At 36.8% G+C, this 71,873-nt stretch overlaps 4 protein-coding genes across 7 annotated transcripts in view; 1 reads left to right on the forward strand and 3 right to left on the reverse strand.

The window, feature by feature from the left end:
• The window catches only part of LOC107829976 (kinesin-like protein KIN-8B), an 8,405-nt gene extending 672 nt beyond the window's left edge, over nt 1-7,733 (reverse strand). Inside the window, exons 1-15 of one of the 2 annotated variants that reach the window (XM_016657443.2) lie at nt 7,264-7,733; nt 7,089-7,160; nt 6,789-6,905; nt 6,576-6,664; nt 5,804-5,948; nt 5,622-5,717; nt 5,029-5,120; nt 4,584-4,685; nt 4,352-4,498; nt 4,127-4,277; nt 2,028-2,090; nt 1,710-1,946; nt 1,158-1,262; nt 964-1,077; nt 105-704 (exon numbers count right to left, since the gene is read on the reverse strand). In XM_016657443.2, the coding sequence (XP_016512929.1) occupies nt 105-704; nt 964-1,077; nt 1,158-1,262; nt 1,710-1,946; nt 2,028-2,090; nt 4,127-4,277; nt 4,352-4,498; nt 4,584-4,685; nt 5,029-5,120; nt 5,622-5,717; nt 5,804-5,948; nt 6,576-6,664; nt 6,789-6,905; nt 7,089-7,160; nt 7,264-7,311 (2,178 nt within the window). In that variant the 5' untranslated portion in view covers nt 7,312-7,733. The remainder of the gene's footprint in view (nt 1-104; nt 705-963; nt 1,078-1,157; nt 1,263-1,709; nt 1,947-2,027; nt 2,091-4,126; nt 4,278-4,351; nt 4,499-4,583; nt 4,686-5,028; nt 5,121-5,621; nt 5,718-5,803; nt 5,949-6,575; nt 6,665-6,788; nt 6,906-7,088; nt 7,161-7,263) is intronic. The other variant, XM_016657444.2, reaches the window with a different exon arrangement.
• A 24,257-nt stretch (nt 7,734-31,990) lies between these two features.
• LOC107829978 (putative starch synthase 4, chloroplastic/amyloplastic) lies at nt 31,991-44,108 on the reverse strand. The gene is made up of 20 exons (XM_016657445.2): nt 43,924-44,108; nt 42,826-42,873; nt 42,691-42,715; nt 42,524-42,602; nt 42,304-42,432; nt 41,050-41,254; nt 40,479-40,613; nt 39,894-39,998; nt 39,590-39,688; nt 37,697-37,826; nt 37,216-37,266; nt 37,006-37,116; nt 36,558-36,667; nt 36,212-36,380; nt 35,450-35,536; nt 35,022-35,093; nt 33,615-33,728; nt 32,627-32,688; nt 32,418-32,514; nt 31,991-32,240 (listed from the first exon to the last, which is right to left on the reverse strand). The coding sequence occupies exons 1-20, from the start codon at nt 44,034-44,036 to the stop codon at nt 32,121-32,123; spliced, it is 2,061 nt and encodes a 686-aa protein (XP_016512931.1). The 5' UTR covers nt 44,037-44,108; the 3' UTR covers nt 31,991-32,120.
• A 395-nt stretch (nt 44,109-44,503) lies between these two features.
• Nucleotides 44,504-49,796, reverse strand: LOC107829979 (uncharacterized). 3 transcript variants are annotated; one of them, XM_016657446.2, is made up of 10 exons: nt 49,347-49,796; nt 48,570-48,652; nt 48,238-48,476; nt 47,539-47,656; nt 47,161-47,238; nt 46,919-47,042; nt 46,327-46,811; nt 46,037-46,164; nt 45,527-45,613; nt 44,504-44,876 (listed from the first exon to the last, which is right to left on the reverse strand). In XM_016657446.2, exons 2-10 carry the CDS (start codon nt 48,588-48,590, stop codon nt 44,765-44,767), a joined length of 1,392 nt encoding a protein of 463 aa, XP_016512932.1. In that variant the 5' UTR covers nt 48,591-48,652; nt 49,347-49,796; the 3' UTR covers nt 44,504-44,764. The 3 variants fall into 3 exon arrangements, with proteins under 3 accessions (XP_016512932.1, XP_075090651.1, XP_016512933.1); XM_075234550.1 differs by lacking the exon at nt 49,347-49,796 and adding an exon at nt 48,900-48,924; XM_016657447.2 differs by lacking the exon at nt 47,161-47,238.
• A 10,352-nt stretch (nt 49,797-60,148) lies between these two features.
• Nucleotides 60,149-62,681, forward strand: LOC142171957 (uncharacterized). The gene is made up of 5 exons (XM_075235687.1): nt 60,149-60,284; nt 60,423-60,972; nt 61,299-61,671; nt 61,760-61,843; nt 62,085-62,681. Exons 1-5 carry the CDS (start codon nt 60,149-60,151, stop codon nt 62,679-62,681), a joined length of 1,740 nt encoding a protein of 579 aa, XP_075091788.1.
• The last annotated feature ends 9,192 nt before the right edge of the window (nt 62,682-71,873 follow it).

Here is a 71,873-nt window from a genome sequence, read left to right on the forward strand (position 1 = left end):
GAGAAGAGACAGAGACAGAGACGGTTGCATTTCTGAACAAAAATGGCCTGTAGTTCTCAATACAGGAGCATCCAGAATGCAGAATGATTGGTTTGAAATAATACCTGTTGCTGCTGCTGCTGCTGCTTCCTGAAGTTCACATGGGAAGGTGTCATTGACATGCCACTTTCACTGCATGAAGAAAATTGGTTTAATGTAGGCGGATATGAACTGCAAAATTCAAGTTGATGCCTATCAGGAACTCCATTAAGTGAAGAAATCCCATCTCTAAACAAACTTTCATCTCCGTTCAGCTCTGTATTTTCTGTTGGAGAGTAGTCATACAAATAATTAGAACTGTGGTCTTCGTCCCTGCAATGGATATGTGGTAGTCTCTGATTTCCCAGGGAAGTTGGCCTAGGACAGAAGTATTGATCAAGTGGCAAGCTGGCACCAAGTTGAAAATTTGGGGGAGAAGAAGATAAGGTAGTATATGTTCCATTTCCTGTGTTTGGTGACTGTCTTCTATCAGATAATTGAATTTGGGCAGTCATTGCCCAGTCTTCAATAGTTATTCCTTGTTTAAGGGCAAGATCTGTTATCTGCTTTTCATCAAGGCCTAAACTTAGGAGCAAATTCCACAGATTCTTTTGTGCTTCCCTTTGATTGTGGATTATTTGATCTCTCATCGCTATTTCAAACTGAAGTTCAGTATTAGCAATTCCCTACATTTATTACAGTAAAAAGGTGAGGTTCAAATAATACATCAATTTTCAGTCAAAATTAAGATAAGCGATTTTCTGCATAATTGTTTTGTTCCCATTGGGCTTGCCAGTACAGAGGTAGCAAACCAATGAGTGGAAGCATGAACAGGAAAAATGCAAAGAACATAGTACATCTTGTGGTGGAAAGAAAACTGGATAATTGATATATCTTCTTTGTTGGGATTAAACTAAATGAATAAAAATTATAATATGTGTTTACCAGTAGCCTGTATTGACTCAGAACTCTCAAGTAAGTCTTGTTTCCATTGCTGCTAATGGCATCATCAATCATAGCTTGGAGTTCACACCTTCTCTTCTCATTTGCTTCAATTTCCTGCACGATTTAGAACTCCTGATGTGTTAAGAAGAAAAACAGAGATCGGGACAAAACCTACATCAGCAGTACTTAGCCACCTTCAGATAATTGCTACTGAGCTCATCATTGTCACGAATATTATCAAGAATGACTTGGCGCCTTGATCTAAGAGCCCGGACAACTTCCCCATCCTTTTCAATGGCCTGAAAAAGAAGGAAATATCCAATGAGAAATTCTTGAACAATTTAATACGATATCTTCAAGAGATTTAAGGTCATACAGAAGGAGAAAGACAAGACATTGTTAACGATCTTTAATGATTGAAGAGCAAAATTCAAAAGCACCTTGGATCAGACAAGAAATAAAGGAATGAAATAGAAGCAAAAGACTAAGTGCTCCACTTTCAAGATCAGAGTTAACTGACATTAGGGAAATGATCCTCCAAACAGTAGTAGTGCAGTCATACCGTAGGGAGTACTAGACATGAAGTAGAAGCTTATTAAGAAATTGGAGCAACTGATCTACCAAAGATACAAATCTTTGCGTGCAAGATAGGTAAATGTTTGGTTAACACATGTTTAGTGCCAGACAGAAGCATATCAAGCATATAGATGTTTGGGAAATAAATCGTCCATCGAATGATGCATAACCTGTTGTTTCGCAATTGCATCATCAAGATTTTGGAGTTCATTACGGTTGCTAATGTTCATCTCCTCTATCTCAAACAAAGCCTTCTGTAAATTTATCCTCTCCTGGACATTTTCACTGGTTTCATGGCTCAACGTGTCCAACCAAGAAAGCTCGTCGTCTGAGGCTTTTTCAGTAGGCTTGGCACTTAGTTGTGTTTCTTTGTCAGCTAATTCCTTCCTCAAATGGCTGACCTCATTCTACAAGGAAAAGAAGCTCTTCTAAACATGCATGATTTTGTAACGTCCAGTAAACATGTTAAAAAATGTCAACTTGCTTACTTGAAGGCTATCGATCATCCGTTGGTAGTCTGAAACATGAGTATTGATTGTGCCAATATTTTTCTGAAGAGCATAACAATGCAGATCAGAACTGATGAGCAACACCTACTGGAATTTGTACTAACTTGTGAAGATAACTCAAACATGACAGATCAATTTTTCCAAGGCAATAAAACAGGAAAACAGCTGCAGAGGATATGGCATAATTTGGAAGGGCAACACAAATCACATTGCATAGAAAATCTATGAGCAAAGCCAAAAGTATAAATTAGTATACAGAATATGCGGATCTATACAAACAAATTCATTGGTGGTGTATGGGAACATACACCACCAACAGATAGCAGTTGGTATTGGAGGAAATTAAATTCATTGACAGGCCAAATGATAAACTGGTATCATAGAGGGAAGTATACATTAACCCCTAAAGGTGATTATTCTGTGACAAAAGCTATGTAGCTATGCTGGGGAATCAAATTAGAGTGAAGGAAGCTGATCTAATCTGGAACTCAGTTATGATGCCAAGGCAAAGAGTAATTGTATGGCTTGCCTACCACGACAGAAAGCTAACAAAAGAGAGGTTGCATAGGCTACACATACAGTTGTCTTTGTGAGGAGGGTGTCCCTGAAACTCAATATCATCTGTTTGCAGAATGTAAGTGGATAACTCAAGTAAGAAATGCAATGGTTAGCTGGGCTGGAATTCCCATTCAGAAGAAAGGGATCATGCAGAGCTTACAATGGTTCGAAAGAAGATATTGGCGGCAATATAAGAAGGAAGTGATGACTGCTATATGGGGGCCAATGATCTATCACACATGGCAAGCCAGAAACTGGAAATTGTTCAGGAATGCCACTGTAAATACTGAGTATACTATAAAGCAGATTCAAAGTGAGATTAGAGAAAGATTAGCATCACTGCATAGATACAGGACTACACTTAGGGACAACTGTTTCATTAATAGTTTATGTAACTAGTTTGGGACTCAATAGTGTAATTAGCCTTGTTTTTTAGATAGCTTCGAGGTTCAGTTGTTAAGAACAACCTTCTTGGAAGGGGGCTCTAACACCGGATGCTCTTTTAAGTGTACAAAAGTTTTGTTGTTAATGGTAATTTCACAGGTTATTACCGAAAAAAAATTCCAAGTTGAAACCAGACTGAACCAAGTACTATGCACCCTGAATTGCATTCTATAATGCCCAATTCAGCATGGCGATCAGCAATAGGCTCATGAATAAAACAATTCAGTCATTATCCTTAGAGTAGTTACTGGGACAAAAGCAACTAGAAGACTTTCAGTTGGATGTCAACGCTTAACCATAGGTCACACAGAGAGTATTGGGCCATACCAGTAGGCAAATGGCAATGAGCTTACCCAAAGATCACAAAAGAACAAAGTAGATTTAAAAGGAAGTCAACCATGCGCAACTTCTATACCTTACCACAACCTTAGTTGTCCCTTCACCAGAAGGATAGCTACATGAATCTGGTGATACATTAAACCTTGCTAGTACCAGGCAACCATAAAGGACTAAATTTTAATTCCTTTTTTAAAAAAAATTTTCTTATACGAATCTGGTGATAAAGTTAACCTAGCTAGTACCAGGCAAACCATTAATGACTAAAATTTAATTTATTCTTTTAAAAACTTTTCTTACAAGCTCCGTCCTTCTTCCTACACTATTCTCATTAGTAACTGCAATTACTGTCATTCCTCTGCAATACTGGAATGCAAAGCCTTTTTAATACACTCCAGCCATCTTAATGAATTTATTCCGTTAGAAAAACATCAGATTAATCACCTATTCAACTTTACTTTTCTTGTTACACCACCTTCCAGCCATCCATTCTCTATCCAAGGTTTACTATAATATTACTTCTTTATTGCGAAGTGCCAATCTCTGCATCTTAAAACATAGTTAACAATGAAGAATACTTTTCCTTCTGATATGGGAAGATCTCTATAATAGAAATTGGATTCGACTTTAACTATGTACTGCATTGAACATTCACACAAAAAAATATGTGATGATCTTCTAGTATGAATCTAGCGTCCTACTGTCCTTTGTTTCACTAGTACATCATATTGGACTCTAACCTGAATGTGTGTCTTAATTTCCTTTGCTCTGTCAGCATACTTTAAGGTATTCACAGTATGGTGATACTGACTGACAGCTGGTGATATGGTGGCGATCATTATTGTTTGGGAATTACCACTCAGACCATCTTTCAGAATCCGTGTCAATTTACTGCAAGAAGAATCAACTAGATTAGTTAACATTAGGTAAAAGATTTCACAACACAATAACAACCATTCAAGTACCTATTGCGGTAAGGAACATAAGCTAGACCCTTCTTCTGTTGTTTCCCTAGAGCATTTATGCAGTTTGCCAAAGCAAGAAGAGATCGATTAATGTTAGCGCCATCTCTCAACTTTTGACCTCCACTATTTGTTTCAGAAGCTCGTTCACTGTGTCAAAAGTTTTGCACATAACTATCACCAATCTTTTTCTCATGCAGGAAAAGAAGAAAAAAGAAGGAAATATTGGGCAGACCTTCCAGCAAGATCCACAAGTGCCAGCTTTCCTCTTATAACCTGATTAGAGTATTTGTCTCGCTGTTTCCTAGTCACAGTAATCTCCAACACTGCATGAGAGCTGCTCAGGAAATATCAGTATTTCCATATCATTAACAAGGTGAGATGACCAAGAAATTGAGCTAGTGGTAGATTCCCCTTGATTTTTACAACAAAAAGCAGAATATCAAGAACCACCACCCTTTCTTTTAGCTGTAATTATTGTAGGTGTTTCATGTCTGATAAACAATGGTAAGCTTCACTTTTTATGAACTACAGCGATGTAAGAAGTCTGTGTTTAAGTCTTCTTTGCCAAGGAATCACGAAAAAGAAGGAAAATTATAGATTTCAGTTTGCTGTAGAAAGCTAAAGAGGATTTTAGTGAACGTAGGATATAACATTAACAGGAAGTCAATGTTACTCACCGTGATGAAGTTTCATTGACCTCTGTGCTATCTGTTTTTCGCCTGCTGTTCCCCAAAGTTAAGAGCTCAAGGATTTTATCAGCTGAATTAACCTAAATACAAGTATCAGGGTCAAGAACAACAGGCAAGGATCTTGTATCACTAGAGCAAAAGTCACCAAAAGTAAATAGTCATTATCTAAAGTAAGGGTGAGGCCAAAAAGCATGTGATAAGACAAAATAACCAAATCAACAGATGCAGAGAGCATTACAACTGGAGGAAGTACATCTTTTCATGTCGGACTTAAAATAACTGGAAAACTAGAAAAACTTGCGTTAAGAAGTATGAAGCAGATTGTTGTTACATTCTTTCATGGACTAGGGTATTAAAGGACTTGGTGGACAGCATCTCTAAGGCACCAAGAAAAGAATATCATGAATATGCTGTAACACTTTAAGTTCTGAAACTAGACCCATTGGACTTCATAAAACTACTGAATTAGAGGGAGTTCTTTTATTTGAGGAAAAAAAAAACCTTGACAACAGATGCTAAGTATGACGATCCAAAATGTAGCAGTCTCTGGAAAAAGATAAAGTATTAAAATATAGACGAACCTTGATACATCTAAGGCCAGCAACCACAATTCCTTGCTCTGGGTCCTCTCTGAGCTCCAAGTGACCTGATGACTTCTCAAGTAAGTCATATATTACCTGATTTCAACATATTTAGATGTCAAAAAGCATTGCCTAGACCACTTCAATCGAGAACTGCTTATACCATGAAAAAGACATCAAACCTCATTGTAGACTTCAAGGTAGGAGCAAGTAACTTGAAACACGTCAGAACTTTTGTCATTCTTGATAAGATCGAATATCGTGTTAAGACTCAGAACCATAAGTCCTGGGTCATCTTTAGTTCCAGCCATTGTATATGTTTTTCCGCTGAAAATACAAACACTTGTTTAATATTAAGATTATCTTGCGGAAGCACTCCAAGGCTCTCCAACTAGAATAGGAAAAATAAAAAGATAAAGTACAAGAAGAAAATAAGCCAAGAAATATGAGCTTATAACTTCCCTATGTTCAAATAAACCCAACTAGTGACGCTTTTTTTAGCCCACCTAAAAGCCAAAAAGGTGTGTCTTTTCTTAAAATCAGTAAAGAGTATTGTATATTAAGGGACAAGCACCAACAAGACACAGGAATAACTCGCTTAAGATCGTTGATATGCTGAAAGTAACTCAATATCTATAATTTCCTTCAACATCACAACAATATAAACCTTTATTAACCAATCTCTGCTTTTCATTTAATTTCTTTGCTCTGCACCAATCTCCCAGTGCTATTAACCTATCAAGTTACTCCTAGGATTCAAAATGATCATTGCTGTAGTATTTTGCATCTCAACTTTAGCCACACTCACCATATTGTTGAAGGAAGATCAGACTGGTGGTACTTGAAGCTAACACATAGTTAATTTCATACCACAAGCATGTCTATGGCCTATATCCCGACCCCAGGAAATTAATCAGAAAGGTTCAAATTTTCTTCATCCAATGTAGTATATACCTGCCTGTTGAACCATAAGCAAAGACAGTTGCATTCAGGCCTTGAATGACCCCAGCAATTGTAGACTGAATACTTCTCTCATAGACGCTCTGAGATTTTATAGCATCAGAGTTTAATTAACGACATCAAATGCAAAGGCATGTAAACTGGCATCATTCATAAGTAGCCCAAATCTAGAAAAGAGAAATAACAAAGATAAAAACAAGCACTTGCCAAATTTGTGGATTTAGGTCCAAATGCGTAATCAAAAGCATATCTTCGTTCTTTGCTACGGTTCTGTATGCGATCTAAGTAATCCTTTGACAGGTCAGGATCCAATACAACCACCTCCTACATTCATCATTGTTGTCACGAATTACCAAAAATAACTCTCAGGTAAGTCAATCAAATCCACAACGAACAAATATATTAACATAGAAGTTTCTACAATAATCATGTTTCAAAGAAAATGACAGTGACTTTTAGATAGAACAGTAGAAAATGATTCGAGAATAAGTGAATACACAAAACTACCTTATCATTGTTTACTCTAACTATATCACGACCTCCTTCTCTATCCGTCAGTGGCCTACATTTCACCGCTACCTACATCCATCAGAAAGATACAGATTAAGCAAAACACAAATCAACAGTTGGCTAAACATTCAAAGCCTCTAATGCTAAAGAAGTCCTGAATATAAAACGTTACCGTAAGAGTAGTGGCCTTCCTTGTAGCTGGAGCTCTAATGCTTGGCATATTAAGCGAACATTTGCCTCAAAACTTCACCAAAGCTTTGAGTATTACACAAGCCGAACAAGACGCCTTTTCAATTTTCAAACCTATTTCTAATTTGAATTCTGACGACGAACTACTACTTCTAGTACACAGAAATTACTACTACTAACAATCAAAGACAATCAAATGCAAATAGCAGCAAAATCGGTAACCGCTGTTCATTCAAACATAAAAAAAAAAAAAAAAACGACCGGCGAACAGCCAGATTTCAGAAAGGGAAATGAAAATCTCTCGAGAACCGAACGGGAAAAGTGTGAAATATATGCGAGTATAAACGGCTGATTGGGTAGGAAGATCAGAAGGGAAAATAGAAGGGGCTTTCGTTGAGATTAAAGAAATGAAAATTCAGGTACACCGCCATTTGCATTGAGATATCAATGTTTGTTACTCTCCCGAAATTCGTTACATATTTCATTTGAAACAGTAAAATTAATTTTCAGGAAACAGAAGGTGACCCCCACGCCAAATATGAATTTAGAATTTTAAATTTAAAATACTAATGTGTCAATAAATTATTTATCAACAATTTATTTATACTTTTAAAACTATTCAATTACAAAACTAAAATTACTTTCGTGTTATACTATATGTAACTGACCTATCATTTATTTTTATTATTATTCTTTAAATGTTGCTGATATCATTAAATATGGTTATGGGATTTACCTTCAGGGTGGATGGGGGAGGAAAAGTCCTATCCTCCAATTTAGTTAACGATTGTGACTCTTGATCGTTATATCATGTTGTGTTTGGTTGAGACAGACAGGGTATTTTTGGAATTTTGTGGGCTGGAAAGATAATACAAAAAAGTTCTACGATGCTTCTTTTACAGTAAAGTATTTACTTTTTGAAATTATGCGTGGACATATAGACCTTTTTGAGTTTCGCAAGGAAAGTTTCTGATTATAAAATGATGAGAACCTTTTTGAAGTTTGAGAATATTTGAATTAGACCCACCAGCTTTTAGCTTCAGCCTTCAGATTTTGAATACACACTTCTTCACTTAAGTCAGATAGATTTTCTTTTAAGTATTTTTAAAACAAGGGAAGGCGTGCGAGCCACAACTGCAAAAAGAGATCATAGACTAGTAAAATCATAGTAACTGTTAGATCCAAATCGTGACCTTTGTGACTAGAAATATATAATTAGTAAGTACTACTTAGTATTTATTTGAAGTTCAAGGAATCTCATTTAGATTGCGATACATATACCTTTTTTTTAATCCACAGTAATACATTGTCACAGACTTAGTGGTCCCAACATAACGAGAGACAAAAATAAGAGGGACAATGAAGAGAAAATTTTGGATCGAACTGCTTTAACTGGTTGTACATCAACTACTAACATAATCACCAAGTACATCTTGCTAGCCAATTGTATAGGTATATAGTACTTTTAACCCATCAAACGCAAGAATCCACTTGCTTAATCTCCAGAAAAGCGGGACCAAATATATTTATATTTATATTTATAAAGCGAGACATCCACAATTTTCAAATCCTAAATCCGCCTCCGTGACCAAATACTGTGACCAAGACTCACACTTCTGCTGAAATTATACAACTATTTCTGTGCTTCTGGTCAGTGATATCTGTAGCACATGATAAGGTTAGCGCCTGGACCAACCCAACAAACTCGAACCGCGGAAGTGAATTTGCTGGGCCTGATCCCTTTTTCCTAGATGTTTAAAATGGAGAAAAGGGCCTATTTGTTTGGTGGGTCGTTTGTTAGCAGATAATGTTGACGACACAAAGAACTGCTGTTCTACTGTCGCTTTCGATGTTGGGGACTAGCAAGATTTATCAGTGTTGAAACTTAAAATGGCTAGCTACAGCATACAGATAGATTTGCAGAAATACAGACGCAAAACGATTTTAAAGCAGCAACCAGATTTACTGTGTACCGGGAAACCAGCAGAGCTCCTAACAATCGACAAATTTGAAATGAAATCTATAGAGTTCGCGACATCGTATTTCAAAAACTCTACTTTTGAATATACAACTTTTTCTAATATCCACCATATAACAGGTAGCCCCTACTTAATGATACATTGTTCCCTCAAAACCCAACTTCAAACAAGTAAGGGTTAACAAAAGAACTTCTTGTTCTAAAGATATCAAGCTTCAAATAAGATTAATCATCAACTTAGTAAATACTACAGGCTTAAAATTTAGAAGAAGCTTATACGAAAATCAGCTGTGGTCCATATCTCTTCAGACTGAAATGACAGAATTACACTATCAGTTGATGACACAAATATGTGTGTATGTGTTGGGGGTGTCAAACCACCTTTTTTCCGAGGGGTAGGGGTAGGAAGTTTTTCCAATTAAAGTGACATTATTCGAAATGGGATTATTTGTTTCGGTGAGAGTCGCCACTTGAAATAATTTATGGTGTCTCAAGTCACTGGTATATTTTAAATCCCAAATCGAGGAAATTTGACTCTATTTTTGTGGTCTGCAAATACAGAAGACCGGGTAAGGAATTCTGTTAACCCAGGAGAAGGTGTAAGGCACTCCCGAATTCCGTGGTTTTAGCACGGTCGCTCAACTATTAATGATTGACCTAATTATCTGATTTAATACATGCTTAAAACCTATTGTGCATTTTTAACTTTTAACTGCTTTTAATTATTTATGGAACTTATTTGAACAAGTCGCGATGTCGCACACTTATTTATTTTTGTACATATTGCGTCACGTGAAACGCACCCGCGATTTACAATATGCTTATTTTTATTATTATTCAAAGTTGAAGTCAAGTCGCTGAAATGCGCACTTAAGTTGGGGTTTACTTATCGTGACTATACCACGGGAGTCGTACCAATAGTCACGATAATTTATTAATGTCACGCCCCAAACTAGGGGAGGCACGACTGGCACTCGATACTGTATTCGATCGAGTTAGCCACTAAACATACTAGCTAACTAGACTGGGAGCCCAACAGATCGGGCAGCACAACATTTGAAATACTAAGCCTGGACCGTAAGGTTATGACATGAATAACAATAAGCCATATAAACATAGGTAGACAAGCCAAAATAATAAAATACTAGCTGGCCGACGAGGCCGCGACTAAAGACATACATGCCTACACACCTATATATACATGCCAAGCCTATGGGCTGGAGACTGAAAGCAGCCAAAAGAAACCCAGAATATTATGTCTACAATAGCCTCTAAGAGTGTCATAAGCACTGTCGGGATAAGGCCCCAACTATACCCAAACTGTACAACAAAAGTAACCATCCTATGAAAGCTCCAGGAAGAGGTGGAGCTTACCAACTCACAGCTGAACCCCGAAATCCTAGCGGAGGGGTCAATCAGAGTCCCTACCTGGACCTGCACGCACGAAACAAAAATGCAGTGTCCCCAGGCAACGGGACATCAGTACGAATAAAAATATACTGGTATGTAAGGCAGAAAGTAGAATCATACATAGCTGATGTAAAAAAGGTAATAAAGATACCACCTGACACTGAAACTCTGATAGCCTCCATGGCCGACATCCGACCTCATAGTAATAAAATATGTATGGTATGCTCGTGTAATCGTATGTCGTGAATACATATATATTGATGTAAATGCATGACATACCCAACCAAATGCTAGCAATGGCGGTCTCTCCCGGTAGCTAACCGGTATCATATTGTCAACCTGTGGCCATCTGTACAATATATATAGTCTTTCGGGCAAATAGACCCCTTACCTCCGATTATAGCTCGAAATCCATGCATAATATGCCATGTATGATATGAACTTTGAATGCACATAATAGGCCATAACAAGAACTTAGCCAACATTGGCTCATTGGTACTCTTATTCTCATAATCTCATAATTACCTTCATATCGCATACAAATGTCTCGTGGAACCTCATATCTTTTTTAATAAGTTTGAAAACTTAACTCGACTTTTAGAAAGATAACTTAACTCTGAATATATTCAGAAAAAGCTTAAGGTGCTTCACTTAGTCCTTATACCTGATTTCTTGATAATTAGTAAAAAAAAAAAAAAAGTATTTCAAAAAAAATCAAATGTTTTAGTAGTTTAAACAAAAAAATTATATTTGAGAATTTTGAAATCGATGTGTCACTTTAGAGATTTTAAAATATACTTTAACAAGGAAGAAGTACTGATCGCAAATACTAAATGCCTTTATTTTTAAGTCACACAACCCAAAGACGAATAAGAATTCATATATATGGACATATATTTAAGAAAGCCGACAAAATGACATATATAGATGTCGAATACCCTTTTTAACCGAACGAGTGGAATATCAACCTAATAGCATCATGAAAATACTTCAGCTACGATACCATTGCCTTTCACAGAAGGTCTTTCTAGCAACAGAATAGTAAAATATCACATTTGGCGTCTTAAGAATTTCCCAAAATCCGTGCTAAAAGGAAAGATGAAACTTAGCCTTAACATACCTCTCCAACGAACGTCTGAATGCCTGTAGTTCCTTCACGAAAGTTGTTCCTTATGTCCTAAGCTTCGAAACCACTATATATATGTAGCTTATACACACCTATAAATAGTTCATAAATGAGTTTAAATCGGCAGATTTGCCATATGACCCTAACTTGACGAAACGCCCGTAGAACTTTGTAAAAACGATCATAAAAGAGTCCCAAGATGATTACCTTGGCAAACCAAGTATAAATCCTAAAAAACCAGCAAGAACAACAATTTTCTATCTTCCAAAAATAGCTCCAAACACAGCTAATAGAAGGGGAAAACGATTGCAAAGCGTAGAGATTGTGCTTCTAGGCACGGGGGCAAACTTTAACGATAGAAATCATTAAAAACGTAACTTAATCACTCAAGAACACCATGAAACCCTCTCTTAAGCTTTCTCACTATTTTGGGACGAAGATGAAATATTTTGGGGTCTTAAAAGTTGGATTTTCCGACTTATACCACTTGTTTGACCCGACCCGGTTCGCGACCCGATTTTAGCCCGGACAGTCCGCGGTAAAACAGTCATAACTTTTCACTCCAATGTTGGTGTGATGTGAGATTTCTTTGGTTGGAAACTAGACTCATAGACCTTCGATTTGGTAGGTTGTGGGTCCCATAACTCTTTATATATTGGGAAAAATGATCTGATACATTTGACCGAAAGTTTAGAAAATCTATTAGAGAAATTTACGATAACTTTTGCCGACCTTTATTTCGCAACTTGCTTGACTCCAAAAATTAACATGTGACCAGTGTGATATTATAATACCTCATAACATATTATTCTTAGCATATTATATACTCTTAGTCTTATCCCACAGGTGTAAGTTAACTTAAACCTTCCGAACGCGAGGGGTGCTACCCGAGCCATTTCTTTAACCATGAACCTTTGTTTAAGGGATTCCTTTGACTTAAAGCTTTAGTTTAGTTCCTTGATATTACTACACATTTTCAGTCTTATTCTCCCAATGTGCTATACCCAATCATATATACCTAATATAACCATGCCACGTTACGTATATTACGTAAGAGAAGAGAGAAACGCCTGAAGTCTCACAGTCCCCCTCCCCCCCTTAAGAACATTCGTCCGCGAATGGGTCAAGTCAATTCTTTGGTTTCATTTCTTGTCCGCTAATACGTTATTTGCGAGGCTATATTTGTTACATTTGCAAAGCATAAATCAAATTCTGAAGATTCCAACTACTAGGCTTCGTATAGCTATCTCGCAATAAGAAATTTAAATTGCACTTTCAAGTCATTTAAAATCCAATTAAGTTGCTGTAAAGAAATAATTGGCAATTATTTAAATGCGACTCACCTTAAGTCGTAAATAGGCGGGGGTACTTCTTCCTCATTTTCTCCTTAACTTCCCAGGTCATTTCCTCGATGTTGTTATTTTGCCATAACACTTTCACGGAAGCCACTTCTTTAGTTCGAAGCTTCCTTACCTGCCGATCTAAAATAACTACTGGTACCTCTGCATAAGATAAGTCTTCAGCAATGTGAATATCCTCAATGGGCGTAATACGTGAAGAATCTCTAATGCACTTCCGCAACATAGATACATGAAACACAGGATGGACTGCTTCCAATTCTAAAGGCAAATCAAGCTCGTACACCACCTTACCAATCCTCCGAATTATCTTATACGGTCCAACATACCTGGTGCTGAGCTTCCCCTTCTTTCCAAATCGCATGACGCCCTTCATAGGCGATACTTTCAGGAAAACCTAATCTTCTACATCAAACTCTAAGTCTCGTCGTCGAACATCTACATAAGACTTTTGCCGACTTTGTGTTGTACGCAGCCGGTCTCTAATAAGTTTTACCTTTTCCATTGCTTGCTTGACTAAGTTAGGACCTAGCAACTCTGCTTCCCCGACCTCGAACCAACCGATCGGCGACCTACACTTTTGCCCGTATAGTGCTTCGTAAGGAGCCATCTGAATACTAGCTTGGAAGCTATTATTATAAGCGAACTCAATAAGAGGTAGATGATCATCCCAACTTCCTTTAAAATCTAGCACGCAGGCACGTAACATATCCTCAACTGTCTGAATAGTACGCTCTGCCTGTCCATCAGTTTGCGGATGAAAAGCGGTGCTAAGAGTTACCTGCGTGCCTAGACCCATCTGAAAAGATTTCCAAAAATATGCTGTAAATTGAGCCCCTCGATCAGAGATAATAGATAATGGCACTCCGTGAAGGCGAACAATCTCTCGAATGTAAAGCTTGGCATAATCCTCGACTGAATATATCGTCCTGACTGGCAAGAAATGAGCAAATTTTGTAAGCCTATCAATAATTACCCAAATAGAATCATACCTCCATGGAATGCGAGGCAAACCAGTGATGAAGTCCATATTTATCATGTCCCATTTCCATAATGGAAGCTCAATACACTGAGTTAGGCCTCCAGGCCTCTAATGTTCGGCTTTAACTTGCTGGCAGTTGGGACATTGAGCTACCATCTCCGCGATATCTTTTTTCATTCCATTCCACCAATAGATCTGTCGAAGGTCCCGATACATCTTTGTCGCTCCGGGATGAACTGCATATCTAGAATAATGGGCCTCCGAAAGAATCTTGGCACGGAGCTCTCCTACTGACGGTACACATAAGCGGCCCTGGTATCTAAGGACTCCATCTCCAGTTAGCTCAAATAAAGGTTGTCGCTGCTGTGGAATACTTTCCTCAGTTTTATAAGCTCAGGATCCTCATGTTGTCGCTCTTTCACTTCAGTAACAAAAGAAGATTTTTCCGTATTCTGAACGAGAATGCGTCCACCCTCTGCATCTACCAAACGCACCTGCAAACTAGCTAGCTGGCATAGATCTTTGGTCATCTTGACCTTATCAGCTTCAACATGGCTTAGACTGCACATGGACTTCCGGCTAAGGGCATCAACAACAATATTAGCTTTGCCGGGATGATATAAAATATCAACATCATAGTCCTTTAGTAATTCTAGCCATCTTCTTTGTCGTAGGTTCAACTCCCTCTGTTTAAATAAATACTGAAGGCTCTGGTGGTCGGTGAAAACATCAATATGAACCCCATATAGATAATGCCGCCAAATCTTTAGGGCAAATACAACTACGGCTAACTCAAAATCATGCGTAGGATAGTTCTGTTCATGTTTTCGCAACTGTATGGAGGCGTACGCGATAACCTTACCATGCTGCATAAGAACACAACCTAGGCCAATTATCGAGGCATCACAATATACAACATAACCCTCGGTGCCATCCGGAAGAGTCAAGACAGGTGCCGTAGTAAGCCTTTTCTTTAGTTCCTGAAAACTTTGTTCACATGCCTCAGTCCACTGAAACTTAGCTCTCTTATGTGTCAGTTTCGTCAATGGTGCAGAGATAGAGGAAAATCCCTCCACAAACCTTCGGTAATACCCTGCCAAGCCTAAAAAGCTACGAACCTCTGTCGGATTCAAGGGCCTCGGCCAAGTCATCACAACTTCAATCTTTTGGCCATCAACCTTGATACCATCGCCGGTAATAACATGACCAAGAAAAGCTACAGAAGTTAGCCAAAATTTACATTTAGAGAATTTAGCATATAACCTGTAGTCCTGGAGAGTTTGCAATACAGCTCGCAAGTGGTCCGCATGCTCGGCTTCCGATCGTGAATATATCAGGATGTCGTCAATAAACACAATCACAAATTCATCCAAGAATGGTTTGAATACCCGGTTCATAAGATCCATAAAGGCTGTTGGGGCATTTGTAAGCCCGAAAGACATGACAAGGAATTCAAAATGGCCATACCTCGTCCTAAATGCTGTTTTTGGGATATCAATATCCCTGACTCGTAGCTGATGATAACCGGATCGCAAGTCGATCTTCGAAAAGCATTTGGCACCTTGTAACTGGTCGAACAAGTCATCAATCCGTGGAAGAGGATACTTATTCTTGATAGTGACTTTATTTAGTTGCCTGTAGTCAATGCACATCCGCAAGGACCCATCTTTCTTTCGAACAAAGAGCACCGGAGCACCCCATGGGGATGTACTTGGCCTAATAAAGCCTTTATCGAGCAAGTCCTTCAGTTGTTCCTTCAATTCCCTTAGCTCTGCAGGAGCCATTCTGTAGGGAGGAATGGATATAGACTGCGCATCAGGAAGCAAATCTATAGCGAAATCGATTTCCCTTTCGGGGGAATTCCTGGAAGCTCGTCAGGGAATACCGTCGGGAATTCATTCACAATAGGAACCGACTGAAGAGTCGCTGGCTCCTTATTTATATCCCTAACATGAACCAGATAGTATATACAACCTTTAGCAATAAACTTTCGAGCCCTAAGGTATGAAATAAACTTACCCTTGGGCGTGGCTGCATTACCTTTCCATTCAAGGACAGGCTCACTAGGAAAATGAAATCGGACCAACTTTGCACGACAATCAATATTAGCATAACAAGCTACCAACCAATCCATACCCATAATGACATCGAAGTCTAGCATAACCAATTCAACTAAATCAACAGAGGTTGGACGGTCATTAATTAACACTGTACAATCTCGATAGACATGATTATCTACAATAGAGTCGCCAACTGGCGTAGCCACCTCAACTGGCTGTGGCAACAACTCAGATCTCATGTCAAGCTTACCAGCAATAAATGGAGTAATATATGAAAATGTAGAGCCGGGATCCATCAATGCATAAATGGCATGAGAATATATTGTCAATATACCTGCGACAACATCTAGGGATGCCTCTGAATCCTGTGGGCCTGTGAGTGCATAAAAGCGGTTCTGGCCACCACTAGAACCTGAGGTGTCTCCTCCACCTCTCCCCTACCACGACCCTGAGTAGACTGTGGACCTGGTCGGGGAGTACGGACTGAGGGCGAAGAGGCTGCTTTGAATCCTGAAGGCTGAGCTGGTGTACCTCTGCCTAACCCCGGGCACCGGCTAATATAATGTCCTGTCTGCCCACAGTGAAAACATGCACTCGAACCCTGTCTACATTGCCCGGTGTGCAGCTTACCGCACTGAGTACATGGAGGAGTAAGCTGTCTCATCTGTGCAGAATGCTCATGTCGACGGCCCTCAGGCTGGCTTGAGCTCTGCCCCGGTCCTGACTGAATATAACGATCAAACCGCTGGCCCTGCATCTGTGGTGGGAAACTACCTGCTGACCGAGGTGGATATCGATGGAGTGGGGGCCTAAAATCAACTTGTGGCTCCCTATAAGACCCCATAGTATGAGCCCTCTTACTCTGCTCCCTATCCTTGTGAGTATCACGAATCCGATGGGAAAGGTCCTCTGTAGTCTGAGTGAAAGCATGTATGCGGGAAATATCTACATCATCCGATAGGGATGCAACCCTACAGTCTCTAATCAGATGATCCCCCAAACCATCCACATAATGATGAACTCTAGCCCTCATGGTACGTACTATATCTGGTGCATACCTTGCCAAAGAATTAAACTTATGGCTATAATCCCTCACACTCATATCCCCCTGCTTTAGGCTAAGAAACTGGTCAAGACGGGCCTCCCGAACCTCCCGTGGCAAATAATGGGCTAAAAAGCCTCAGAGAAGTCCTCCCACTCTGCTTGCGGAGCATCAGGTCCTCTAGATCTCTCCCATGCCTCATACCATAGGACGACTACATCACGTAGTCGAAAAGAAACCAACTCCACAGCCTCGGTGATGGAGGCATGCATCACCCTCAATACTCTATACATATGATCTATAAAGTCCTGGGGATCCTCAGTGGAACTGGATCCTGTAAATAATGGAGGGGCCAAGTGAAGAAACTCTCGTACCGTCGAGCTTCCTATCCGATCTCTCCGGGCATCTGCTCCTGACTCTAGCTGTCGCTCATGAATAGAAACCATCCTAGTCAGCAACTGAACAGCCTCCCTCATCCCCTGCTCCCCAGTCTCTGATGGGGGAACAATAGGTGCTGGAGGTCCTGTGTCTCTAGCTGCCTCAGGTACCAATGGAACTGGTGAGGCTGGGGGTACTGCATCTCCCTGGGCTCCAACAAGTGCTGGGGAAGCTGAAACTAGGGGTACTGGAGACTCACTGTGAGCCTCTAAGGGAAATCTATCCCTCTGACCCGGTGGGGAACGACTGGTACCTTCTCCCGGATCCATACCTATCTCTCGCTGTGCCATCTCCTGAGCGTAGGTAGCCTGTTAGATAGGAAACACAAAGCACAATTTAGATTTCATATGTTCTTATAACTTCGCTTTATAGCACGATCTATTAATTGAAAGAAATGTAACCATTCCTAAATGCCTCATAGCCTCCTGATTATAAGTGTGGTGCACAACACACCCATAAGCAAGACTCTACTAGACACGGCTTATGGACTCCCTGGGATACGACCTGCTCTGATACCAAGTTTGTCACGCCCCAAACTAGGGGAGGCACGACTGGCACTCGATACTGTATTCGATCGAGTTAGACACTAAACATACTAGCTAACTAGACTGGGGGCCCAACAGATCGGGCAGCACAACATCTGAAATACTAAGCCTGGACCGTAAGGTTATGACATGAATAACAATAAGCCATATAAACATAGGTAGACAAGCCAAAATAATAAAATACTAGCTGGCCGACGAGGCCGCGACTGAAGACATACATGCCTACACACCTATATATACATGCCAAGCCTATGGGCTGGAGACAGAAAGCAGCAAAAAGAAACCCAGAATATTGTGTCCACAATAGCCTCTAAGAGTGTCATAAGCACTGTCGGGATAAGGCCCCAACTATACCCAAATGGTACAACAAAAGTAACCATCCTATGAATGCTCCAGGAAGAGGTGGAGCTTACCAACTCACAGCTGAACCCCGAAATCCTAGCGGAGGGGTCGATCAGAGTCCCTACCTGGACCTGCACGCATGAAACAAAAATGCAGTGTCCCCAGGCAATGGGACATCAGTATGAATAAAAATGTACTGCTATGTAAGGGAGAAAGTAGAATCATACATAGCTGATGTAAAAAGGTAATAAAGATACCACCTGACACTGAAACTCTGATAGCCTCCATGGCCGACATCCGACCTCATAGTAATAAAATATACATGGTATGCTCGTGTAATCGTATGTCGTGAATACATATATATTGATGTAAATGCATGACATACCCAACCAAATGCTAGTAATGGCGGTCTTTCCCGGTAGCTAACCGATATCATATTGCCAACCTGTGGCCATCTGTACAATATATATAGTCTTTCGGGCAAATAGGCCCCTTATCTCCGATTATAGCTCAAAGTCCATGTATAATATGTCATGTATGATATGAACTTTGAATGCACATAATAGGCCATAACAAGAACTTAGCCAACCTTGGCTCATTGGTACTCTTATTCTCATAATCTCATAATCACCTTCGTATCGCATACAAATGTCTCGTGGAACCTCATATCTTTTTTAATAAGTTTGAAAACTTAACTCGACTTTTAGAAAGATAACTTAACTCTGAATATGTTCATAAAAAGCTTAAGGTGCTTCACTTAGTCCTTATACCTGATTTCTTGATAATTAATAAAAGAAAGTATTTCAAAAAAATCAAATGTTTTAGTAGTTTAAACATAAAAATTATATTTGAGAATTTTGAAATCGACGTGTCACTTTAGAGATTTTAAAATACACTTTAACAAGGAAGAAGGACTGATCGCAAATACTAAATGCCTTTATTTTTAAGTCACACAACCCAAAGACGAATAAGAATTCATATATATGGACATATATTTAAGAAAGCCGACAAAATGATATATATAGATATCGAATACCCTTTTTAACCAAACGAGTGGAATATCAACCTAATAGCATCATGAAATACTTCAGCTACGATACCAATGCCTTTCACAGAAGGTCTTTCTAGCAACAGAATAGTAAAATATTACATTTGGCGTCTTAGGAATTTTTCGAAATTCATGCTAAAAGGAAGGACGAAGCTTAGCTTTAACATACCTCTCCAACGAACGTCTGAATGCCTGTAGTTCCTTCACGAAAGTTGTTCCTTACGTCCTAATCTTCGAAATCACTATATATATATATATATATATATATATATATAGAGAGAGAGAGAGAGAGAGAGAGAGCTTATACGCACCTATAAATAGTTCATAAATGAGTTTAAATCGGCAGATTTGCCATATGACCTTAACTTGACGAAACGCCCGTAGAACTTTATAAAAACGATCATAAAAGAGTCCCAAGATGATTACCTTGGCAAATCAAGTATAAATCCTGAAGAACCAGCAAGAACAACAATTTTCTATCTTCCAAAAATAGCTCCAAACACAGCTAATAGAAGGGGAAAACGATTGCAAAGCGTAGAGATTGCGCTTCTAGGCACGAGGGCAAACTTTAACGATAGAAATCGTTAAAAACGCACCTTAATCACTCAAGAACACCATGAAACCCTCTCTTAAGCTTTTTCACTCTTTTGGGACGAAGATGAAATGTTTTGGGGTCTTAAAAGTCGGATTTTCCGACTTATACCACTTATTTGACCCGACTCGATTCGCGACACGATTTCAGTCCGGACAGTCCGCGGTAAAATAGTCATAACTGTTTACTCCAATGTCGGTTTGATGTGAGATTTCTTTGGTTGCAAACTAGACTCGTAGACCTTCAATTTGGTAGGTTTTGGATCCCATAACTCTTTACATATTGGGAGAAACGATCTGATACATTTGACCGAAAGTTTAGAAAATCTATTAGAGAAATTTACGATAACTTTTGCCGACCTTTATTTCGCAACTTGCTTGACTCCAAAACTTAACATGTGACCAGTGTGATATTATAATACCTCATAATAATTTATTCTTAGCATATTATACACTCTTAGTCTTATCCCACAGGTGCAAGTTAACTTAAACCTTCCGAACACGCGGAGTGCCACCCGAGCCATTTCTTTAACCATGAACCTTTGTTTAAGGGATTCCTTTGACTTAAAGCTTTAATTTAGTTCCTTGATTTTACCACACATTTTCAGTCTTATTCTCTCAATGTGCTATACCCAATCATATATACCTAATATAACCACGCCACATTACGTATATTATGTAAGAGAAGAGAGAAACACCTGGGTTCTCACAATTAATCGCGCCTAAAGCAAGCTACGAATGTTTATGAGTCTATCTTCCTAAACTAATTTGAGATTGTTGTGAAGGCCATAGATTATGAAATTTATTTATGGATGACATGTCTTAATTACTAATGGATCATTTAGTACTTGATGACCAAAAGACTCTTTCAATTCATCTTATAATCTATAGAATATGCCCCAAGTGATAGTAATATATTAATTAATCCAGTCGTTCTTATAATTAAAAAGTAATTCCTAAAGCTCAATCATTTCATGTGAATGTCCAACTCATCTTTCAAGATATTAGTGTATGGCCCAATTAGGAAATAATTCATTTACCAATTAAGCTTTGAGCCCATATTCTTAGCACTAACAATCATTCCAAAATAACGACACCGGTGAAGCAAAACTCACGTCTTAATACCAAAAGAATTAACCAAGGTCTTTAAGGCATGCTAATTAACTAAAACTAAAAACAGTAAGCAATTAGACTAAAATATCCTTAAAAAATAACAAGTGAAACAGTAAACCAATCGCGAATCAATCTTTAAGCAAAACAGAAAAAAAAACATTCAAACTTATAGCAAACATAATATGAATTGGAATCCGAAAACTGGAGAACAAGAAATGAACCTTTCAATAGCTAAATATTCTTCGGTACAACATGAACAAAGCTCTGATGGACTTTTGTACGAACTAACCACAACCGGAAACGGTATCGAGAACCTCGACGGAGCTTCTAACCTCGACTGAAACTCTTTTGTTTTAGTGTTTAGGTAAGTTTCAGCTGGTGGTTCATGGAGGAAGATGAGGTGTTAGGTGTTGGCTTTTTGCTGGAATTTTAGGCTGGATTTTCGAAAGAAAGACGAAGAAAGAATGACACAAGTAGAAATTCCTTATCCTAGAAGAAGAAAATAAATTTCTCTCAATTCCCTCCTCCCTTTTTTTCTCTCCTCTCCCTCCTCTTTTTTCCCCTCACATTTCTCTTCTATTTATAGAAAAAATTTCGGAATTTTCAGATTTTTTTATTTTTATTTTTGTTTTTTTGTTTTCTAATTAAAAGAATTTTCACTTTCCATTTTTCTTATTTTTTTAAAAAAATAATTCCCCACTTACCTTTACTTTTATTTTTTAATTTCTCACTTTTTGTACTTTTAATATATTTAGAATCCCACTTTTTTTACTTTTCTTTTTTTATTTCCCACTTATTTTACTTTTCTTTTTTATTTTCCACTTATTTTACTTTTCTTTTTTTTTTAATTTCCACTTACTTTTAATTTTATTAAAAAAAATCAGATACCCTTACTTTTATTTTTTAATTCCAACTTTATTTTACTTTTTATTTTTTTAAATTTCGACATTCTTTTACTTTTATTTTTTTAAATTTTCCACTTTCTTTTACCTTTTTATTAAATAATTTCTAACTACTTTTACTTTTATTTTTTTAATTTTATATTTCTAATTTTCCTATTTTTTAATTCCCATCCGAAATATATATTTTTTTAAAATTAATTAATTAATTTTTATTTATTTTCGGTTTTTAATTCATTTTATTTAAAAATAAAGATAAAAATAATACTAATAGTAATAATTGACCTTTTAAATTATTATTAATTTTTACCCTATATATATATATATATATATATATATATATATATATATATATATATATATATATATATATATATAAAAGTGTAACAAAGCTAAAAAATATATATTAAATTCTGAAAATATTTACATAGTAGATGGTGATAAAAATTCAAATATAGTCAAAAATTAGGTGCTCAGAGCTGCCCCTCTTTGCTTGGAAATATGAAGAGTTTTCAGGCAAAGACCAGGTGAGCCATGTGACTAATTTTTGACCAAACCATTATTCAAAAGGAAAAAAAATAAAAGATAGGGTGCAATCGAGCCTTGGTTTTGGACAGCCTACATATCCCGGGTTATAGAGGAATCGGGTCGCGTGTAGTTCAAGGAGAATGGTGGAATGATGAGTTGAGGAGTCGAGTGAAGTTCCGCCGAGGCTCCGGTCCACGGTCCTGCTATTATATCAAAATAAAAAAGAAACTAAACAAGTCTATCAGTTATGAGTTACAAGATTCCTATCTATGAGTCTTCAGAAACTTGATCTTGAGTTTTGACTGGTTCTTCATGCAGACTCTAATCTAAACATTGATGCTAGCTAGCTGTAGGTTCTAGTTCATTGTTCTATAGCTTCTTCTAATCAAAACGGGACTCCAATGCTCGTGGTTTCAGTCATGTCTTGAGCATTCCACATCTTTTCAATTGCTTTTGCATTTTGGATTCACTTATTTTTTCTTTTCTTTTATTCTGAATTGAGACTTCTTCTTTTGGTCATCTCGAACCCTGTGCCTTGAGGTAAAACCTACTCAGACACCAAAACAAACAAACGAACGAAATTTTTCTGTCCCAGTTTGCACTAGGAAAATTTCGTGAGTTATTGTAACAAAATTCTAAACTACTTCTTTATTGAAAATAATAAAAGGTCGGGAGTGGTGTACCCTGAAAAAGTCATGTTTTTTTTTGTATGATGTTCTTTTATTGTCAAAAGGATGTCTCAACTAAGGATTGGTGTACCTTATATTGGGAAAATATGGCCAGGGAATGGGATACCCTATATTGGCAAAGATATCGGGGAGTGGTGTACCCTGCATTTAAGATCAAATCAACTAGGGAGTGAAGACCCTATGTTGGAAAACTAGATTAGGGAGTGGAGACCCTATGTCTAAAAACATCAACTAAGAAGTGGAGACCCTATGTTGGAAAAGCGACTAGGGAGTGGAGACCCTATGTCTAAAAACATCAACTAGGGAGTGGAGACCCTATGTTGGAAAAGAGACTAGGGAGTGGAGACCCTATGTCTAAAATAAAATCAACTAGGGAGTGGAGACCCTATGTTGGAAAAACAGACTAGGGAATGGAGACCCTATGTCTAAAAACATCAACTAGGGAGTGGAGACCCTATGTTGGAAAAGAGACTAGGGAGTGAAGATCTTATGTCTAAAATAAAATCAACTAGAGAGTGGAGACCCTATGTTGGAAACATCAACTAGGGAGTAGAAACTCTATGTTGGGAAAGAAACTAGGGAGTAAAGACCCTATGTTGGAAAAGAGACTAGGGAGCGGAGATTCTATGTCTAAAAATAAAATCAACTAGGGAGTGAAGACCCCATGTTGGAAAAACGACTAGGGAGTAGAGACCCTATGTCTAAAAACATCAACTAGGGAGTGGAGACCCTATGTTGGAAAAGCAGACTAGGGAGTGGAGACCCTATGTTTAAAAATCATCAGCTAGGGAGTGGAGACCCTATGTTGGAAAAGCGACTAGGGAGTGGAGACTCTACGTCTAAAAACATCAACTAAGTAGTGGAGACCCTATGTTGGAAAATCAAACTAGGGAGTGGAGACCCTATGTCTAAAAATCATCAACTAGGGAATGGAGACCTTATGTTGGAAAAGCGACTAGGGAGTGGAGACCCTACGTCTAAAAACATCAACTAGGGAGTGGAGACCCTATGTTGGAAAATCAGACTAGGGAGTGGAGACCTTATGTTGGAAAAGAGACTAGGGAGTGGAGACCCTATGTCTATAATAAAATCAACTAGGGAGTGAAGACCTTATGTTGGGAAAGAGACTAGGGAGTAGAGACCCTATGTCCAAAATAACTTCAACTAGGGAGTGGAGACCCTATGTTGGAAAAGAGACTAGGGAGTGGAGACCCTATGTCCAAAATAACTTCAACTAGGGAATGGAGACCCTATGTGTTGGAAAAGCAGACTTGGGAGTGGAGACCCTATGTCTAAAAATATCAACTAGGGAGTGGAGACCTTATGTTGGAAAAGTAACTAGGGAGTGGAGACCCTATGTCTAAAATAGAATCAACTAGGGAGTGGAGACCCTATGTTGGAAAAACGCATCTAGGGTTTGGAGACCCTATACTACCATGATTTTGAACTTTTTTTTTTTTTTGGTTATCCTTTTCATCATAATTTTTTTTTTGTTTTCTTTTTTATTTCAGAGAATGAGTAAATGCGGGAAAGAATTTTTTAGAGAAGACTTCTCTGTTGGAGTGGTTGCTGCAAAACTGTTTCTAGCCTTTGCACAATTTCTTTTTGGTTGTACCTACTTCTTGCAAGGTTGCTTTTAGATTGCACCTGTTTCCTGTTTTTTTTTTCAAACAAAGAACAATTTGTCAGTTTGAAATGGTGGTTGGTTTTGTGGCCTTGATTGTTTCAGTCACTTGATCTCGGCCCTTTCAGCTGCAACTGGTTGTTTCCTGAATACTGATTGCATTTCTGGCCCCGGAGAACCCTTGGCTTTTCCAAAACCTTACCATGACGGTTGGTCGCGTGGGACTTAACCTTTTTCAGCTTCATTTTGCCTTTGTAGGATTTTCACTTCTTTCTTCTAAATTTAACTTCAGAGCATTGGGGAACCTTTGGCTTTTCAAACTTTGCCAAGACGGTTAGCTACGTGGGACTTAACCTTTTCAACTTTATTTTGACTTTGTGGGCATTTGACTTTGCTTTTCTTATTTCAAGAGTCTTTGACTTCGAGTCATTGATTATCATTGCTAGTCGGAGTCGACTTGATGCCCCTACCGAGGCTGGGTGCCCTTTTGCATATTGGCTTGTATCAAATGAGAATCATGTAAATCAATCTTGCCATCCCTTCTTTGCCTCAGTTTGGAACAGAGTTAGACCGAAAGAGATTCAAAGAAAAACAAACAATGGAATGGATAATGAATTTAGACAAGAGGTGTCCCTTTCGGGGAAGAGAAAAAAGGACTTATCTGGAGTACATGCGGACTTCAATGAACATGACATGCCTTTTCGACTGGATGCCTGATCTGTGTGAATCGTTAGACTCTAAGAAATTCATCACATCTTTTGCCTCGAAACCGAGAGACCTTACCCAAGACTGTGTCGGTGCCAGTGACTGTGAGGATCCTCTTTTCGATCAGAGGCGCCCTTTGCGGGTTTTCACCAATTGACCTTTCTCATTTCTCTTCTCACAATCGCCTTATAGTGCTCTTTGTGAGTTTCCACTAACAAGACTCTCTCATTTTCAATTTCTCTGCTTACCATCGCCTTACGGTGCACGTGAGGTTTTCACCAATAAGACTCTCTTATTTTATTTCTCTCATTTTGTTGTATCAGTTCCGAGTAACTGTATCCTCCCATTTTGAATCTCTTTGCCGATTGATCGGAAGGACTTGAAAAGGATTTGGGTAAAAAGGATTTGGATTGAATTACAACTTTGGAACCTTTCAGACAAAACCATCGCCAAACCATTATAACATCTACCCCAGTTTCACTTTTGGGGGAATTTGGGTTTTTGTTTTGGTGTGACTGAACCCCAGAGAGAGGCTGCCTACGTATCCTTTTGGAATCAAGTCGAACGTAGTTCAAGGACGAAAACTTTGTTTTTGATTCTCTTTTGTTTTGGTTTTCTTTTCTGTTTTGGTTTCTTCTATTTCTTTTTCCTTTCCTTTTTTCTCTTTTTTTTCATTTTTTATTTCATTTTCTTTGTCTTTTCTTCCTTTTTTTGTATATTTCTTTTTCTTCTCTTTTTATTTTTTTTTTTCATTTTTCATTCATTTTATTTTTTAATAATGACTTTCGGGTTCCAATGAGGGTAATCAAAGAATGGGAGCCAGCTCAAAAGGGTTTGCAAAGGGTTAAATATTTAAATAGTGAGAAAGAAAGCCTTCTTCATCTCAACCGGAGAACATTAATGCTATATAGAGGATCCAACATAGTACCTTTTGACTGCACCTGCGTTGACACTTGTTTCAGGGATATTTTCTTCGATGTGTCCCAAGTATAACACTCTCTTTTGGCAGTACTCTTGTTTAATGTATGGACCTTTCCAACCTGAAGCCAATTTTCCTTTAGCTGTTCCGATTCTTTATTTTATTTCCTTAAATCTATCTTCATTGCATTCTGATTCTTGATTCATTATTTCGAAGTCTGACAGCGTTTTATGATCGGGGCATGAAGTCTGCAAGCATGCCATGTTATTGAAATCTGCATTTAACAGAACTGTAAAAAGAATAAGAGAAGTGACAAAATTAAGAAAAGAGACATTCCTCGATAATGAAATATTAATTTCATTTGATTTTGTTCCTTTTTTTTATTTTATTTCGATTGATTTTTTTTTGAATTTTAAAGATAGATGGGTTTACACCAAAAGTAAAATATCCAGATCACACCCTGAGATAATTCGGACGCAGAAAGGATAGCAAGACTAGCTACTGAGACTCCCGTGTGATAGAAAACTTTCAGGCTTGGCGACCGTTTTTGGCTTTTCCTCTGTCTCGGCAAGGGCCTTCAGTGCCATATCAAATTCCTCATCTCTCCAATTTCTGTTCATCAAACCCTCTGAACCACTCTGAACGGCCTGTGATGTGGTCTTAAAGGCAGCATGACTCAAGATTTGGCCCGTTTTTAAATTATTTTCGACCATCTCCCCAATTTTGATAGCCTCGGCGAACGGATTACCCATAACAGACATCATTTTCTGGAAGTAGTTCGCCTCTTGGGCTTGTAGGAAGATCGTAGCCATTTCTGTTTTGTCCATTGGAGGCTTTCCCCTGACGGCTTGCTCGCGTCATATGACAGCATATTCACAAAAATATTCCGCGGTTTCTTTTTCAATCTGTACACAAAGTTCTCTTTTTGAATTTTTCACTCTTGCTTTTTCTTTTTTTTTTCTACATTTTTTTTCTCTTTGTTTTTTTTTTCGCTCTTTGTTTTTTTTTCTCTTTTCCTTCTTTTTCTTCCTTCTCTTTTCTTTTTTTTTTTCACTCAGTTTATTTGATGTCAATGATCGAATCCGATGGGGATTGCCTACGTATCATGACGCCGCATGAATCAGATCTTGCGCAGTTCGGAAAAGATCAAGAATAAAGTAAACAAACTAACACTTTTTTTCTTTATTTGTTTTTACTCATACACAAAACAGACCATGAAAACTTCTAACAAGAAACATATTTTTGATATTTTCTTTTTTGGAGGAAAATTTTTGAAAGGAAAACTTCTTTAAGAGTAAAGAAAATATTTTTGGATTTTAAATTTTTTTTTGTTATGTTTTTTTAAATATATTTCTTTTTTTTTTTTGAGAATTTTTGAAAAGAAAGACTTCTAAAGAAGAAAGATTTTTTTTTTTGAATTTCGATTTTTATTTTATTTTTTCTGAAGAAAGACTTCTAAAAAAAAAAAAATATTTTTGAATTTTGATTTGATTTTTTTTTCGAATGAAAGACTTCTAAAAAGAAAGAAAATATTTTTGGTTTTAATTTTTTTTATTTGGGATTTTCTAAAGAAGGAATTAAATAAAAATATTTTTGGATTTTTGAAAATTGGGGCCGGAACCGATGAGGTTTGCCTACATATCTCATATCCGGTGAGAATCAGACCCGCATAGTTCGGTAATTTTGACACAACAAGAAAACATGACTTTTGTAAACATTGGCTTATTTTTTTTCTTTTTTAAAAAAAAATTCGTCAGAGTTTCAGAATTTTTTAAATACCTACCTTTCACTCTTGTTTTTTTTTTCTTTCCCTATTCTAGAAACCGGTCAACATGCAAGCCGAAACAAACATATGCACAAGTAGCACGTAAAAATGTATCAGGATGGTCTTTTATATTTGGTACACCTATCCTAGACGAACACAACCCGTGTGTTGAGTCCCCAAAGTTAAATGCACGTGATGCAAACAAACGTACCTACTAGGGATCCGGTATGAGGTTATGTCATTCTAAGTTTAAATCCTGGGTGTATTGTTCTAGACTTGATTTATCCGAGCGGACAACTCGAGCCGAAGTGGGGCAGCATACCGGAAATACAGAAGCTTCACCGGCTTTGCAACTTGTCCGATCTTCGTTCTAAAATTAGGGTATGAGTCTAACAGAAAAGAAGCCACGCGAAGCGCACACTTCCGAGAAGATTTAGAAGACTCGGAGAGAATAAGGGTTTTCGTAACAGTTTATATACAGTTCACGACAATATCAAAGCGGTAAAGAGCAGCAATTAGCACATTAGGCTCAAACATATAAAAAAATCAGATAATAAACAAAAACAAAGTATAAAAGTTATCTAAACTCGAATTCTGAACCCTGAACCAGAGATTTTGGGTTCGTTTTCCCATCAGAGTCGCCATAGCTGTCACACCTCCTTTTTTCCGAGGGATAGGGGTAGGAAGTTTTTCCAATTAAAGTGATATTATTCGAAATGAGATTATTTGTTTTGGTCAGAGGCGCCACTTGAAATAATTTATGGTGTCCCAAGTCACCGGTTTATTTTAAATCCCAAATCGAGGAAATTTGACTCTATTTTTGTGGTCTGCGAACACAGAAGACCGGGTAAGGAATTCTGTTAACCCAGGAGAAGGTGTAAGGCACTCCCGAGTTCCGTGATTTTAGCACGGTCGCTCAACTATTAATGATTGGCCTAATTATCTGATTTAATACATGCTTAAAACCTATTGTGCATTTTTAACTTTTAACTGCTTTTAATTATTTATGGAACTTATTTGAACAAGTCGCGATGTCGCACACTCATTTATTTTTGTACATATTGCGTCACGTGAAACGCACCCGCGATTTACAACATGCTTATTTTTATTATTATTCGAAGTTGAAGTCAAGTCGCGTAAAACGCGCACTTGAGTTGGGGTTTACATATCGTGACTATGCCACGGGAACCGTACCCATATTCACGATGATTTATTAATCGCGCCTAAAGCAAGCTACGAATATTTATGAGTCTATCTTCCTAAACTAATTTGAGATTGTTGTGAAGGCCATAGATTATGGAATTTATTTGTGGATGACATGTCTTAATTACTAATGGATCATTTAGTACTTGATGACCAAAAGACTCTTTCAATTCATCTTATAATCTATAGAATATGCCCCAAGTGATAGTAATATATTAAATAATCCAGTCGTTCTTATCATTAAAAAGTAATTCTTAAAGCCCAATCATTTCATGTGAATGCCCAACTCATCTTTCAAGATATTAGTGTATGGCCCAATTAGGAAATAATTCATTTACCAATTAAACTTTGAGCCCATATTCTTAGCACTAACAATCATTCCAAAATAACGATACTGGTGAAGCAAAACTCACGTCTTAACACCAAAAGAATTAACCAAGGACTTCAAGGCATGCTAATTAACTAAAACTAAAAACAGTAAGCAATTAGACTAAAATATCCTTAAAAATAATAAGTGAAACAGTAAAGCAATCGCGAATCAATCTTTAAGCAAAACAGAAAAAAAAAAATATTCAAACTTATAGCAAACATAATATGAATTGGAATCCGAAAACTGGAGAATAAGAAATGGACCTTTCAATAGCTAAATATTCTTCGGTACAACATGAACAAAGCTCTGATGAACTTTTGTACGAACTAACCACAACCGGAAACGGTATCGAGAACCTCGACGGAGCTTCTAACCTCTACTGAAACTCTTTTGTTTTAGTGTTTGGGTAAGTTTCAGCTGGTGGTTCATGGAGAAAGATGAGGTGTTAGGTGTTGGCTTTTTGCTGGAATTTTAGGCTGGATTTTCGAAAGAAATACGAAGAAAGAATGACACAAGTAGAAATTCCCTTATCCTAGAAGAAGAAAATAAATTTCTCTCAATTCCCTCCTCACTTTTTTTCTCTCCTCTCCCTCCTCTTTTTTTCCCTCACATTTCTCTTCTATTTATAGAAAAAAATTCGGAATTTTCAGTTTTTTTATTTTTTTTTTGTTTTTTTATTTTTTAATTAAAAAGAATTTCCACTTCCCATTTTTCTTATTTTTTTAAAAAAAATAATTTCCCACTTTCCTTTACTTTTATTTTTTAATTTCTTACTTTTTTTAATTTTACTATATTTAAATTCCCACTTTTTTTACTTTTCTTTTTTTATTTTCCACTTATTTTACTTTTCTTTTTTTATTTTCCACTTATTTTACTTTTCTTTTTTTTTTAATTTTCACTTACTTTTACTTTTATTAAAAAAAATCAGATACCCTTACTTTTATTTTTTAATTCCAACTTTATTTTACTTTTCATTTTTTTAATTTCCACATTCTTTTACTTTTATTTTTTTAAATTTTCCACTTTCTTTTACCTTTTTATTAAATAATTTCTACCTACTTTTACTTTTATTTTTTTAATTTTATATTTCTACTTTTCCTATTTTTTAATTCCCATCCGAAATATTTTTTTTTAAAATTAATTAATTAATTTTTATTTATTTTCGGTTTTTAATTCATTTTATTTAAAAATAAAGATAAAAAAATACTAAAAAAAATAATACTAATAGTAATAATTGACCTTTAAAATTATTATTAATTTTTACCCTTTATATATATATAAGTGTAACAAAGCTAAAAATATATATATATTAAATTTCTGAAAATATTTACACAGTAGAAAGTAATAAAAATTCAAATATAGTCAAAAATTAGGTCTTACAAGGGTTGTGTCAGCCCACTTACATTTGAAAAAGGCAAATTGTAAGCTCTGATAAGATTCGACAATATTAGCAAAGTGACTTCGAATATCAACTTAATTAACCAGCACAAAAAAAATATTAGTTTAGCTTATGTTTCTATTCAGCCCAAAAGAATGATGACATAAGTTGTCCTATACGCATAAAGCAGGGTGGAAAAGGCAAAGTAAAGGAAAAGCTGATCAAGGTTTTCCTTATCTCTTTTCATTCTTTTAAACATTTACGTTTTCGGACTTTCTCATTAAGGCGGAGAAAGTCTCTCGGGTCTATCGGAAATAACCTCTCTACTCCCTCGGGATAGGGGTAAAGTCTGTGTACACACTACTCTCACCAACCCCAGTGAAATTTCACTGGGTTGTTGTTGTCATTTATGTGGAGAGACTGGGGGACGGGGGTTGGGGTGTCATAGAAGAGGGGAAAGACAGAACAGGCAATGTTTTTTAGATGTACTCCTTCATATCGACTATTCATTAGAGAGGACATTCAATTATTCGTTAGAATAGGCAATGCCCGCACTTATGTCCGTACTATTGACTAAAACAATTGACTCTAAAAGGATAGACGTTTTAATCTCTTTTTTTTTCTTTCTTAAGATAACAAAAGCCCCTCCCCTCTAGACTATATGTAATAGGTACCTCCAAGGCGTGGTCAAAGATATAAATGCATGAATATGTACAGAAAATCTATTTTACAAGTTCTTTATTGCTGTATATGCAGAGATATGAATGTCACAGCACTCTGCCTCCCACGAAAAATCCGTTGTCATGGCATCGACAATCTTCTTGTCCCATTTTGATTGGTTGTTCTTCTGTAATAACATGACATAAAGCAAGATTAAAAGGCCTGCTCTTTTCTGGGTAGTAAAGTACTTACAAGGAGCAGACAGCTGAATAAGAGTAAAGTTTTTTCATACTCATTTATTAAGTTCTTTCGGGCGCATGGGAAGGGAAGGGGGGAAGGGGGTGAGAAAGACTCAAGTACGTACAAGTTCTTCAATTGCTTGGTTCAGGGACATATTGCCGAAGGTATCTTTGATATAACGAGAGAATTTGGTGCCCTCAAGATCACGGTCCATAAAGTGCCTGTTTATCCATGAAAGGCGTGAACTTTCTCAACAGGCAAAGAAATAACAAACCATAGATAAAGACACAGGATGAAAATTTTCAGCTCATTTTGCATATGTTGTTAACTAACCCGAATTTGCTCTCCGTAAAATTCAGTAGAATAGGCACAGCTCCATATCTCATGGCCTTGAGCTACAGACATATAAACAGAGAAAACATCAGAAGCATTAAAATTTCAGGATATATAGAAAAAAACAGGCAGATTAAAATCTAAAGACTCTAAAGGGAAGCAAACATGATGTTAATTTATGTGTCAATTAAAAAGGTTAATCAATTCACTGTGGAAAGCAAAAGAATGATACATGTATCACAAGTACTCTTCTAATGACAGTATGTTTTCTAATTTTGAGAACCCTTCTTCATCTGAAGCAAAATGTGCGGCCAATGTTTGCATGCTAAATTGTAATTCCTGTCTTGCAGTCTCTTAGATAAGGCTTATATGAAAGGGCTGAAATTAAATGTTTTGGTTCTTCGGTGGGCAATGCGACCGATGGTGGCACAGCTGGAGGTAAATGCAAATCAAGCGAAGCAACACTTATTTCTCCTTTTCATAATAAAAGGTTTCAGTATTTCTCAAGGCAGATATATACGCTAGAGTATTGAGAGACACCTAAATCAGGGATCCAACATGCTTGCAAGAACATGATCAGCATGTGGATTATTTAATGAAATTCAGGCCAGTTCCAAGAGGTGTATTGCAAGATTCGTCCCATTGTGATCTTTTTCTGGAACAAAGGATCATTTAGATAAACTGGAAGTTAGTAAGCCTTCTGAGTATTTAAGGGTGTCACGTCCCATTCTGTAATGATTGGGTTAGGCTTATGCTCTTAGCTGTTGGTCTCTCTTTGTAACTTGAAGGCAAGGCTTCAGCTTCAGGCTTCCATAAAACTCCTATTTACTCCTTTAGAGTTATTAGTAAGAAGGTGGGTGGGGGGGCATAACCCCATGGTACGTGGTGGTCTCTTTTTTCTCTTTTAATTAAAATAGCATTTCATTTCTATTTCCACGTTAGCCGACAAAATGATTGCGAAGGATAGAGTTTTACGTAAACCACTTACCGGTACTTGGAGTACTGTATCATCATAAGAAGGGCATAGCATGATGTCAGATCCTGCAAGTACCAAATGTGCTAAAGCTTCGTCATATTTGCTAAGGAATCTCATGTTCTCATCCTGTGGTATTGAAAAATTCAACAATAATTTAGTTCCAATAAATTTTGTAAGCTAATTATACTCTACAATGAAGGTAATCATGTGCACTGCATCTTTAATCTAGTCTGGGAATGTCCATATTAAGATATCTTCAACATTGAAATATTGCACATAAAAGTACCAAGAAAATAGAAGCTATCTCATGCAGGCATTAGGAAGAAGAATCACTTTAAGGGATAAGAATTCTGATGCAACTTGTTTCCAATTATGGACTTTGTACTTCACAATTTAGTTATTCCAAACAACAGTTACATCACATCTGTGGTTCTCAATTAGAAGCCAACAGACAAACTGGTTTCTGACCAGTAGCGGCTGAAAATACATCAGGTGAATTTAACAAGTACTTCATTTGTCCCAGGATCTTAGTCCAGTTTCTCTTCCCAAGAGTGAAAGAAATAGATCTTTGACTATAGTACTCAAATTTATTATGTTGTCATTTCTTAGTGGAAAAAGTTGCAGCCTTTAGTACATTTCATCTAGTTTCTATTATCTAAATTTCATTTTTCCAAAGAGTAAATTAATCTATGTCCAATTCAAGACCACAAAAAGGTCGAATTGACCCTTGAAAAGCAAAAACAGACTAAGATTTAGGGAAAAGGTAGTAAACATTTTGCTGCTCAAGAGGGGAAATACTGTAAAGGCTTAAAGAACATGTAAAAAACTCCCAAACATGAGGAAGTAGGCACCTTGTACGGGACTTAACATGGCTAGGAGAAAAGATTGACATGTAAGAAATGCTATCAGATAACTATTCCAGCAATATAAATCCAGTTTTATTTGTCAGACAGGTTCAGGAGAGCACAAAAAAATAAAGAAGCAAATGGAGCTTCCAGCAGCAACAGATGTCTCCTTGTAGCTACAACAATCAAACATACCCAATCCCAGCATTTGGACCCGTGGCATGAGCTAAACAGACTGTAACCTTTGTACGTACTTTTTAGCAGAACCCAAAAGCTTTTGACTCTAGACTTTCTTTATTTTTGTAAGAGAAGAACTTACAAAGAGATTAGCCACAAACTTCACACAACGACAATGACAAAGTTCCATTAGGATAAAGCTTGGGTGGTCGGTTAGGAGTTGAATCATGGCTGACACTTGTGCTACCAGACTACCTAATTGTCTCATTCTAAAAAAAGTAGCTAGCTATGTTCTTTTCAGTTTTCCAGTCACAGATACTGATATAACTAAATGATATGGGTATTACAGGCAGGGTGAGGCACAAATATACCCTGACAAAAGAAGGAATGCAATTACCTTGAGTTCCTCCTCAAAATATTCCAATGCCATATTTAAACCAGGAGTTTGACCCGAGCCCATGAAGACAAACTGCACATCCAATTGAAATTCTCATTGGTTTAACAAACTCCGAAGGAAGAGCAAAATAACAGATATAAAAATTTGTGACATAAAACTCCCTGAAAAAATCATCAGCTAGCTACGAATCAGCAGACAGACATACATAGAACCATGATTTATTTGAGAAAAGCAACAACGACTACGCGTCAGTCCCAAAAGAGTTGGGATCGGCTATATGAATCCTGAATGACCATTTTCTCCATTTAAATTCACCTCAGGCCAAAATTGTACGAAATAGAAATAAAAAAAAGAAGTACAAGAAAAAAAAGGTACAAGAATTTAGTTTATTTGAGAAAAGCACACAAAGCATATTCAGAAGAAACGACCTGAACACCCCTCCTTGAAGCCATCCGAATAAGCGTCTTGAGGTTTTCTAGTTCAACATCAGAGATGTCTGAGAAGATGCATCCTATCTGAAGATACATCATTAGTAAGCTAAACATATGCAGATACATTTTTGGAGCACGATATTAAAATTTGAACAACAGCAATAATGTCCTCATCTGGACACACTACAATAGATGGAAGCCTTCTGCAAAAACAAACAAGCTATAATCAAGAATCTATAAGGGATTTCACAGAGAGCAAAAGAGGGGCACATCAAATTGCGTGTCATCGATCTTCCACGGAATAATACCTAGGGAAACCTACCAAGAGGAACCATAACTTTCAAAAAGAAAATTCAGCGTTTAGAAGTTCCTAAAAGACATTCAATAGAGTAAGGGATAATATCAAGCAGCAAAGCAGACATTTTCATCAAATTCTATCAAGGACACCTCTATATTCCTCAGCTCAATGTCCTTCATGTACTACATGAAACTAAAATCATCAGTATAAAGTGAAGAAAATGTCTGTTCAAAACCAGAAACTCCCCCCCCCCCCTCCCCCAGCTACATCGTCCTTCTAACTTCAGCGTTACTTTCTCTTAGAGTAATATATTATGCCCCTAAATTAGTAGCAGGGTATCTGTTAGGTAGACTGTCCTAGACAATCTCATGAAGCAGAAGCTAAGAGAAGAGAGAAATCCCTATCTATAGTGTTTGGTTACAGACTTTTGCAGGTAAATCTTCAATAAGAGTAACACTTACAAGAATAATGGACGCTTGATCCTGAAACCCCAGATGCTGCTGCAACGAGACTTTGCAGACAGATTTGCCCTTCATATTATCTGCACTATAGTTTTGAGGAAGATACTTATCCGCTGAAGGATCCCAAGCTGAACTATCAAATCCAGGAGGAGCAACTACTAACTTGTCCCTACAATCAAATGAAATGCAGTACCATAAACACCAGAGGAAAAATAAACCTGAGAGACTACTAAAATGTTGCAGCAAGTAAAAACATATCCGGAGTCTCTAGCAGAGAATAACGACTTGCAAAAGAATCCAAAATTCGTAGCGGTCCTAATTGTAAAACATTGAGAGGAACACGTACTTGTGTATAGTTAAGGTGGGTTCCAGACCATGACTCATAGCATGAATTATCTGCCCTTTTGTTTGCATGGATGACATTATAATAACTTTATTGGAGTAAACAACCCCAGCCTGGACAAAGGCAAAAAAGGAGCAAAATGTTATATGATGCAGGCCAGACAAGCTCAACTTTATCTGGATATAATCCATTGAACGAGGAAAACAAAAGGCAAAAAACATGACTTCTAGTCTTCAAAGGCAAATATAAATGAGAAGTGTGGATGGAGAGTTCACGGTGCCTACTTTCAGGTTCAAAAGTCTATCTGAAAATCATGTGCATTTAAATATGAGTCAGGAAACCCTTCTAATGCAAACTCAGACATTCCGCTAATTGACCAAATGACGTCCAGTAACTGCATTAAAGCATCCAATGGTGACAAACAGTTAAGAGGTCAGAAAGCATCAAATACCTTCAAAACATTGACAAGATGGGACTTGTTGTTATCTTGCAGACGATCAGAACGATGTAATCTGTGAGGATCAAGTCCACATAGGGCTAACTTCTCAGGTTGCTCTACACACTGTCACATATGACCTTCTGAGATTGTCAAGAGACTTGGTACACTTCAAAGCAATTATAAGAGTAGAATAGTCAATGAACACATAATGGGGGCTCTTGCCTGAGACTCGAAGCTTTGACATGTCAACATTATCCTGGTATCTCCAAGTCCCTGTACATTCAAGAAGGAAGAAAGCATTAGCCACAATGCAGAGAGAAAAAGAAAATTTTAACAGAAGCATCAATCGCCATGGTTTGTGCCTAAGATATAAAACAGGTAATTACATCATTCAGAGGAGAACTAGTCAACTGAACCATATAAGAATAAAATTCAGTTGCATGTACGTGGAGTAACCCATTTTAGTTGATACTTACAGAAGAAAGAGATAACCAGACCCATCAAAATTACCACCAAAAAATTGTAGTTTCTTCGTGTCAATTGCCCTTTTGAACAATAAGGTCACGAGGACATTCAGCAAGGAATAATGCAATCAAATGGATCCACGTTGAAGAGAAACAGAGTGATGCCAGATCTATCTAACTACTAGTAAACATGAAGTAAGAAGTTTATCATTGATGAATGCAAATGCTAGGTAGTGAACCTGATCTACAAAAACGTCCCAAAACAATGGACCAACAATAGATGTTTCCCAGTTGTGTATATGAAGCACATCGGGCTGCTTTCCTGCTTTAACTATATAATCCAATGAAGCGCGAGAGAAGTAGGTGAATCTGCCATCAAAGTAGATTTTAGAGGAAATCATGAAAATACATGTCACTACTTGACAACAGAAGAACTAAAGAAACACCACCAAAAGTTTTAAGCGCATGCAGGAAGAACAGATCACAAAACTATACAAACACCACCAACAGTCAAATACAAGTGACTTAGTAACTTCTTCGACCAGCTGGCCAGCTGCATTGCAAAGAGACTGGGGGTGGGGGTGGAGGGGGAGGTGAGGGGTAGAGGTGTACACAAATGCAATGCCCCTCTAGTAGGTGCTTGTTTCTAATAAGACTATGAGATATACAGATATACACCTATGCTTTAAAAAACAACCATCCAAATGGTAATTTATTCCAAATATGGTCCTCAAGTCTTCTATTGTCGTACAATGTGGACAATGCTGTGATGAACATAGTATCTCACGAAGTCGTGGTACATTATTTGCAGCTTTGGCCTCATTTACTCCTATCCCCATGAGAATTAGCCAGAGAACAATTTAAGCAACTGTCCAGGAATTATATCTCAGTTGAATAAAGAGCATTTCAGTAGAGACAGTAGAATCTAATATAAGTTTACCATGATATGGTATCAACACATCCAGTTTAGTGAAACAGAAAAGTATTCAAAAGCTAGCCTCAAGCAGTTAGGAGCTTGTCTTTGGATAAAAAAAGTACAAACAAGTTCAGCAAAATTAAACAACTGTACAGAGACAAGTCATTTTCTACCTGAGTTCAGCTCTAAACAACAAACAAATACTATCATTTTTCCACCGTGACAACTTAAAAAGAGCTAAATTGATATCCCCATTACTTAGCATTAGCACACCAGATTGGATCTTGATGCAAAGAATAGAAGGGTAGAGGTGCGGGAAAATCTGATTGGACCTTGACCACATTTCACAGCGTATGCTATCATCCTGGATGTTACTATTCTTAGAAGATCTTAGAAAGATTTCATAAATGCCAGCTAAGCAGTTATACAGAAAATAAATCTCTTCTTTAGCATGATCAACTGCTTCCAAAGAGTAGTGTAACCATCTTTTCAACATTAGTAATTAGTTCAATATGAATTTGCCGTACTTGTCTAAATCTGTGTGGTTTAGACAAGTGGGAAGCAGGAGAAGTTGCAAAGGCAGCCAATTGAGATTCGTACAACATATTAGGAGTCAGCAAAACTATAAAATGCTGGAAGTATTGTGTTTAAATTAATATTAGATATTAAACAAACAACTGGTGTCTGGAGTATGTTGGTTATTTATAGTTCTTTCCAGTTAGAGTCAAGCACTGTTAACCAAAAATAAGAACTCATAATAAGAGTTGACCAACAAAATCATGAAGCAATCCAACTGAAAGGCCTGCATTCTGAGATGCTTTCAAGTTCTAATTACATTTGATATAAAGAGAGTATTCCAAATCAGACATATACTTCATAAGACAGATATAAAGATAATGTAAACATACTAAGTTGAAGGCATGCATAAATAAGATCCTTTCAATATTTATAAATTAAAAAATAATAGAAACAAAAGGCAATAGTTGCGTATCAAATGGCCCTCTTGCAGAGATGGGGAAGTACACATTAATCACTCAATCAATTATGCATCAAACCAGAACCAGTTGGGATAAGCTATAAGAAGAATGGGGAAAGTACATAATTAGAGGAAAAGGCTTTAAGATGGTAAAAGTTTAAGAAGGGGAGACAATAAGAAGTATGAAATTCTTATCCTATTTCATTCAATTGCAAGGTAATCTTAACAGAATTTACAAACCGTTCAAAATCATTTGAGTAACCATATACTTTCTCGCGGCTGAAAAATGACGAATAGTAGAGAGGTTCTATAAAAGTCACTCCAATGCCATAGACAACCCTGTATAACAAAGAACACAAGGTCACTGCTGTTAGCATCAGGATCAAGATTGATATAAACAGTGTGATATAGTTTAGAGAACAACTGCTCACTCCCAACTTTAAATATCCATGTTCTTCCAGTTCCCTGACAACCAGCCTCGCCCCAGAAAGGAAAATGACCAAATATTTATTTTGACTTTATAACACAGTAAGCAGAAACTCACCCAGTCCAGATTCTGTTTCCGTGCATTTGACCATTAAAGTATGAAAAAAACTCCGCTTCTACTTCTCGTAATCCATGAACTTCATTTAAGTTTAGGCTAGCATACCTGTACAAAATTTATTCAGCAGATTTTTAATTAATTTCACTCATGATTAAAACAGAGTAAACACGAAGAGGCAGTAGGCACAAGATAATATATGAATGAGGACTCCACCTATGTATAGACACATATTGCATAGAAGCTGACGTACACTAAACTAATATATGTCTTGCAAATTGGTGTAAAGAGATCCAATATGAACACAGAGTGTTAGTTCCCCTAGAACTTAGCAGAGAGAAACTTTAAGTAACTTGTGTAACAAGTTAGAATTGCCTTCTAAAAAATAAGATAACCAAAGTAGATCTTTATTTCCTTTAAATAGAGTATTTATACCATCTCTTTTTATCTATATCTGAATATTTATAGTTTCTTATTACCCCTCTTGAGATGATAGTTCAAGAAAAGCATAAATAAAGATGTCCCAGGTGCAACCTTTCATCGTAAACCAACCAAAAATGAGAGCGGAAAATAAATATTCTTGATTACTTGGGTAAGATAATCTCAACCAGATTTCCGTTTCTTTGCAAGGCACAAGATAAGCCGGTTACATATAGTGCCAAAGATCCAACTGAGACCACTGGTGCCATTTCAGTACAAATGTGGATTATGTGGTAACCTGACCTGAAATCAGTATAAAAAAAACAGATGAAGCCCAGAAAACTCATTTATTATAAATTATCTAGCACTACTGCACACTAGTGGGGACCTACAGTATATAGCAAAAACTTCTAACTGACAGCATTGGGGCGGGAACAAGCTGATTCAAACCATATACCAGAAGAAAAGTTCCAACTCATTCACCCCTGCAACATCTTCGTTATATCCATATCACCCAAAATTTCAGGTCCGTATCACCTTTATGATTAAAACAATTTTAACAATAAATGGATTACTTGAACTAAACTAATCCAAAAAGAAAATCAAGCAATGAAGTATTTGGGTGAAAATTGTAAAATAGGAACTTCTGAACCCATGAAACTTCTCAATGTTTTTCTTCTAAAGTCATATCTTCAGAAAATAGTCACCACATTGGAGAGACACATCGTTGAAAACTTACTTTCTACTTTTCCCGGAGAAGTGACGCATCTCTGCCAGAAGCTCTGTATCCTGTTTATGCATTATATCAGAGAAATAATCAACTATGCTGACTTTTGAATCCATGACCAGCCTTCTAAAGTCTGATGCCTCCTTGCTCCCAATCAAACTGGTAAGAACCATAGAGTCTATCCTTAGAAGTAACTCAGCAGTGATTGAGAACTTATCTGTTTCATGGAACCAACAATGAGCTCTTAGTTTTATTACATACACACTCTCCAGAACATATAACAAGAATCGTCAAATATATTAGGATAGGACAGAACGAGAAGATACCAAAAGTACAAGAAACCGGTTAAGTAAATGCATATAAGTCGGAGACTGACCATTATCTCTACAATCTAGAGCATGTAACAGGAATCACTTTCTACGTCCTAAATGGCATTTGGACATTCCTGTTTTTTAAACTATTATAGACACTAGTCTCGTATTGAAAAGAGAAATGGATAACAAGACACAAACTTTTCAAAGTTAGGGAGATGTGACATAAGATTACACATCCTACACAAACCTAAATCTAGCACTTGTGAAGTATCAAAAGAGACCAAAATGTATTTCAACAATTCATATATTTTCTAACATGATTAACCTAAATATTCTTCCTCTATATCCTTGGCTCACCTTAACCTTAAAATTCTTAATATTGATACTTAAACAATATATTTTCTAAGTGGAAAATTATAATTTCTTTTTCCTAAAGAGAGGGAAACTATAATATATAGTCTCTTTTGGTGTTAAGTTGAGGAAGTTTTGTCTTCCATTTTACTACCATATAGAAGTGTGAGTTCAAAGGCTCTTTTTGGTTCATCTATCTGAGGCTAAATCTTGAACATAAAATTGTGGAGATAATCTCATTGATCAATTGATGGTTCTGCTGGAGGTGACATTTTGGGTAGTTAATTGACTGAATTTGCCCTTTTGTTTTGTGGTAATCCCTTTGATGCGCTAAATAGTCTCTTTAGCCGCTTAGGTGAGGTTATTTTGAGTACTTTGTGTGTCAGCATGTCATTGGTTAAGTTGGTAGCATTATTGTGTTTTTTTAATAGTATGGTCTCATTGACTGAGATTGCTCATCTTATTTTTAGGTATGTCCTTGGCGTCCTTTGTGGGTTTCTTGGCTTTTGATGTGTAGGATATCTATGGGTTTTTCATTGAAGGAAACTCTCTGATTGGTCCTGCAAAAGATACAAGAAGATTGCAAGAATTGTACCGCTACCTTTTCTTGTATTAATCAGCTTTGTTCTCTCTAGTTGCTCGATCTGATCAAGCAATGAACTTTTCTCTCTTTTTACTCTATCAAGCTCTTCCATGGTCATGATGCGTTGTTTGTTCAAGTACAAGATATCTATATGGAAGCCATTCAGTAAAAAAAAGAAAGTGTGTTAACACAGGTCTAAGCAAACTAGGACAGACAAAGTACATCAACAATAACTTACTCTGTTGAGCTTCTCCGAAAAGTTGCCAAATGTCACTACCTTTCTCTTCTAATTCAGCACTCTTCATTTGTGGAATATTCTATAAAAAAGTACATGAATATATTGCAATGGATGGAAACACGTAGTAAAGCAAGATTGAAGCAACTGAAGTAAGAACGCTGCAGTACCTCATCACTACTGTGGTTTCCCAACCTAGGTTGAAAACAATGTAGTAATTTAGTTAATTACATTAAAGGGAAAAACTTTCGTCACACAGAAATGCTAACTTAGATGCGAGGGGAGAAGGATGGATTCGTGCTCACTCCAACTGGAAAGGTCCACTAGTTGAGCCATTACTCTCTGCATTCTTCCTGAAATAAGTCAAACAAAAGAAATTTCAGCCCATTATATGAAGAAACATTGGTGTCTTGAAGTGGAAGAACAGTCTCTTCTTTTGCCCCATCTTTTGATTTAATATGTAAATAAGGTACTCCGTAACGCCAAGGCAACTCAAAAAATCTCAGGGAGCAAGCCACCATATAGGGCCTCCCCACTACAAAGGTTGAGTTATTACATGAGGTAATTGGAACGTCTTATCTTTTGCCCATTATACACTTATGTGCAAGATGAACAAAGATGAGGGCATGCAACACCTGCTCAGCATTTAATTAGAACACAATTTCTAGAATGTTTAAGATCTCCAGCAGTTTGCAACAATTGAGTTTATGATCACTGGCTTATGGGATTCACTCGAACGTGAAGCTCTTGAACCGTTCCACCCATGTATCTCTGACACCCATCTACTATTTTTTTTTTTTGACAACAAAATAAACATAAGGGATTGGCTTTGCTTGGAGTAGGTGGTGGAACTGAAAAGCATAGTAATTAATATTCAGTCAATCTATCATTGAACATGGATACTGAGGTCAGCAAAGCACAGTTATCAAGAGCAGTTTACCTACTTGACAAATAAATGGCTCCCCACCAATCCTTAACCAACAACACGACCCAATTTACCTACACTCATATATCTGTAGGTTTCAACCACATGCTTCTCAGTTCTTTGAAATCCAATTTGCTTTGACAATATCCGAAAATGAAGTTCTCCCCCTGCTAGTGCGGAATAGAGAGAGAGGGCCGTCTTCCACTTGCATTTCTGCAAAGATGTTATTCCCACGCTCCCTCACCTATCTGCCACGAAATGAGCAACTCTACCGTAGCACCAAGGCCATTTTGAACCGTAGGTGAAAAAATAGCAACTTTTTCCCAATTTTCATGCTAAACAAATATTTCTCTGTTATAAACTATCAGGAATAGCATATTTTGCAATTTGAAGACAAGCAAGCAAATGGATGGCTTAAAAAGGCAACAAATAAGAGAAAGAAATAGAATCAATGAGTTATACTAGTAAAGAATATTACCCGACGCAACAGATAACCGAAAGTCGGAAAGGTTTGCCGTTAGCCGGAGAGAACATGCGAAGAGAAGGAGGAGTTTTAGCGATCGATAAACTGGAAAGCATCTCCGTGATCATTGTCCAGTAGCGAAGATTGTGTACGACTGTGACAGAGAGAGATGTGAATAGCTATGATAAAAAGGAATGGAGTGGAGATTTTGCTAGTTTGTAGAGTCAAAGTGTCACGTGATTTTGCTCCAACATAGCAGATAACGCTTAAAATGACCAAAAAGTCCTCTTAACTGCTTAAACCGCCCGCCATAACCGTCAAATTGCGAAATTCTAATAACATCTTCTATGTCCTAATTCCTAAATTAAATTATTGGGTGGTTCGATTTCACATAACTGATCTTCGACATAGTTAATCTGGAAGAGGAGAATCCAAATGGATAAGCATTAGTCTATTCAAATTCATTGTATCACCGTTCAAATTTTGTCAATTTGACAACAAATAATCCAAATCAGCACAAGTGAAGTTACGGCAAAATATAATGTACAGCAACTAATTCAAAAGCTGTACCACGTGCCCCAAGAATTTTCTCAAATTTAGCTTAGCAAATAGGGGCATTAAATTATTGCAGCTGCAGAATGATAAAAAGATTATGTTACAACTGATTGGGCAATGAGCGGCAACGCTCAAATCTCAATACAACAACCAATAGAAACAAATCAATTGGTAAATTAAGCGGAGACTCAATATTCCTGTACAAATTCCCCACATCCCCCCCTTTACTTTGTGGCTAACTAGCAAAAAATGAAAACCTCAATAGTTCTCTCTATCAAGCAATGGAAAACCATCTTTCCCTTCAATGATGACTCAACTTGCGCTTCTTTGCCTGTTTTCTCAACTGCTCCCTCCTCTCTTCTTCTTCTATCTTCCGAAGTTCTTCCTCGTCCTCTTTCCTTGCTATTTTTGCACTGGAAAACAAATTAAAAGTAGGTCAGCATTCAGCACCTTCTCTTACTTGTGCGGGAGACCGTTGAAGCACTCATCTTGACAAGATAAGTACTAACAGGAACACAAAATTGCGAACAGACATTGCATAACCTAAATATATATTCTAGAAAATTGCTGCTTCCCATCATAGCAGCAGCCATAAGCATTGGTTAGGTTTTGAAAAGTTTGTACAGGAAAATTCAAAAAAAATCTCATTTTAAAGCCAGAAGGAAAGAAGGTTAACTATAGGTTTGAAATTACCGTTTCCAGTCTTTTTCTGTCTTCGCATCACAGTAAAACAAATGGATATGCAAAAAGAACAGTATTCCACTCAACTTCACCCATGTAGTCAAAAACTAGGTGATGAGGGCATGCCCTGCATGTTAGACCCTCTATATATGAAATGCAAAATAAGATAAAAAAGAAAGACAAAAAAGAAATGCCTAACTAGGAAAGCCTTAAATTTGAACTTCTAGCCAATGAATTAAGTGCATGTTATTCCCTTGAAGGGAAGATGGGAGTAGCAGAGGGAGTGGGATTGCTTACACTAGCAGATCAAGTGAACTAGGCGCTCAGCATGAACTAACAAATGTTGAAAGTAAGTATAGAAATATGAGACAATTTCACCAACCTTCGCTTTTCCTCCCTCAGTATGTCATCAAAATTAGCCTCCATATCACTAGTATCATCATCATCTTGATACCTGTTGGGATTATACCTGCAAAAAAAGACATACTTTCTCAAGCCAACAAAACGAGATGAAATTCAACATTAGGCATTATCAAAGCTAGCAACATCTTGCAGTTTATTGTGATCTTAATTTAACTACATCAAATAAAGAACCAATCAAACAAGTTTTATCTGAATCAACTTTTTTGTATGTGTCCTCAACCGCAAGAGAATCTGATCAGAGAACGTGAATATTTCACCTGATCAGTTTCCACTAGGAAGTTTATCCACTTGTACAAAAAAGTCCTTCAAGACTATAAAGTTTCTGGTCTCACGAACCCTCAACTCTAAAGCAACCAGCAATGTCAGAAATACAAAAGCTAGAGCTTCAAAAAAAAAAATTGCAAACCAACCTTCCCAAAAGGATAAAAAATCAACTAAAAGAAACTTATAAGGAAGGAATGATAAGTACCCAAACATCCTCCTAATCATACTAATAGCTTCTGCTCCATCACCTTCTTCATCATGTCTCATTGGTTTTCTTGCTGGGCGCCTATCTTCCAAAGAACGGGTTGCAGTTTTAGGAGGCATTTGCTTTATCTGTTAAAATCACAAATTTGGATCAGCAGGTCTCCATCACCACTACTACTGGCAAACCCCCCAACCCAAACCAAAACGGAGGGAAAGCAGCTTCATCTCTGTAACCCAAGGAAAAGATAAAATGGATAACATTAAAAAAAAAAAAAAAAACATAGGTAAGACCTGAGATTTGGATGACGGCACTGCCTGTTTCTGCATCATCCGCTTAGATTTGGATGAAGGCCCAGCTTGATTTGATATCCCCTTTGACTTTCCAGATTGTAGCAGTTCCTTTTTCTGTACTAAGGACTGCCTTGGAATAGAAGGTTGCAACTTTGAAGGGGTTGGCTTATGCAAAGCAGGCACAGTGCTCTTGACGCCTGGTGTCAAAACCCTCTTGCCATTTGGAACGCCTATAACTTTGGGAGGCACCACTTTTGGCCCCAAAGGCCGATCAGGCCCACTCCCTTTACTGCTACTAAGCTGTTTCCTCAAATCTAATGCTAGTTGAGATTGCTTACTAACAGAAACTGATTTCTGAGTCAACAGTTTCGATTGCATTTGGCTGCTTCCTGGTATAGGTTTCCGTACTTCATGATCATTGAGCAGCTTTCTCCGCGTATTGCTTAAAGATTGCTTGCTGCTTGGTGGTAAAGATAATCGTGCATCTTCAATATCACCAAAAAACCTGAATAAATTTTCACAATAAATACAGTACGGCGTACGCCCTGAACCACTAAATAAACAACCAGATTAGCTATGATAGGAAGCGCACCAGAATAAAGGGCAGAGTCTTTATGAGGTACAGAACCTTTTGATGGAGCAGGAAGTTCAGCATCATCAGATAATAGAAATGAGTAATCTCTTGTATTTTTTAACATCTGGACCTTTGTTTTCAACTGCAGAAATTGATATGGCAAAAAATTGTTTAAAAGAAGCATCAGAAAATACAGAGAGTACATCATCAGTAGTAAAACACAATTAAGAGTACATTAATTTCCACTAATAATTCAGTACCCCGTTAGTGACCTTTGGTGCATGGCTGCTAATACCAGATTTTGATACTGCGGGTTTTGATGCAGAGCTCCTATCGTTCTACAAGAACAGAAAACGCTCTGTAACAGATATAATGTAGGCCCTGACATCAATGGAAAGGTATATGTGCCATTCAATGCCCATTGGCTCCAGTGAAGATGAGAATAATTAACCATGCAATAATGGCATGTCATGTGATATTACTAATTTTTCATAGTGTGGAAGTGGAAGCTAAAGCTGTTGTACACTACTAGAGAGGACTTATAAGGTGATGATGATTTGCAAACCTTCATTAATCGTAGAATTACAAAACTACACTGAGGCACAGGCATCTTCATATGAATTAAAATTGATACATACAGCATGGTTTGATTTCAGGACTTTTGCTGCCAAATTTGGATTCTCCAATAGCGACTTGCTTTCTTGGATTACTCTTTGAGCGATCACAGGCTGGGAAGGTCCAAAGAAGGAACCATAACTGAAAGTGCCGAGAAAGAAACAGGAAGTAAGACCAACAGCATAAGCTTCAAAACTGAAATCAATTAACTTTATTCTAGATGTATACACCAATAAATCTTTATAAAGGGTAAGAGATACATTTCGTGCAACTACACCTTGAAGATTAAAAACACAGAAAATATTAGAATTATAGTATTTTTTAGAATGTAGAAATCAGAATTTGGGAAAAAAATCATATTTATCAATCTTCAGTGGTGAACAATTTCAACTGAAACTAGAGTGGCGGGAAGACAAGGCATATATTCCAAAGAATATGCATAAATAGACACCCAAAAGATCCATTTGACATATGCGGTTTTTTTGAAAATGTATTTGACATATGTGGTTTTTTTTTGAAAATGTATTTGATATATGTGGTTTTGAAAAGCACAATTCCATGCATGAGACAGAACACAGCTAATATTTAGAAATATGCAACAGACTAAGTGAGAGTACATTCATTACACAGAATTGATAAATTCAAAATCCAGCACAAAGTAACATATTGACAAACAAACAAACAAGGGTGTCCAAAATCTGAAACACACTAGTGGCACTCACTTGTCCCTCGGCAAAGCCTTCTTAATTTCAGTTGAACGGCCATTGACAGAACCTAATTCCTTCTTCCTCTGTTTCCTGATATCTTCTTTCAGTCGTTGTCTCAGCTCCAGGTACTCCAACAACTCTTGTGGAGGCTGCTGAGGCTCTTCCTCCTCATATTCCTCTTCGCCCTCCTCGTCCTCTTCTTGCTCTTCACCTTCCTCCTCATATTCATCCAAATCTTCATACTCCTCAAACTCCTGAATGAACACAATAAAGCTGTCATACCAAAGCAGAAGATGAAAATTTCAAAGCAAAAGCAAGGATTTAAAAAAGATATAGTAATAGCTTACGTCTCTTTCATATCCGTGCATAGTTGTTCTGGATCAGCCAAACAAATTCTCAATAACTCACCAGAAGACCAAAAAGCAGATCCCTGATCAGAGAAGGAGATGAAGTTATGACCACCAGTGATATACTGATAGGCACACATTGGAAAACCTATAACTTTTTCCACCATAACACATTAAAAAGAAAAATTCCACCAAACTGGTGCACACCAAATTAAGTTAATCAGCGGAAGACAAAAACAATCAACATCTGTCAAAGATCAGATATTGAAACGAATCAGACCTTATTAAATATAAAAATTGAATTGATAGAGAATTTGAACATTTCAAAACCTTCACTGTTTCTCTTCTTCTCCTCCTTCTCCGCAATAGAGTAAGTGAATTATTCGTGACACCCAAATTTGTAGAGTTTCTGAGTCCATACTCAACAAATTACTTTTAGAAAAATAAAAATTGATTGCAACCGAACCACACCAGTTCTATTTACTAATAATTAAGATTTATTGGAAATCGAACACGTAAATGCTTCCAATTTCTTGACTCTTGATCCACTGGAGCCTGAAGGACCTTAAATGGTAATTAAAAAAACTAATTTTTAATCTAGAATAGGAAACCCTAATTGCCACTAATTAATATCCAAATAGCCTACAAATTCACAAAAATTGAAAAAATATTACCTGAATCGATCTGGAATACCGAAACAAAGCAGTTATTCAATGAAAACTCAAAGAAAAAATGGTAAAAATTTAGTAATGTATTGCGTAAATAGATCCGCTATACCTGAAAACCCAAGCAGATCGACTCAAATCCGACGAAAATTACCGAAAGGGGCGTGAATGCGAAGCAAAAACGAAACAATTCTGGATCTGGCAAAACGGCCACAACGGGATTGAGGGTAACGATCCGGCTTCGTCGTGAATGAGCGACGCTGAATGATATAGAAAGACGAGAGCTGGAGGAAGGACCCAGAACATACGGGGCCAAATGCTATCGTGCGCTGGGCGTATATAGCCCGAACCCGAGTTCAGTTTCAACATACTTGTTGGTTTTCCGTAGGAAGATAGGAGAAAAATGCATGCAATAAGGGGATTCGCAACAAGGGTTGCCTGGATGTACTTATTCTTTATTCGTTGGCTTTCTTTTTCATATTTGCGTTACCAGTGGCTCGTAAAAGAGTTTTGACCAAGTCATTTTGACCTAAAAGAAAGGAAATGAAAGCAAACCACTTCCATCAAACCTACATGCAAATTATTTAAAATATGATTCTAAAGTATCGGTGTGTTAAGTTAGCTTAACCTGCGCCTACCATGGGTAAGAGAGCTCGTATTCCATCTCAAAAAGCTATAATGGCGAGAAAATCAGCTGCCTCTTCGAGCAATGCTCAACGAGGAACCAAGGACAAAATAGTTAGAGAAGAAACTTCGAGTGAAACGCAATTGAGCCCTAATTTTAATGGAACAGTACCAAAAAATAAAAAGAATGAGAATCTCAAGCAAATCGAAATAATTCAACTGTGGAATGAGGTACAAGCCTCTATGAGCAGCGATCAATCTGTGCATGTGAACAATGGAAGGAAATCATGGGCTGATGAAGTAGAAGAGGCACCAGAATTGCAGGGGAGGAAGAGCTCAGTATGGGACAATTTCGATATTAAAAAAATTTCGAATGTTGGTTACAAATTGGAGTATGTGCAGCCTAAATCTCACGGTGAGTCAACTTTTGGTGAAATTGAACTAGATGATATAAGTACAGAAATAGAATATTGGGGGAACGCAGTTATTTTCTATGTCCTGAGGGCTCACCCTACATCCAAAGGCTATGGGGTAAACTAGGTATTTACGGGATTGCAATGTTGAAAAATGGAGTAATTGTGGTACTATTTGACACAATAATGGGTAAGCAAGAGGTTATCGAAGGGGCATCTACCATTTTGATAATAAACCCTTTATTGTTAAGGCTTGGACACCTGAGCTAGAGTTCACCCGTGAGGAACTACTAACAGTACCAATATGGATCAAATTGCCAGGATTGGATTTCAAGTACTGAAGTCCAAGGGGACTAAGTGAGATAGGAAGTTTGGTGGGTAAACCATTAATGGTAGACCAAAATACAGAGAAAGAAAATGGGCTTAACTTTGCTCGATTATTAGTGAAAGTGAAAATGGATGCTAAACTACATGATGTGGTGAAGTTTAGGAATGAAAAGGGCAGAATAATAGAGCATAGGATCAGCTATGATTAGAAACCAACTTTATGTGCTCATTGTGCGAAATATGGGCATGATGAGGCAGTATGTAGATTAAAAAGAAGGTACCAACGACTGATCAACAGAATAATGTCAAGCCAAATGGTAAACAGGAGGAAAAACAAGTTCAAGTGGAAAATGAAAAAAGGCAGGAGGATCATGAGGCTTCCACAGTAATAAAGAAAACCTTGCTTAGTGCTACATTAGGCAGATCATAGGAGTATGAAGCCAGAGATCAGAATGCAACAAAGGAAAGGGGGGAGGCATCAGGGTGGAAAACTTCACATAAGTTTGGCAAAAATGTTCCAAAGCAGAATGAGCAGCTGGAAAAATCCAATCCATTCCAGATTTTGCACAAACAGGAAACATTATATCAGATGAAGGAAGGGATAGTAGGTGGTAAGATGGGTGGACTAACTATTCCTCATAGTGGGAATGGTTACCTTACTAAGTTAGAATACTATGGGTCTAAATGCCTCTAATAAGCAAAAGGAGGTGAAACTCCTTTGCAATGATGAAAAGGTAAGCTTGATAGGCCTACTATAATCCAAAATAAAAAAGGAAAAGATGGAGTTAATAGCAGATAAACTGTTTACAGGATGAAAGCATATTACTAATTTGGACTGTCACTATAATGGGAGAATCTTGGTCACTCTGAGACCAGATTACTACCAGATTGTTTTGAAATACAAATCAGCTCGGTTGATTACTTGTGAAGTGTTGAGTATCCCACTCCAGTTATCTTTTGAGATGGCATTTGTATATTCTTTTAATACAAAAGAGGAGAGAAGAAGTCTGTGGGAGGACCTAGTCATTCATAGCAGGACATACAGGAAGCCTTGGTTGGTTTGGGGGGGACTTTAACTCAATACTAAGTGCTGAGGATAGAATTGGAGGAAATGAAGTGACTTGGTGTCACGACCCAAACCGATGGGCCGCGACGGGCACCCGGTACCTTACTCAACCGAATACCAAGTTATATATCTTTCTTATTACATCATCATATACATGTGACATACGGGCTTAATAGGCCAACATCATCATTTATAAACTCAAAACATAGGCCGACAAGGCCGTACAATCTTTCACGTATACGACATATGCCTACAAGCCTCTAAGAGTACATAATTATCATAAAAGTCGGGATAGAGCCCCGCCATACCAAACCATACACATCTAAATCATACTGACCAAACAAGTAACTCCGAAGCAAATTGAGTGCACCAATATCTTCTGTTGAGCTGATCGCCTACTTGGAGGACTCTCGACCTGTCTATCGAGACCTGCGAGCATGAAACGCAGTGTCCTCAGGCAAAAGGGATGTCAGTATAAATAATGTACCAAGTATGTAAGGAATGAAAATTAGTAAATAATAGAAATGAGAGAAACATGGAGTAAAAGACTCGACATGTACGTGTGCATAACTCTGTGAGTCATTTCATTTTTATAATGTCATGCATATGCGTATAAATGTCATACCATGCATAGGTATATACGTTCATAGTATCATCAAGCCTTTGAGGGCATCTCATCATATCATTTCGGCCACTGTGGGCAAATCATCAATGTATACCAGATGATCAGGTGGTGGTGCATATATAACGCCATAACCTTTTCCCATATCCCATATACATATAATATACGCGTATATAACGCCATCTGGTCATGGGTAAATGTACATGTATAAATGCATAAGAAATGTATAAATGCATGAAATGCATATGAAACACGTTAATAGGATTTTCTCGAAATGTCATAAAAATAATATGCCTGTCGGATAAATTTTATCAAATACGTATTTTTCTGAGACCCATGAACAGAAGATATAATAATAATTCACATGGGAAATCAAGAATAATAGACACCCCTAATATTTCTATGAATAGAGTCATTTATAGAAATTGTGCATTTGCTCGTTTCGTTTGTATCGTATTGATCATGCCAAAAAGAAAGAAGGGATAGCCTTAACATACCTGAATCGATTCTCTTTTGCGTAACGGCAGATCAAAGTAGGAAAAAATTCGTATGATATTCTTGAGAAAGATTGTACCGGGCTTTCTTTGAATTCGCAGTTCAGATTAGATCTTGTAGCATTTCAGAGAATTTCACGTTGGACCTTGTAGCATCATCTCTTCAAAGAATTTTCACGTTAGACTTGTACTTGCAAGTTGCAAAGAGCTCCCTTTTGAGATTTTCAGTCATAGTATCATTGTTGCAAACAAAAATATATTCACCCAACAGTTTCATTTCTTGGCAAAGATTCAGCTGGTGGCAAAGTCCTAAACTTTTTATTAACACCATTATGTTTTTCATGTTGGCAGTGACATTTTTCTTCAATGATGTAGGAAGATGCTTTCTTATCAAAGAGAGTGGGCTCCACTTGTGATGATTAGCCACCAAACTCCCCTAACACATACCACATAGTCTTGTAATTTAAGACTCATCATCAAAGTCATATAGGGCTGCCACGTTTGGGGGGTATACTTATCCAAAATATTTTAATCAATCCCTTAATTAACTTGGTAATTCCCCACTAATCCAATAATTAACCAATTACCCACATAATTAAAAATTATTTTCACTTACTTAAAATACTACTCACTTCTCATATACCTTATACTTCGACGAAACTCATTTTTTTCGATTTGCTTACCCTCTCGCCTTCACGAATTTACTCATCACTTATTTGAAATGGCATAATGCTTATAATCTCAAAATAATCCTATTCCCGAGCTTACGTTGATTAACTTACGACGAAACTTTTAACGTACAAAAATGCAGGATATGACATCTCATTTTCGAGCTTTCATCAATTTATTTATGGAGTACTCTCACGTACGAAAATATGGGGTATAATATCATTCCCCCTTTGGAACATTCGTCCTAGAATGTTGACTGATGCACTTATCATTCTCATAACCCGTAGCTCTTGCGAATACTTTAATACTCTTCTTGCCATTTAGAAAACTGTTCTTTGAATAAATCCAAAGGATAGGGTATTCCCTCCTTTAGGCCTCTTTATCACACCACGACTCGTGGTCGGAATGATTCCAATCCTGTAATTGTTGCTATCTTTTATCATGCAGTCTGTACTACTTTGACTTTGTAAGTGCGCCTATGCGACTCTTCTTTCCCTTTTCCTCCAGTTTTTAGCCCATCTCTAGGCCTCACTTTGTAAGCATATATAGAGCCTGACAAGATATCCCTCTGGGCATCTATAGGTATACTGAAGTTCTTTGCTCGGTACTTTGTCGAACTTATGAATATTGCTATATCTTATTTCATAGGCCCGGTTATCTATCCGCATGACTTTACTGCATCTAGATAGGTCTTACTATACCATAACTCTTACTTCGATTTATCGTTACTGAGGTCTGCTATCAAACTCCAGGTTCTTTTATTTTTTTCGTTTATCCCATATGCATAAATCTAAGTCCTTTAATGCTTCTTCAATACTTGTTCATCTTAAGAACGCCGGCCTAATCTCACCTCATATTTTGTGACTTTTGTCCATCCACTGTTGATTCACCTTAATGTTGATCCATAATTTACCACTGATAACTTGATCTCTTATGTAACACCGCCGCTAGGGCTCGCGTCTCATCGGGGGCATCTGGAGTGATTAGACTGATCCACCTAGGGGTGATACCATGCTTCCATAACCGTAGTTCGTAGCATCCCAATGTGATACACCTTACGTGGGTATTTTAATCTTGTACAATTCATGAACCCCTTCTTTTTCTTTCTTCAAATCATTACTCAATCATAGGCCTAACGTCATCCTTTATCTATCACAATTGCACTCTTATTCTACTATCATGGCAACATTCCATCTCTTTCAAATGCTATTAGTCTTAGACTCTTTTGAGTTCATTCATGCTATATTGAACTTGCTATAACTTAGAGAAACCATCACCGCTCTTGTTTCCATGGGCTTAATTCCGAGTACTTATCCATTTTCGTCACCTTCTCACTTGACCTTTCTTATCCTTAAACCTTGTCATTCTATCATACTTTAGCTTGCGACCGATTTCCTTATGCTTTTCTGGAACATCAAGCGAGACATCACATCGTCCCTAACTCTTCTTTATTCTCTTGACTAGGCCTCTCGAAGGTATTGGAAGGTATACCATCATTCCTGCATGCTGAAACCTCGCGTTTCTAGCATTTTATCCGAAGGATAGACTATTCACAACCTTCTGTATTTGAGTATCGTGTATGTTGTTCGCCTTTACCTTCATTACCTTAAAGTCTCGCATCACATTTTCTATCTCGTTCATGACCTCCCCTCCACACAAGTATAATTCGCATCCATGACTTGAAGCTCTATTACAATACTTGCACCTCTGGCATACATAATTCGGTTGGAGCTTTATACTGACTTCTTATGAGGCTGGTACTCTTCTAACTGGCTTTGTCGTAGAGCCGTTATAAAATACGGCTACTGTACTATCTCTCTTGTACCTCTGATATTAAGAATGATCCTGCAATGTTCTCAATCACGAGGTCTATAATTTTCTGGGTCCAATAATCAGACTCCTGATTTACTTAGTTGATGTAACTCTTTAGTTTCCTCTTCCCTCTGATCAACTTTTATGTAGGATTAAGCTATCTTCCGATCTGCGGATCATGGTATTACTTTAGTCTTTCATGGACGCTATGGAAAACCATGATACAATCTTCTAATGATTCAATCCTTTGTCTATGACCTGGACCCAATTCCTTCTTTTAACTTATACCGGAATCTCCTACGGCTGATCATTAATCGAATAATTCCTTTCGTTCCATCTCAGCTTTCTTTAAGCGTAAGCTATTACTTTTCCTGGTCTTTCTGCCCCGTTGTTGCATGCATACTTAGCTTATCTTAGCTTCCACGTATGCCGAAATTTTCGTGCAACTCATATGTTCTCGAATATTACTCTTGATTCCCGTTCCTTAGCCATAGTAGGTGCCACTTTCTCATGGAGTGCATACAACGTTGTAGTGAGATTGTTTTTATATAATCATTCCTCACTGTGCTTAGGTTGAAGCCTTCTTCCTTATTTCCTCAGCCAGTCTTTCATTGTAGTACTTAAGGAGACCTTCTGGCTCTTGTAAAGTTACAAGCTTATCACATCGTATACTTGACAGAATTTTTGATGTTCTTCCCCGCCTATAATTATTCGTAGTTACTTATTTCCACGCCCTTGTGCTTGTAGGGTTGCTTCTTAACTAATATTTTGACTGTCTTCCTAGTGTCATTCTCTTTTATTTACCTTTAACTATCCCAACTCCTATCTGAATATATCTCAAGGATCACGATGTCATATCTGCGAGACTGAATTCCCCATGTTGGGGTTCACTATGTTCGTCTTGTACAATCTATTGATTTGTATGTGTCCTCTCATTTAGCCATAACTCGACTCTTCATGAATCAACTACTAACTACTCGTTGACCCATTCTCATATCAATATTCCGCGTAATCTTTCTTGGGTTATTTCCTTGTCTTAACTTACCTCACGTACTGGCTCCTTATCTATCAATAACATCCCGGACAGGAACCCTTACTTCCTTTTCTTCGCATCGTGCTTACATATAGTTCTGGAATCATAGCATATCTGTAACATTTGGATAAGTGCAATCTCATCCCTTTCTCATTTTTTTTTCTTCGCATTCTTCCCTTACCATTCCATAACTACTAAAACCACTTAATTCTGACTTAATACCACTCTATATTACCCCCTTTAGGGGAGAATTAAGATTTAGTGTTAAGATGACCTACGTATAGATGTTTTACCTTCTCATCTGTGGCATAGTTTCACATCATCGATGATCCTTACTCACCTCGCAGTAATCCTTTTGTACTAAGGATAACAAAATTCCTCGCTCGCGAGGGTGACACTTAGTGTAACTAGCACATACAATCCCTTAAGCTTAACTTTTCTCACCTTGCTTACTTTGGGGAAACGTCTTCCTGAATGACCTTTAAAGGGTATTCTTCTGTCCTCCATTCTATTATCGCCGCGACGCAATCTCTAAAATTCTCATGATGCCGACTACTACTCAGTCCCTTGTTCATGCTTAGTTTATCTTGTTCATCAGTCCATGTTGATTTCTTATTACTCTAGGGTCTAAATTTTTCTTTTGGTAGTCGGGTTGGAGTCACGAACTTATTTCTCGAAATGAGGATATGACTTTATGGCCTATACTCTTTTGTTGTCTCAAGGCCTGTCACCTCTCATATTTTCCTTCACTTGAGTATAGACTCAGTAATACTGTCATCTTTTTTATCTACCGTTATCGTCCATGTATCACATCTTACTCATAATGCTTCATTAACTCTCTTCTTATTTTTCGCTAACATTTATGTCTATTACTTTATTCAGAAAACTTCAACATGACATTCTTTGCTTTTAGCTCCCCCTGCTCCATCCCCTGGCTCTTCGGGTTGCCTAACATTCCCGATCTACTAGGGACGGGAGCCACACTAAGGTAATATTTATCCCTTCAAGGCTTCTAGTGCCTACCTTTGTAGTACTCATATCTAGCTGTACTATTTTAGAGTGTACCATCTGGGTGTCTCACAAGGAGATCTATTACCACATTTGCAATACCCTTCGAAAATGTCAACTAACACAAACAATCCATTTACTATTTTGGGTTACTCTAACCCCAGCCAGATCCTGATATTATGTCCTTCTCTTATACTATTTTTGTTAGCCCCCATAGGGCATAAATGAGATAGGTGGGACCAATTGTACATACTTCTGTTATTGTTGAAGGTAACTCAAAAGGCTCATATTCCTCTGCGATAATTTTCATTAGCTGGGTAGCTCGTACCCTTTTTCATCTTGCTTCTTTTACTTGCTGAAACTTGTATCTACCTTCTAAATCTCTCATTGCTTTTCACCATATGGATGGATAGATCTTCTTGCCTTAAGGCTCCTTATCAAGAAGTTTACAGTTCTTAGTACCCACATGTTCTGCTGAAGACTTTACATTTACTCATCATAAGCATCATAAAAAAAAAATCGAGTTCCTCTGACACAACTTTTCCATAGCCACATTTAATCTCTTACCAACCATCCTTGTAGATGTAGGCATCGTCGTATTCCGAATAAGATAAAGTTTAGGAAATTGAGTTCTTATAACTGAGCTCTACCACACGATCTAGAGTAAGAAGAAAGAGTGATAGTCCTAAATACCTTGTAGCCTCCTGCTTATAAGTGTGGTGCACAATACACCCATAAACAAGACTCTACTAGATACGGCTTATAGACTCCCTAGGACAGAACTGCTATGATACCACTTTTGTCACGACCCAAACCGATGGACCGCGACGGGCACCAGGTACCTTACTCAACCGAATACCAAGTATTATATCTTTCTTATTACATCATCATATACATGTCACATACATGCTTAATAGGCCAAAATCATCATTTATAAACTCAAAACATAAGCCGACAAGGCCGTACTATCTTTCACGTACACGACATATGTCTATAAGCCTCTAAGAGTACGTAATTATCATAAAGGTCGGGACAGAGCCCCGCCATACCAAACCATACACATCTAAATCATACTGACCAAACAAGCAACTCCGAAGCAAATGGAGTGCACCAATATCTTCTGCTGAGCTGATCGTCTACTTGGAGGACTCTCGACCTGTCTATCGAGACCTGCGGGCATGAAGCGTAGCGTCCCCAGGCAAAAGGGACGCCACTACAAATAATGTACCAAGTATGTAAGGAATGAAAATCAGTAAATAATAGAAATGAGAGAAACATGGAGTAAAAGACTTGACATGTGCGTGTGCATAACTCAATGAGTCATTTCATTTTTATAATGTCATGATATGCGTATAAATGTAATACCATGCATAGGTATATGCGTTCATAGCATCATCAAACTTTTGAGGGCATCTCATCATATAATTTCAGCCACTGTGGGCAAATCATCAACGTATACTAGCTGATCAGGTGGTGGTATGTATGTAACGCCGTAACCTTTTCCATATCCCATATATATACGTGTATATAACGCCATAAGGTCATGCGTCAATATGCATGTATAAATGCATGAAATGCATATGAAACACGTTAATAGGATTTTCTCGGAATGTCATAAAACTAATATGTCTGTCGGATAAATTTTATCAAATACGTATTTTTTTGAGACCCATGAACAGAAGATATAATAATAATTCACATGGGGAATCAAGAATATAGACACCCCTAATATTTTTATGAATAGAGTCATTTATGGAAATTGTGCATTTGCTCGTTTCGTTTGTATCGTATTGATCATGCCAAAAAGAAAGAAGGGATAGCCTTAAAATACCTGAACCGATTCTTTTTTGCGTAATGGCGGATCGAAATAGGGAAAAATTCGTATGATATTCTTGAGAAATATTATATCAGGCTTTCTTTGAATTCGCATTTCACATTAGATCTTGTAGCATTTTAGAGAATTTCACGTTGGACCTTGTAGCATCATCTCTTCAAAGAATTTTCACGTTGGACTTGTACTTGCAAATAGCTCCCTTTTGAGATTTTCAGCCATAGTATCATTGTTGCAAACAAAAATATATTCACCAATAGTTTCATTTCTTGGCAAAGATTCAGCTGGTGGCAAAGTCTTAAACCTTTTATTAACACCATTCTGTTTTTCACGTTGGCAGTGACATTTTTCTTCAATTATGTAGGAAGATGCTTTCTTATCAAAGAGAGTGGGCTCCACTTGTGATGACTAGCCACCAAACTCCCCTAACACATGCCACCTAGTCTTGTAATTTAAGATTCATCATCAAAGTCATATAGGGCTGCCACGTTTGGGGGGTAAACTTATACAAAATATTTTAATTAATTACCAATCCCTTAATTAACTTGGTAATTAGCCACTAGTCCAATAATTAATCAATTACTCACATAATTAAGAATTATTTTTACTTACTTAAAATACTACTCACTTCTCACATACCTTATACATCCTACTATCATGGTCATGTGGTACCTTGTATGGTACTAGTCCATAAATACCGGGTATTTTAGCTCGGGCCGTATTTTATCCCAAAATATCAAACTTCGACGAAACTCATTTTTTTCGATTTGCTTACCCTCTCGCCTTCACGAATTTACTCATCACTTGTTTGATATGGCATAATGCTTATAATCTCAAAATATTCTTATTCCCGAGCTTACGTCGATTAACTTACGACGAAATTTTTAACGTACAAAATTGCGGGATGTGACATCTCATTTTCGAGCTTTCATCAATTTATTTATGGCGTACTCTCACGTACAAAAATATGGGGTGTAACATCATTCCCCTCTTTGGAACATTCGTCATCTGTGTAATGGAATGTGGTCTGTTGGAACTCCCTGCACAGGGTAACAGGTATACTTGGAGTGACAAACATGATGAGCAAAGAAGTTTTTCAAAAATTGACTGGATATTCATTAATGAAGAATGGTTTGATATTATGCCAGATTGTACAGCCAGATTCTTGCCATAAGGAATAAGTGATCATTGCCCAGCCAAAATGTTCCTAACTACTGAGAGATAGAGAGTTCGAAGATCTTTCCAATTTTTTAATGTGTGGATTAAGCACCCGCAATTCTTGTCCATAGTTAGTGAAGGTTGGAACTACAATATAGAAGGATGTAAAATGTTTGCAGTATTAAGGAGGTTGAAAGTACAAAAGAGAAAGTTGAAAGCCTTGAACACTCAGGCTTTTCATAATATTGTTCCTGAAGCAAGTGAGAACATGATAATACTAAAGCAGGCACAAGTCCAACTTCAAAAGTTCCCGTCCAATCTAGAGTATCAACAAGCAGAAAGAAGCAACGCAACATGGATTAAGCTGAGTGATGATAACACCAGATACTTTTACTTAGTCATCAAGCATCGGAAGCTAAAGCAAGCAATCACACAGCTTAGAGACAGTAGTGGTAATTGGCAAACTAACCCTGATACCATAGCTAAAATGTTTGTTGATTATTATGAAGATCTACTAGGGAGGAAATCAAATGGTAGGATACATGCAGTAAGAGGGATCTTAGACAATGGTCCATTGCTCTTAGTGAATCAACAACTGGAGATGATGAAGCCATTTACTGAGAAAGAAGTTAAACAGGCTATGTTTCAAATTGACAACAATAATAGCCCTGGTCCTGATGGGTAAGGGAGTGGATTCTATAAATCGACTTGGTCAATAATAGGAAGAGATGTCTCTGATGCTGTGTTGGAATTTTTCCAAACTGGGAAGATGTTGAGGCAAATTAACTCAACCAATATTGCCCTAGTTCCTAAGGTGGAAGTACCAAAAAATACAACTCAATATAGACATATTGCTTGTTGTAATGTCATTTATAAGTGCATTCCCAAAAGAGACTAAAACCAGCAGTGCACCATATAGTGTCAGCTAGCCAATCAACTTTTGTACAGGGTAGGTCTATGATGCGCAATGTGCTAATTTGGCATGACCCACTAAGGCACTATAACAGGAAAACATCTCTAGGATGCTTAATGAAGATAGATCTTAGGAAAGCTTATGACATGGTGAGCTGGGAATTTTTGGAGGAAGCATTGATAGGTTTTGGTTTCCCTGACAGATTCATACAATGGATTATGGTATGTGTGACTACCACAATGTTCACAGTAAAGATAAATAGAGAGGGTCATGGCTACTTTGCAGGGAAGAGAGGATTGAGACAAGGAGATCCACTATCTCCCTTATTATTTATTTTAGTTATGGAATACCTCTCTAGATCTTTGAAGATTATCAGTAGGTTGCCTGATTTTAGGTTCCATCCTATGTGCAAAGAGTTACAGCTGACACATCTCACCTTTGCAGATGATCTGATGATTTTTGTAAAGGTACTGAGAATTCTGTAAATAGAGTCATGGAAGCATTAGATCGTTCTAGCAGAGTCTCAGGCCTGATTGACAATATGAAAAAATCCAGCATGTTTCTAGTCGGAGTAGAAGAAGGAGTCAGGGACATGCTGTTAGCAAAAACAGGATTTGCACTGGGCACATTTCCTATCAGGTACTTAGGTTTACCTCTATCACCAAGGAAATGGAACAAGATTGATTGCCAAATGTTGATAAGGAAGATCACACATAGGATAACTGTCACATACTCTAAGAAGATGTCTTATGCAGGGAGATTATAAATTGTCAATGCAATGCTCTTTTATATACATAGTTTCTAGGGGGATATCTTTATTCTACCCCAAAGTATGTTATAAGAGGTGGATAAACTATGTAAGGAATATTTGTGGGAGAAGACTGAGGGACAGAAGAAAGTAGCATTGGTTGCATGGGAGAAAGTTTGCTGCCCAAATAAACTAGGAGGTTTGAATGTGAAAGGCTGCAAAGTATGGAACATGGCATCAATAGGAAAGTTACTATGGCAGTTGGTAATGAACAAAGAGTCCCTTTGGGTACGATGGGTTCATGGTGTTTATATGAAAGCCGACCATAATATTTGGACACACAGCCCTCCTATGGATAGTAGTTGGTATTGGAGGGAGTTAAACACACTAAAAGGAAATATTCAAGGATGGTATTCACAAGACAAATACATCCTACCTTCAGGAGGTAGCTACTCTATAACCAACAACTATCTTGCTATGATAAATCAGCAATCACGACTAGAGATAGCAGACTTGGTATGGACTGTTGTGGCTCTACCTCGACATAGATTTGTCATGTGGTTGGCAATTCAAGGGAGACTACTTACGAAAGACAGACCAATAAGGATGCAAATCCCTGTGGAAAACATAAACTGCAGGTTGTGCGAAGAAGAGCAGCTGGAATCAAAAGAGCATGTGTTTGTCGACTGTGGTTGGATTAAAGCAGTTAGACAAGAGATCAACCAGTAGATAGGACAGTCAGTACATGAAGGAGATTTCAAGCCGATATTGAAAAGGATTAAAAGGAAGCATTGGAAGCAGTTTAAAAAAGAAGTGATAGCAGCAATCAATGGAGCAGTGATATACCACACTTGGAGAGCTCAGAATTTTAAAAAATTTCAAGGCAAAAATGTACATAGAATAGAGATAGTAACACAAATAAAGAAGGAAATTACAGAGTGAGTAGATCATATAAGGATGCCAAGGAAAGCTTATAGGTGTAGGAGTTTTGTCCAACGGCTACTGTGTAATTAGATATTATTGAGTTGGGGATCTCGATCTGTGGTCAGATTAAGGTTGCCTTATAAGTGTAATTGTTTTGATGTTAATGGTAATTTTACATTGTTAAAAAAAAGTATCGGTGTGTTTGGTACGAAGGAAAATGTTTTCCTGATAATGAGTGGTTTTATCACTTATTGTCTCTTGTTTGGTTGGTGAATGAAAAAAAATCCGAAAAATATTTTCTAGTGTTTGGTTAGAGAATATAAAATATTTCATGTTTCCTGTACTCCTTTCCACCCTCCGAGACTCTATTTTTTTCAAGAATTTAATTATTCTTTTCACGATTTATACAAACCCAAAGGAACTAATGTGCTATTTTACTTTTTCACACAACAACATTGGAATTTGAGCTCGATAACTAAAAGAAAATACTTTTTTTGTTGAAAAAGAAAGTATCACTTCTACAACATAAAAAGAAATTACTCATTTTGTTGAAAAAATACTTTTTATATCTATCTACAATATATTAAAAACAGGAACCCCTTAATAAAAAGTCAAATTATATCAATACCCTTCTTATTTACTTAAATATATTTTCTGATTAAAAAAAGTAATTTGGTGCCTAAGAAAAGCCAACGCTTCAGCCTTCATACATCACTTTCTAACGTTGCCACCGTTTAGTTGAATGAAGCAATGTCTTTTACAAGACACTGGTCAATTAAAACTCTAATGTGGTGACAAACATTGAGTCCAAATAATATGGACAAATCCAAGGGAATTATCACAGGCATACACTACGATTATACAAACCAACGGAAAAGCAATTCTCTTTAATGGAGAAGTCATTACGAGGGTACTTTTCTTTAGAGAAAATGTGTCTCCTTGGAAAGAATAACAAGCCGCAGATCAATTGCAGTAGCCATGGGGAGAATTCTGGTTGTCAAACAGTTGCTTGGCCCTAAAACACGTAGTTCGGAATCCAAAGTGAAAAAATGGGATGCACAACAATGCAAAGGAATTGATACTGGATAGTGGATATGTGGTGCCCAATTCCAATCCAATTGTCCACAATTTTACGGACTAAAATGGTAAAAGTTAGAGGCAAGTAGCACTAGAAGATTTGTACGGGACTAATCACACAAAGTAAAATCGGTTAAGGAGCAAATGGCAATAAAATCGGGTTCTACCTTCTTAACTTTATTTATTAATGAATTTTTACCCTTTGTGATTTTTGTAAAACTTATTTTCATTATTAATGTAAGCGTCTGTGGCAAAATTAGGAATTTTATTAAGGGATATTAGAATATAGAAAAATAAACACACAAAGAAATAAAGAGAATTTAACATATAGTATACATATAGATAAAATTAAATTTTTTACCTAACTATAGTGTAATTTTTAGGGGAAGAATTGTCAATTGACAAGGTGGCTCTGCAATGATTAGGGTAGATCTCTTATGAGATGAGTTTCTACACATAAGAAAGGAGTTTATAAAAAAAAAACAATTGCACGGAGTTTAGTTTCGTGGACTTAAAAAGAGAAGAAACGCATATAGAAGCGGAAAAATGTGGGCTGCGATTGTTGTCAAGGGAGGAATTATAGTTAGATATATGGTAAAAAAAAATTTAATTAATCTCTTTCATTTTCCGAAAGAAGTTAGTACAAGGTTGTTAAAGTAAACTTTTGGATTTCCTTTTGGTGTTTTTAACCATTTCTCCGTTGGGGTACTTACTCTAACTTTGTCATTTACGAAATATATATCTCATTGAGTTGAAAATTAAAAAATTCTTTTAGGGTGGTTCAATTCAATAGAGGTAAGAGTAGTTGTCGCTACGATATGCCGAACAATTTTCATCTTTGGCTTTATAATTTCTTTTATAAATAAAGTCATAGTTCACTCAACTCTGAGCAATTTTTATTTTTTTTTGGTAAGTAACAAAATTTTATTTACCAAAGAGAACCATTTACAACACAAATCAAACTTTTATTTACTTCTTCTAGGATTGATGCCAAAAAAATGATCTTAATGATTTCAAAATGAAGTACAATTGGTTGATGGTTGTTGGTCCTATATATCTTAATAAGATCTCATAGATAAAGCTTTAGTATATAGGAAAAATTAAAATTAGGCAAAATATTTATTATCCTATATAAGTACATGAGTATGAATCGTTTTGTCGGGAGATGTTTGCATAGTTCTCTTAAAGAAACTTGAGTCCTTTAGTTAAAATCCTATACATATGAGGAGTTTACACGGTAATAGAATTATTACTGTCTAGCTTAAGTTAATAATCTATTTGCAAAGTTTAATATTTGTTTGAAACGAACATTTAAAACTTGATATTTATTTGGAATAAATTTTCATGTGAAGACTATTATTGTTTTTCTTAGATTTACGATTGTATTCCAATGTAAATTTATTTTGTACTCTCCTAATAGGTTACTTGAATTATTTGTTAAAGTTATTTAAGTTATTATCTATTTCTAGAACGAATGTAGTTTTTATGATGAAGTACAATAAAGAATCTCTCTCTCTATATATATATCTCATAAGCTAAAATACATATTTATCTTTTCTCTCATTTTTTTTGCCATTTCCCCATTCAGTTTATGTTTAATAATTCCAAAAGTCACAACCTAAAACGTTTCCGTTACCAAAAGCCACACACACACACAACCATTTCCACAGGTCACAACCTAAAATGTTCCCGTTATCAAAAGTCACAAAGTAAACCGTTCCTATTATTTAGGAACACCAAAGTCATCAATTTTGTCATGTGGGGTAAATATAAGAATAAGATATAGATGAAACTAAAACTCTATGCTATGTGAGTAGGGTAACAAGAAAAAGGTTGAGCAAGGAGAGTGGAAGATGACAACGATAAAGTATGTTTGCTACTGGGCATGTCATGTTTGTTTTTCTCCTAATTATTTTCTTGCCCTTTAAATCAAAGTATATTTTCATTTACTGGGCATGTTATGATTGTTTTTCTCCTAATTATTTTCTTCCCCTTTAAATATTTTGTTGATATTATCACAACTAACTTCTTTCTCCCTTTAATTTGGTAGCCCGATCCAACAACGAATTGAAATATTTACTTATTTATCTACCAGTTTAATTTTGTCATTTTATTGTTCGTTTATTAATTGCGATGTAGTATTTTATGTTTTGCTTTATTTATTATTTTTGCCATCTAATAGATACTATTTTATTTTTCTTTCTTCTGCCGGTATAGTAATTTCTTTCTGGTTTTATGGATGGAGTAGCTTGGATTCTTTATTTTGCTATATACTTTTACTGCTCCTACATCTATGATCATCTCAACCTTTAAGCTATTTGTGTTGAAAAAGTAAGAGAAACTATTTCAAGAAAAACATTTGGCGATTTTGGATGGGAGATGGGATTGATGTGAAGAAGGGAGGCAAGTGGAAACGGTAACGACTTAGAGACAAAGGAAGAAAGGAAAAAGGGGGGGAAAAAGAGAAAAGTTATGACACGATGACCACATTTTTCCTTTTTCTCCCTTTTTAAAATCTTTTTCCCATAATAGAAAATAAAGAAAATTATACTTACTAGCTACAAAGTAAGAAAACTCACATATATATCTTCTTGCGCTAAAATTAAATAAATAAAAATAGAAGTTACTCTATGTGTATTATTTGCCGTAACTTAAGATGTCTAAATAGTACAAGAATTAAAAAGAAAAACGTATTAATCTATGTTTATTTCCGTTGTAATAAAATAAGAATAAGAATGACCAATCCAAAATAGAGTAAAATCTACACTAAAACAAAATTGGACTTCCTAGATTTAAAAATTGGAAGTTCGAAAAGGGACGAAAAAATATAAGTCTGCAACTCTACATCAATAGTGTGAGCAACTAATTTTTGACTATATTTAAATTTTTATCACCTTCTACTATGTAAATATTTTAAGAAATTTAATATATATTTTTTAGCTTTGTTACACTATATATATATATATATATATATATATATATATATATATATATATATATATATATATATATATATATAGAGAGAGAGAGAGAGAGAGAGAGAGAGAGAGTCAATTATTATTATTAGTAGTATTTTTATTTTTATCTTTATTTTAAAATAAAATAAATTAAAAAATCGGAAATAAATAAATATTTTTAAAAAAAAAATCGGATGGGAATTAAAAAAAAAGGAAAAATAGAAATATATAATTAAAAAAGTAAAAGTAAAAGAATGTGGAAATTTAAAAAATAAAAAGTAAAAAGAAAGTTGGAATTAAAAAATAAAAGTAAAGATAGCTGAAAATTTAAAAAATAAAATAAAAGTAAGTGGAAATTTTAAAAAAATATAAAATAAGTGAGAAATAAAAAAAAAGTAAAAAAAGTGGGAATTTAAATAAAATAAAAGTAAAAATGTGAAATTTAAAAATAAAAGTAAAGGAAAGTAGGGAATTAATTTTTTTTTAAAAAGAAGAAAAATGGGAAGTAGGAATTCTTTTTAATTAAAAATAATAATAAAATTAAAAAATTAAAAAAAAAATTGAACAATTCCGAAATTTTTTCTATAAATAGAAGAGAAGGGAAGGAGAAAAAAAAGAGGGAGGAGGGAATTGAGAGAAATTTATTTTTCTTCCTCTAGGATAAAGGAATCTCTACTCGTGTCATTCTTTTTTCGTCTTTCTTTCGAAAAGAATCAGCAGCTTCATCATCCCAAAGCCATCAACCCTTGGCCACTTTTGAGCCATCATTAACCAAAAAACAAAAAAATCCAAAAATAGCCACCAAATCGTCAGTTTTGCAAGGTCGATTGAGGTTGTTGTAAGACGTAATTTTTGACCCGCGCAACTTTTAAAATTAGTATTTCAAAAATATTTACTTATTTTTATTTTTATAGGATTTTTTATCAACTTTTAATTTTTATTTTAAAACATAAGTTTAAAAACACAAAAATAGTTTATTCTTATTAACTAAGATTAATTAATTTATTTTGATAGTATTTTTATTTTTCTTCAACGAGAAAGAATTGAATTTGGGTCAAAATAATTTATTGGTGAAGCCCATTTTTTCGGACCTGAGCCCACTCCTCCCCTCAGCCCATTTACCCATTCCCTAACCCACAACCCTTTTATAATCCCTAAATTAAACCTAATTCTTCTACACTTCAACACCACCCAACAAACACACAAAAGGGGGATAGATAGTGAGAGCACGGGAGATAGAGAGCTAGAGCAAATAGGGGGACAGAAATAGAGAAGAGTAAAAAAAAAAAATGAACAAAGCAATAGAGGAGAAGCCAAGAGTAAGAAGGAAAAAGCTGCGCAGCAGCTTGAAAAAGGGAGAGAGCAAAACACAAGGTTGGGAATTCTCCCTTTTTGCTCGATTGATTCTTCTTCCTTAATATAGCATATCCGCCACCAAAGCCTCATCTTTTTCACCATTAAAATCAGTCCATAAAACCTCTATTAAATCACCCTTAAGCTCCATCAAACAGTTCCCCTTTCTTCACCCAAACCCAGCTGCGAAAAATCAAATAAACAGAGTCCTCTTCTCGTGAAAACAGCAGCTCCAAAAATTGAGTTCCTTCCGTCGAGTTTGTCGCCGTCGTCGAGCTCCATTCTGGTTCAAGGTTGTTCGCGTTTTCGATTTCGGCCCGGTTGCTGGGTTTTGGTATTGTTAGCTGAAGCATCATGCCTGTTGTACAAAACTCGCTTCTGGATCCTTTTAATATATTGGGAAAAAGTTCTTCTCTTTGGTTCTACAAAAGGTTCAATCTATGTTTCTTTTAATCTCTATTATCATTTCAATCTTTCTTACTAATTAGTATGTCATCTGTTCGTTGTTATTTTTAGGTACTTGTAGTATTTAGTTGATATTTTCTTATAATCCTGTGCATGTGATTGAATACTTATTTTTATTCCTTTTAGGATTTAAAGACCCAAGTACGATTTTGGTTTCGTTCCTTCAATAACATTTTTTTTCCTTACTAGGTTTGTTTCCTTATATGTTTCTGTGATTAGTTCCCATGTTTCATTTTTTTATGTTAACTTATGTTGTTCAAGATTTAATTTGTAATCATGTGAAGTATGACTCTCATATATTACTTATATAATCTGCTAGTGAGGTTCATGGAATTGAGAGTTGAATAAGCATAATTTTATTGATAACGCTTGAACCTTCACATTTCATCTCAAACTCAGAAAGAATTATTCACTCTTGAATACCGTAATTTGCTTTAGGCACGATTAATGAATCATCATGGCCATGGGTATGGTTACCGTGGCATGGTCACGATACGCAAATCCCAATTCGAGTGTGCGTTTCACGTGACTCGACCATAACTTCAAATAGTAATAAAAATAAACATGTCATAAATCGTGGATATATTTCATGTGGCACGGTTTGCAATGTGTACCAAAATGACAAGTGTACGACATCGTGACTTGTTCCAGAAATAATTTTATAAATATTAAATGCGGTTCAAAAGTAAAAAATACACAATAGGTTTCAAACATGTAATAAATCAGATAATTAGGCCAAGTATTAATTGTTAAGCGACCGTGCTAAAACCACGGAACTCGGGAGTGCCTCACACCTTCTCCCGGGTTAACAAAATTTCTTACCCGGTCTTCTGTGTTTGCAGACCATAAATAGAGTCAAATTTTTTCGATTTGGGATTTAAAATAAACTGGTGACTTGGGACACCATAATTTATTCCAAGTGGCGACTCTGATCAAATAAATAATCCCATTTCGAATATTGTCACTTTAATTGGAAAAACTCCCCTATCTCCCTCAGAAAAAAGGAGGTGTGACAGCTCTGGTGACTCTGCTGGGGAAAAGAACCCAGAATCTCTCGTTCAGGGTTCAGAATTCAAGCTTAGAATAGCTGTTATAATTGGCTTTCATGATTGTCTGATTTTTACGTGTTTGAGCCTTGTGTGTTAAATGTCGCTTTTTTACCGCTTTGATATTGTGTGAATTGTATATAAACTGCTACGAAACCCTTCTTCTCTCTAAGTCTTCTAAATCTTCTGGGAAGCGTGCGCTTCGCGTGGCTTCTTTTCTGTTAAAGTCATATCCTAATTTTAGAACAAGGTTCGGACAAGTTGTAAAGCTGGTGAAGCTTCTTTATTCCCAGTACGCTGCCTCTCCCCCTCCCCCGGCTCGAGTTATCCGCTCGGGTAAGCCAGATCTAGAACAATACACCTAGGATTTAAACTTAGAATAACATAGCCTCATACTGGATCCCTAGTACGAACGTTTGTTTGCATCACGTGCATTTGACCTTGGGACTCAACACATGGGTTGGGTCCGTCCAGGACAGGTGTACCCAAATTAAAAGACCATCCTGATGCATTACGTGCTACTTATGTATTCATTTGCTTCGAGTTGTATGTTGACCGACTTCTAGAATAGGGAAAGAAAATCAAGAAAAAAAAACAAGAGTGAGGTAGGTATTTGAAACATTTTTAAACTGTGCCGAAATTTTGAAAAAAAAGAAGAAGAAAATAAGCCAATGTTTTCAAAAATTCATGTTTCCCATGTTCCGTCAAAACTGGATGAACTACGCGGGTCTGATTCTCACCGGATGTGAGATACGTAGGCAAACCTCATCAGTTCCGGCCCACAATTTTCAAAAAAATTCAAAAATATTTTCCTTTACTTCCTTCTTTAGAAAGTCTTTCTTTTAGACCCCAATTTTTTAAAAAAAATACAAAAATATTTTCTTTTTAATTTCTTCTCAAAATCCAAAAATATTTTCATTCTTCTTTTGAAAATTGAAAAGAAAATTCAAGATTCAAAAATATTTTCTTTTTTTTCTTTAGAAGTATTTCTTTCATAAATTCAAAATAAAATTCTAAAAATATTTCCTTCTTGTTTAGAAGTTTTTCTTTCGAAATTTCGGGAAAAAAATCAAAATTCAAAAAAACTATTTTCTTTATTCTTTAGAAGTCGGCACGACTCCTTTTGAGAAAGGACTTCGAGGAAGTCAAACCCACAGGACAAAGGGAGCTTGAATGGGCATACCTGAGGGGGCAGACTCCGGGATGTCTTAAGCCATGATGTGTCATCGGGGACGATGACATTATGAGTGTGGGAGGATGTCAGAACTCGCATTTTGGAGTTGTGATTTCGGCCAAGAACTGGTGAGAAAAGGTCCTTCTGATGGTCTGACGTAGAGCAGTCTACTCGGGCAACTTGGGCTTTTTAATTTTAAGCATATATAAGGGGGTATAGGTGATGAAAGCTCTGACCTGCCTCCCCCATGCGTGCTGCCACCGAGCCGTATAGAACGAGCTACCTTGGGGGCAACCTCAAGGGCCTGCCTAGATGACTCAAAAGGAGTGTCGAAGGCACCCATACGAGTTAGGGAAACTCTATGGGCGGCGCACTCCTTTTGAGTCATCTAGGCAGGCCCTTGAGGTTGCCCCCAAGGTAGCTCGTTCTATACGGCTCGGTGGCAGCACGCATGGGGGAGGTTCTTTTCAAAAATTCAAAAAAAAAACAAATAGAAATCCAAAAATATTTTCTTTCTTCTTTATAAGTCTTTCTTTCGGAAATTAGAAGAAAAAAAAGAGTTAGTTTATTTCCTTTATTCTTGATCTTCCCGAACTACGCACGATCTGATTCATGTTCCCACATGATACGTAGGCAACCCACATCAGGTTCGATCATCCAAAAAAAATGAAAAATGAAATGAAATGAAAATGAAAAATAAAAAATAAAAAATGATGATGATAATAAGGACCGACTGAGTCCATTCTAACGTGTCTCTTGTTTTGAATCATAGAAGAAAGTTTGAGGTGGTCGGTTTGTGGTAAGCTATCAATACAAGATCTAAAGGAAAAATGTCATTGACAATTGACATTGAAGCTGTTACGAGTGGTCAAGAGACTCAGGGTCAGAGGGTTCAACAAGAGTCTACTATGGTTGAGGAAAATAG

The sequence above is a fragment of the Nicotiana tabacum genome, chromosome 17 (genome assembly GCF_000715075.1).
Source record: "Nicotiana tabacum cultivar K326 chromosome 17, ASM71507v2, whole genome shotgun sequence".
Taxonomy (NCBI): domain Eukaryota; kingdom Viridiplantae; phylum Streptophyta; class Magnoliopsida; order Solanales; family Solanaceae; genus Nicotiana; species Nicotiana tabacum.

What these genes read in the sequence shown, in the direction of transcription:
- LOC107829978 (XM_016657445.2), bottom strand. Translation starts at nt 44,036, where the DNA reads ATGATCACGGAGATGCTTTCCAGTTTATCGATCGCTAAAACTCCTCCT. An exon ending in GCTGATTAATACAAGAAAAG is followed by an intron (nt 41,255 to 42,303) that starts GTAGCGGTACAA and finishes TCCATGAAACAG; the next exon opens with ATAAGTTCTCAATCACTGCT. An exon ending in GGGACGTTTTTGTAGATCAG is followed by an intron (nt 37,267 to 37,696) that starts GTTCACTACCTA and finishes TTGAATGTACAG; the next exon opens with GGACTTGGAGATACCAGGAT.
- LOC142171957 (XM_075235687.1), top strand. Translation starts at nt 60,149, where the DNA reads ATGGAATGTGGTCTGTTGGAACTCCCTGCACAGGGTAACAGGTATACT. An exon ending in AATAGCCCTGGTCCTGATGG is followed by an intron (nt 60,973 to 61,298) that starts GTAAGGGAGTGG and finishes GCACTATAACAG; the next exon opens with GAAAACATCTCTAGGATGCT. An exon ending in ATCTGATGATTTTTGTAAAG is followed by an intron (nt 61,672 to 61,759) that starts GTACTGAGAATT and finishes GAAAAAATCCAG; the next exon opens with CATGTTTCTAGTCGGAGTAG.
- LOC107829979 (XM_016657446.2), bottom strand. Translation starts at nt 48,590, where the DNA reads ATGCACGGATATGAAAGAGAC. An exon ending in AAGGCTTTGCCGAGGGACAA is followed by an intron (nt 47,657 to 48,237) that starts GTGAGTGCCACT and finishes CGGCACTTTCAG; the next exon opens with TTATGGTTCCTTCTTTGGAC. An exon ending in TCCTGAAATCAAACCATGCT is followed by an intron (nt 47,239 to 47,538) that starts GTATGTATCAAT and finishes CTGTTCTTGTAG; the next exon opens with AACGATAGGAGCTCTGCATC.